Source organism: Lactuca saligna, chromosome 6 (genome assembly GCF_052625555.1).
Source record: "Lactuca saligna cultivar CGN05327 chromosome 6, ASM5262555v1, whole genome shotgun sequence".
Classification (NCBI taxonomy): domain Eukaryota; kingdom Viridiplantae; phylum Streptophyta; class Magnoliopsida; order Asterales; family Asteraceae; genus Lactuca; species Lactuca saligna.
Genome location: NC_136422.1, coordinates 42,289,008 through 42,361,096, shown reverse-complemented (window position 1 = coordinate 42,361,096; position 72,089 = coordinate 42,289,008). Strand labels below are relative to the sequence as shown.

General features: G+C 35.2%; 2 protein-coding genes and 1 pseudogene across 2 annotated transcripts; 1 reads left to right on the top strand and 2 right to left on the bottom strand.

Annotated features, from left to right (window-relative positions):
- Nucleotides 1-44,726: 44,726 nt before the first annotated feature.
- LOC145001934 (F-box/LRR-repeat protein At1g67190 pseudogene) lies at nt 44,727-46,653 on the bottom strand (annotated as a pseudogene).
- Nucleotides 46,654-48,150: 1,497 nt separating this feature from the next.
- LOC144999591 (cytochrome b-c1 complex subunit 9, mitochondrial-like) lies at nt 48,151-49,550 on the bottom strand. The gene is made up of 3 exons (XM_078958720.1): nt 49,343-49,550; nt 48,526-48,573; nt 48,151-48,437 (listed from the first exon to the last, which is right to left on the bottom strand). The coding sequence occupies exons 1-3, from the start codon at nt 49,457-49,459 to the stop codon at nt 48,390-48,392; spliced, it is 213 nt and encodes a 70-aa protein (XP_078814846.1). The 5' UTR covers nt 49,460-49,550; the 3' UTR covers nt 48,151-48,389.
- Nucleotides 49,551-51,833: 2,283 nt separating this feature from the next.
- On the top strand, nt 51,834-53,153 carry LOC145002273 (ferredoxin-3, chloroplastic-like). Its single transcript, XM_078961572.1, has 2 exons — nt 51,834-51,956; nt 52,607-53,153. Exon 2 carries the CDS (start codon nt 52,778-52,780, stop codon nt 53,072-53,074), a length of 297 nt encoding a protein of 98 aa, XP_078817698.1. The 5' UTR covers nt 51,834-51,956; nt 52,607-52,777; the 3' UTR covers nt 53,075-53,153.
- The last annotated feature ends 18,936 nt before the right edge of the window (nt 53,154-72,089 follow it).

The window sequence follows — 72,089 nt, the reverse complement described above, 5'->3', positions numbered from 1 at the left end:
TCAATAATGTATACAATGACATATAATAGATCTGATGACTTGTATGCCTCGAGCATGACAGGTCATATCAGATCAACTTGGCAATAATAAATGAATTGAAATTGAGTAAGCTCCTTAGTATCCTAGGCAGAAAAAGGAGATGATCGTAGTATGGAAGAGATCAATATAAATGTTACATTGATGCTAAGTTCCATACTAATACATACGCTTTTGTTTCTAGTTGGAATTCTTTCTTTTTCTAACTGGTAGAGTATTAGCTTGGAAGAGTACCAAGTAATACATTATAGTGGATTTATGAATAAGCTTAGAGTCTATTTCACCTAGTTAGAGTGCAAAGAGACCTATGTGACTAAAAGAGATTCATAAGTGACAATATTTGTTGAAATTCAATGATTGATGGTCCTTTTGAAGGTTCTTGTGATTTAAAGTGTAAATGTGCCTTGAGTATGTATCCCACAGCCACGCAAGCTCACATGACGTATGATCGATAAGTATCATCACATTTGATAGTTGTTCGAATGTGAAGATATCATAATCAATAAGAATCATGTCAAAATAAAATAATGTCGATCCATTCATTAAGTCGACAAGTCTGTTAGTAAGATTTGGGCATGAGGCATTTGATTTGATTAGAGAAAACTTGAAATAATTTGCTTTAAAATTGAGAACTTAAAAAGTGTATGTCTTAATATGATTTGGTGATTATTGAGAAGAGATCTTAATGTATGATTGAGATCAATCATTTCAATTAATTTATCACTATATTCTCATTTTGCATGTTTAGAACCCACTTCCTGAATATTTACTTATTCAAGCTTCATAATCGGTCATAGTCCTCAGAGTGAGTATTAAGTTAATATTGTCATGAAGTGTTATAGATTTTCTATAGTGATTAGATATAACTTGGAGATTACAACTAACATTCATGAGTATTTAGTGGAGATTTAAATACTGAATACAACTCGTACTGAGAGAGATTACCTACTTCATGGATTCTATGACGAGTAATTCTGAGATGATTATATATATATATATATATATATATATATATATATATATATATATATATATATATATATATATATATATATATATATATTAAAATGGAGAGACATTAAGTCCTTTACATACATATTGGTTGTGCATTCATATTATATATATATATATATATATATATATATATATATATATATATATATATATATATATATATTAAAATGGAGAGACATTAAGTCCTTTGCATACATATTGGTTGTGCATTCATATTGCTCTAACACTATCGGTGGTAACTGGTGGTTAAAACGAGTAAGTCTAAGCATGATTTGAAAAGTAGAAAAAAACCTATGTAATGAAAGTTTATCTATTTCGTCTAGCTTAACAGGAGAAACAATATCCTTGGTCTCCTCTATGATATTATGCTTACATCTCATGTTCATGGTCAGGTCTGGACTTGAATTATGTGTTCAATTAGTTGTCTGATTCGATCATCAGAAATCGAAAATCGAGAAACATAATATTAAACTGTTAGGTTGATTCATAAACCCATGACTCAATTCACAATGATATCTTGTAGAAACAGAGGAATAAGTGATCACTTATCTAATGATTGATTCTTGATATGATCAGAATTCAGCAGTTGTTGTTGAAGACACGCTTGGCTGGTTATTCAAAGATTATTCGACCAATAGTAATTAATGAATTGTCCAAGTGGGAGACTGTTTGAAATGGTGTCCAATATCATAACTAATTGTTATAAATTTGGCAATAATAACAAAGTCCTTTTAGGGTTTCCCTCAAGAACTAAAAAATATAGAAAATGATTTAAAAGAGAGAGGAAAATAGTTTATTAATTTATTAAATGTTAATAAATTAATTGGAAGCTAATTATATCTAATTGAGTATTAATTTAAATTAGTTACAAATAATCAGGAATTGATTAAAGGTTTTGAGACTAAATGATAATTATTCAATAGTTGAGAAAAAGGAAGATACTGGAAACCCTAAAAAGGTGAAATTTTTTGGAGAGGGTCGAGGAGCTTTCTGGAATCATTCATGGTAACATATAAAGAAATGATTTGAATCTGGATTAACTCTGATTATTTAGTCGGTTCAAATTAACTTTATGTATAAGTTACCTCGGTTATATAAAGACTTCTCTGGCCTTCATAAATCTGATCCTACACTGTTGTAAGGTGGAGAATTCATTTTATGCAATCTTTCTCATCTCTCCTTAATTTTCTTGGTTTTTAAACATTTAGGTGTGAACCTTTAGACGCATTCCTACTTTGGGTGCTAAATCCTTCTACAAGCAACCAAAACTTCAAGATCTTCAAGGGAATCTAAAATTAAATACGATTTTAATTTAAAGGTTAGTAATCTTATTGCTATTGGAAGTTTAAATTCGTCGTTTTGAAAGTAGGTTGCTATAATAGTAAAACCTAGATCCTAGGTGTATATACACTTAGAGTTTTTATTAATTGTTTTCGTTGCCTAAATTTCGTGTATAGATGCATAGCAAACCCTATTGGAAAGAGTATCAATGGTCATTAAATATTGTTAATATTTCTAATAATAATAGGTTCATTTTAGGTTGACCTCAAGACCCAAATAGATTAGAATACATAAAGGAGAAATTAGTTTATTAGTTATTATGGTTAATAATTAATTAAAAACTAATTTGAAAATATATTAGGAATTAATTAAAGGTTGAATATCACTTAATTAAAAGTTGGTTGACCAGGAATATTTAAGAACCTTTATGGGATCTAGGGTTGGATAAACTCCTCTCTAACATCCCAAAATCGTGGCAAAATTTTTATTTCTCAAATCCATAAGATTTACAAAAACAAAGTTTCCAAGAGTTACGATCACATATCAGAGTAACATATAAAAGTCCAAAATAATGTGTGCGATTAGACCTTCACCTTGTCCTTATCCTCTGAAGTACTTGAAACCATAAATTCAAACTGGAAGTCATAGCTTAGTGAGCTCCTCTAAGGTACCACCATACAAACATATAACAACATGCATACTAATTCTACAACTATGGGATAGGATTACCCCTGAATTCACGTCATGAGTCTGGATTGCTCTCTCGGCCCACAAATCATGTTTGGGTTTCTCCTGAGCCCAAACCATAAGTATAGATTGTTCTCCCGGCCCACAACTTATGTGTAGATTGCTCCTAAGCCCACAACATAAGTTTAGATTGCCCTCTCGGCCCACAACTTATATTTGGATTGCTCCCAGGTTTTTTGGCTTCCACACAGATCATTATTGCCTCAACCTAACCGTACTATGTCGACATATGCAACAAATAAAACATATAGCAACAAACATATAATCATGCAGATCTAACAGATCACTACAACATAACAACCTCCTATATACTAGGATACATAACTTAGTGGGCCAACAATGGTGCCTTAGACCTATAAGTACAATAAGGAAAACTCACATCACTGTGTGAAAGATAGTTGAACTGTAGCTACTCTGAATACTAACTCTACTAGTCACCAACATGACCTAAAATGAAACTTTTTCAAAGTCAAAAAGTCAAAATCCCATGTTAGTTTGAGTATGCCATGCGTACTCTATCTCTACACATGGCGTAGAGAGTGCCTTACCAAAATATGGGGCAGAAATCCAGTACGCGCGGCGTACTCCTTTGGTATTCCCTCATTTTGGCCCCAATATCATCATTAAGTGCTTATTCCCTTAAGTTCTTACATACAAATCTGAGATCTAACCCCACATAATCTCCTTAATTATAAAGTTTCCAACTTTATTACTTTGCATGACTAGAAAGTGTCCAAATCTAAAACCCTATCGTATCAAAATATTCTAAGCCCCAACACTCATGCATGGATGAAAGGAAAGGATTAAGAACACATTATTATGACTCCATGTACTTTAAAACATCTGAAAAAAGCTACTTATAAGGTATGGAGTAGCTCCTACTCAACTAGACCAATATTATGGGACCAAAATGCACAAAAACTTAAGAACTAACAAGATCTAGTGAAGTATATATCAAGTTCATAACTTTATACCGTCTGGAGGTTGCTAAGGAGATGAAATGTCTAGATCTAGAAGGCTTGAAGCTTCCCAAGTGCACTCAAATGACATTCTTCCTTCAAGGATGAACATAAAACACTCAAATAGCTCAAAAACTCTCAAATGAATATGAGGGTTTGCAAGGGGTCATTTAAGAGGATGGAGGTCGAAGGTGGAAGGGTTAATGGGAGTTAAAGTTGTTTAAATAGGGCTCAAACCCTTAATATTAGGGTTTGCTCATTAGCCAAGTATGCCCTACGTACTCCATGTGTATGCCTTGCGTACTCAAATGCACCCACATCACCTTTTAATGACCTATGCCCAATGTACGCCCGACACATGGACCATTTTTGCAACAAATTTACATTTTGAGTCAAAAAAAGAAATTACCTGATTTGGCTATTATATCCGCATCCCATATGGGGGGGGGGGGGGTGAATTTTGTTTTTGGATCCTAGTTCCACATGGGATGGAGTACAAAACATAGGAATGAATCCAAGGCTATAACTAGGTCCTAAGTGATCTAAGTCTTCCTTGCACATTGGCTTGAAGTTTTGCCTCTTCTCTTCTTCCTCTATAGAGATGATTTCTAACCCTATGAGGGTTTGTGAAATTGACCATTCTCGTAGTTATTTTTATTCCACGCAATGGTGTTAGCCCTATCAAAAATACCCGTTACCCGAATTACCCACCCGATTTTTTCGGGTATCGGGTAAATCGGGTATCGGGTTAATTTTTTTGGGTAAGTGGGTAACCTGAATTTTTTTCGGGTCGGGTAAAGGGTAAGTTGTTTGGGTTTCGGGTATACCCGATTACCCGAAATATATATAACATATAATATCCCTTTATGAGTTTATCTGTCCCTCCCAATTCTCAAATCCCAATTTCCCTCGTTGAGACTCGTTCTATTTTCCCCACGTTAAAAAACCCTCGTACCTCGTCCGCTCTTCGTTGGTATTCGTCACAAATGGATGACTATATTGAAGTAGAAAATGAGACGATTGAAGTTGACAACCCAACCAATGATCAAGTTTCACAAGAAAAAGAGAAAAAAAAAATATAGAATTCAACCCAAGATCGAAAGTTTGGAAAGAATAATTGATATCTCAAATATTATTGAGTAAAAAATCTCAATGTTCAAAGTTTAGCACAACATACTTATTTAATTACATTTATTTTTAGGTGCCATTAAAAAATTAAAAAAAAAATTAAAAATCGGGTAATACCCGAATTACCCTTACCCGACCCATTACCCGAATTTAATTTGGGTAGGGTAACGGGTAAATTTTGTTATATGAAAAACCCGAATTATCCGAAACCCAAAAATGTTACCCGATCAACACCCTAATTGGTGTCATTGGGTGTGATACCATTAGAGACATTCTGGTTTTGGTCCTCTCATCCAAGAAACTTTGAGGATGACAAAATCTCAAGTAAGGATGTTATTCAGGTTGGAATCGGACCGCACCGACCCGAATCCGAATAACCCGAAAAAGAATAAGGGTAATTGCGTGAACCAAAAACTGAACCGATTAACCAATACGGGTTCGGTTCAGTTCGGGAATTAATCGGTTTGATTCGGTTATTACCCAAATAACCCGAATACATGTACAAGATGATTAAGGACCTAATATAACCGAAAAAATCAAATAAACTGTATTAGGATTCTATAACTCGAATAATAGAATAACAATGTACTTTTATAAATCAACATAAAATATTAAAAGACTACATAACACAATAACACGTTGAATGAATAACATTTACGTGGTTGATTAACATAATAAGAATTAATTTTTTACTTGAGTTTCTTGAGTTGGAGCCCAATTTTCCATGACTAGATAAAGTAGAAATTCATGAATTCTTAGATACAAAAGAAATAGTTGGATTTTGAAAGTTTGAAACAAGAAGGATCGACATAAGTGATTTCGAGTTGGGAAATAAATGAAAAGATTGGTCGAATGAGATTTGAACCATAACATCATAAATCATGAGGGTGATATAAACATAAAATCAAATAGACAAACATAAAAGATTAGTCTTACTCAAAAACATAAATAATTGTGTTTTCGGTAATATATAGTAACTTTTATTGCTCAATGTTTAGATGAATATGATAATAGTATAAAAATAAGGCTTTGATCATAATCATTATGATCGAGGAAAATAGAAGAAACCGTCTATTGAATCCAAAATCATCATTTCTTCGATAAAAGGGTATCTTGAAAATCTAACACAATTTCAATATCTTCTTAAGTAATAGTGATCTTTCATATCTATGGAACCATTTATTATATATATATATAGGGTAAAGTGAATATACCTAACAACCTTATATAACCTTAGGTACCTAACCATATTATACTACATTGTTTTGCATTATATTTCCATTGTAATCATCTAAGGTTCTTAAACTTCAACCCTTAACTTGATTTACTTCAAAGATTTTCAGATATTCACCATTATATTCTTCCTACACCACTTGATTTGTAATGGTAGTATATGAAGCCCACTAGGGGGTCTCCGATAGAAAGACGTCATTTGAAGGAAGATAATAGTGAAAGTCCAAAGATTTTGGAAGCAATCAAGTTATGAGGTTGAATTTTAAGAACTTTGGGTGATTACAATACAAATATGATACAAAATTACATAATATGATCTGGTTAGGTACCTAATCTTATATAAAGTTGTTAGATATATTCACTTTACCTATATATATATATATATATATATATATATATATATATATATATATATATATATATATATATATATATATATATATATATATATATACGGTTAGGTTCATGTGAAACGGCCTAATTTTCTGAGACCGTGAGACGCATTTTTTTATTTTTTTATTTTTATTTTTAATTAATTCAAGTTCCGAAAATAATATTTAAAAAAAGAATTTTTGGATTTTTCTATTTATTTTGCATTTTAAAATTATATTTTAAAATATGTACAGTGTAATATTGTATTAGAATATTTCACGTATTTTTCAAAAAAAATTGAATTTTTTAATATTTTTTATATTTTTTTAATTAATTCAAGTTCCGAAAATAATATTTAAAAAAAGAATTTTTAGATTTTTCCATTTATTTTCCATTTTAAAATTATTTTTTAGAATATGTTAGCGTAATATTCTAATAAAATATTTCACGTATTTAAAAAAAACGGATTTTTTTTATTTTTTTATTTTTTTTAGTTAATTCAAGTTCCGAAAATAATATTTGATTTTTTTTTTTGGATTTTTCCATTTATTTTGCATTTTAAAATTATTTTTAGATTTGGTATCACGATCTCACAAAATTAAAATGGTCTCAAATGAACCTGAACCTATATATATTATTATTCTAAAAAGGTTACATGTTTTCTTAAAACGCCAAGGTTCTTGAATAATAAAACATGACCAACTCATTTTTCAAATTGAAAACTATGAACTACCTTTATTAAGTTGCATATAAAATTAAAATTGACAAAAAATATGTTAGTTTGATATACATAATAATCCTAATTTGATATTTTCCAAAAATGGAAAGGAGGGTATACTTTGGAAAATGTTTGGACATATTAAAATGAAGCCAAAAAAAGGAGATTCACTGAGGAGGATCCTTGCATACAGAAGTGGTACATGCAGTCGATCAAGAGTGTCAGTCCCGTCTTGAACAAGTCTTCAAACCAATCAACCAGAAAATCGATTCAACCTTTTTAACTTTTCAAATATTTGTACATTTTAATTATTGATTTTGTAATTGTTATTTGATATTTTAATAACTAAATTTATAGGGAATCGGTCTACTCATGTGTTTATACGCCAACCGGTCTATTTTATGTGTTACAATACCCAAATACTTAGTTTTGGAACAGGGGGGAAAATTACCGGGTCAATTTTGATAATCAATAGTTTTAGATTGATAATTCAGTCATATGTATGGGTTGCACAAATTCTAGTGTAAGATAATCCTAAAACATTTGGTTATTAGACTATGGGGTATTCTTATCATATAGTCACATGAAAAATATTGCCATGTCATCCACTTCATCACAGCCACACCATATTAAATTCTCTATAGGTATCACACCACATCATCAAAATAATTACTTTTCATTTTTTTACTTAACTAAAAGAAATAAAAAATAGTAAATTTTCATTAAAATTAAAATATTACATGCATTAAATTTTATTTGAAAAAAAAAAAAGGTGTTGGTAGCGTGCTTGTTGTGAGATAGGGGAGCTCCAAAGCAAGTTCATAAAATCACATTGTGGCAAATAAATTACATTGTCTAGTGAAAATGCTCTGTCGAAATTCCAAGATCAATTTGTTGGTAAGGTTTTGGGATTTTGTTTTATGATGGGAAAGATGACAAAATTCATAACAATGGTACATCCTTTAGATTTATTAATGATAATATATTTATTTTGTGTTTATATTTAGATATAAATAATAATAATAATAATAATAATAATTATTATTATTATTATTATTATTGTTGTTGTTGTTGTTGTTGTTGAATAACCAAAGTGTTTTTGATATAAGTATTGTCTTTTTTTTTTTCTTGAGGTTGGACGTCCAAATATCGTCTGAGAAATAGATGAAATTAATGTGTTACTTATTTTTTATCTGCATATCTTTTTGATCTTTTCCAGTCTACACCGTGCAGACCACGTTTAGACATTAGCCTTCACAGACTGTTTGTTTTTTTTGAAGACCGCAAACCCAAAATGTATGCTTGCCCTCTTCGTGACGCAAATGTGGACCAACATCTTCTAACATATTCAAACATCTTCTCACCTAAAAAACACATATATCTTTATTTTTTAGTTTTTTTTTTAATTTATATTTATTCCAACTTTATAAATGATAAACAATTTGATGAAAAAAAAAAGTTACAATACTTTAAAAAAATGATTCGACGACACAAACCTAATATTTTTGGCAAATATATAAATAAAGATTTATTACAATAATAGTCTTTGAAATTGTTTATATAAATATGAAAAAAAAATCATAATATATGTTTATATTTTTTGTACCAAATTTTATAAAGCATTATTTAATACAGTGTCGTTAAATTTCTTGGAAAAATATATATGATATATTTTTAATTGATTTAATTGAAAATCAAAGTTTATTTCTACCAATTTATTTATCAAATTCATTGATTCATAATTATAATTTTTAGGTATATTGCGACCAAAATTGTTGGTTTTTTATCAAATATATACGTTAATTCGTATCATTTTTATTTTCACTTTTTATACATAAAAGTTTATCGTGATTTGTTAATTATTTATAACAAACTCATAAAAATATTAAAAAATCACTTTGAAGTTAAAAAAACCAGTTTATTTAGATTTTCATTTATTTTAGTAGTCTGTAAATGTTAAAAAAACGAACAATTTTTTTTCAGACTGCAGACGTTTTGTCCACCTCTTTTACTGCAGAGGTCTAAAGATGTGGTCCGCACACTGTAAACATTTTGCCTCAGAAAAAACAAATAGCACCTAAAAGTAGTTTAGAAGTGAGTTAAATTTGACATTAAAAAAAAACTACTAAAAATTGCATGATATTAAACTATATATATTTAACACTTTTTTTATCAACTTTATGTAAGATAAATATATAACAAAGAGTTTGTATTATTTTAACATATTATCATTTAGAAGGTTTCATTAATACCTTCAAAATATAGTAATATATATATATATATATATATATATATATATATATATATATATATATATATATATATAAAAGATCTGAAGAATTTTAACAGTAAACAGCCCCTTTTTTTGTCAATTTCAGCCCTTCTACTTGCAACCTTCTACCAATTTCTCATTAATCATTGGCGTGCGGTTACTATCCTCTATACCATGGTTGTGTTTCTAGATCCTTCCCACCGCAATTCAGAACTTTCCACCCATTTCTCATTAATCCCTACCCTTCCACCGACTTTGTGCCTTCCCTTCGTCTCAAAAATCATTCCCAGCCTCTCCACCGCCGTCTCCCACTGTTCCACATCCCACTCCTCATTTTCGACCGTCACAAAGGGAAGGATCGATTGCAATGGTTTCACCGTCGGATTCCCTGTTTCCATTCCCGGATCCCTCTTCTCGCCTCTTTGTTTACCACCCCTTTTGGTGGAATTATGTCGCCTCACTACTGCTAACAATCTTAGGTGTTAAGCATGAAGACTTCATGGTGGGTTTTCGTTCTTGGCGGTGATGGTTCCATCAAAGCTACTTACAACAAGGTAATTTTCATTGCTTCTTTTGGTCTCTTCTGATTTTATTCATTCAAAATCAGATGGCATGCCCTGTTCAGTTTCCCGACATTAATCTACCCTTCATGTCTCTTTGAAGACCTGGAACCCAATACTAGCAGGATTGCTCTTGCTAATAAAAATTGAAGCATGTGACTAGATTAATAGATAGTAGGTCACTCAATTTCCTTACAAGTAAGGTAAAATTCATTACAGTTTAATAGAACAGGTCTCTATTTACACATGAAATTTAATTATGCCCTACCCAGTTTATATTGAGTTTTGAAGTTGAGTTTCACAATGTATCCCAGCTGCTTGATGAAATGCTTGAACCAGATTGTCCTTTACTATATTTTTTTCCGCTTACTACAGGTAAAGGATAAAAAAATGTTTATGTTTGTCCAAATTGATATGCTTTTCATTGTAGATTGAATATTTGTGTGATATTTTTTACAGCCTGTTGGGGTTTATGGAAGTTGATCATGACTACATTCATGGTGATTTCAACCTCTTGGGTTAAGCATTCAACTTCCTTATTTTGATTTGCACTTGATCTAATCTTAGATGCAAAAATTTCTGATGGTAAGTTGTATCATTTTTACTAAATCTTTGACATTTTTTTACACCAAAACTACTAATCCATTTAATTTTTTTATAGAAGCAATTGTAATTGATATCGGCATCAAAATCTTATACATACCCAACACCTTAAAGAAATATTATATTCTCTTAGCAAACTGCCCACTTAAGCGACCATTTTAAATCATGAACTGAGACATCTTCATTTTCACGGCCAATTTACAACTTTTTATTTATGTTTTATTTATTTCAGAGCATAAAAATTAATGCGATTTTTTTCCCAAAACATAATAATAGTATTATCAAAGTATTTTCGAAGAAATTGATTTCATTTATATTTAAAAACTATGGGATGTCATCGTCAACGCAGACACATAAGCATAATCAAGTCTTAATAGGCCTTACAAAATCTTATTATACTAATGACCTACAAACTCTTCAAATCACTCATCATCCAAGTGTCTTCGTACCGTTATCTGTGATACAAAGAAAATGTGTGGGGCAGACTTGGGGGGCTGATGAACATATATGGTTTCCAAGTGTCTTCCTTTATCAATATGCGTCCATAAAGAAACCATGGAGGATAAAGTACATCAAATGAACAGATAATTCATTAACACTATAGGTTGTTATCTGCCAGCGTTCAACTGTACTGTCTATAATAGTCTGCAATCGTCATCTATACTCTGCTGAATGACCGGTTCATCAATAGTACTTCCTCTCATCATTTTCATCACCCATCACTATAATATATTTTATATAAATATATGAAAATACATATATGATTAAATCAAGTAAAAATCATATAATTCATTTAACACGGATATCAAGTAATATAGACAATAGGAACATGTTGCATTTAATCATCTAGATACTTTATATCTATGTGTAATCTGAAAGTAACTATGCACTCACTTGTTACAGTGATGACTCGAAACTCGAACAACGCTTCACTCTAGTACTTGTTTTTCCTTTGATAAGTCTTAGTTTAATATTTTATTGGATTAATAATAGTCAAGATCCCTCAATAATCGCTATGTATATTGAGAGTTTTATCAAATAAGGATTCGATAGGCAGGAAAGTTGGGAGCCAGGTTCATTTCGGCGTATAGCCTTTCTGAAATCCAACAAGCAAACCAATGTAACCATTCAAGGCATCTTTCCCGTAAGTGGATCAATCAGTATAACGACATGAAACTACTAATAAATCTTGTTCATAGATTCATAACAACGACTATGAATATAAATATAAATTACACTTAAAATAATATAGAATGTAGTTTAACATACAAAAATTCCCAAGAAAATTGCACTGGCAGAGCTCCTACTCAATGGCTACTACTTGTTGGGCACTCAAGGATCATAAGGCTTCGCCGGAATACTAATACTATGGAAATTTTGGGACAACATGCAGAGAACTTCGATAGAGAAATGAGTGAAAGGTGTGGAAAATGAACTGCACTTTGATGGCTATTTAAGGGTTTCTGGCCTTTCCTAAGTTGATATCCTTCGTATTTTAGTTCCTCGTACTCTCTTCATAATAATTCATAGTGTTCACGTAAATTTTCCAAGGAAATTTCATTGATATTGATTTTTGAAGAACTCATTGTTTACCAAAAATGCACCCTTTGACTTAAAACCTCAAAAGTCAAACCTTAAAAGTCAAATTTAAAAAGTCAAACCGAAAAGCTAAATTTGAAAATTTGAAACTTATACGAGAAAGTCAAAGTTTAAAGTCAAATATCAAATTTGGAAGTCAAATTCAAATTTTAAGGAAAAGGTTAAAAATATAAGTCAAAAATTAAAAACTAAAATTAAGAAAAAAAAAACTTTGGGTAGAAAATGAAAATTAAAAATAAAAGGAATTTGAATTTTGGGCTAAAAGTGTCAATTTTGCGAAAATAGGTGCGAAAGGGAGTGGTTTTGAATTAAAATTACGAAGGAGAGTAGCGTGTGGGAAGGTAGATCAAGTGGTAAGACGTTGAATTAAAGATGCAGGAGGCCCGGGTTCAATCCCCGACACCCACAATGCGTTTCCGCCTTTTTTAAATGAACACTGGTCGCGAACTTCGGACAATCTGATCGAAGTCTCCTGCTGGCCGAGGTTGCGATGCGAGGACGAGGACCATAAACGATCCGAGGGCCGTAAACTCTGGTAGCAAACTCCGGCCTAAAACTCCATCTTTTAAATGAACACTGGTCGCGAACTTCGAACAATCTGATCGAAGTCTCCTGCTGGCCGAGGTTGCGATGCGAGGATGAGGATCAGAAACGAGCAGGGCGTGAATTCCGAGGGCCGTAAACTCCGGTAGCAAACTACGGTCGTAAACTTTGCTTCATATGCGAAGAAAAACGAGGTTTTCACACTTTTTTGCTCTAAAACTCGATCAAAAACTCGTTTTTATGACAAACGCGAAGAACAAATCCCCCTTATTTTGCCAAGATATATCCAAAAACGCAGAAATCCTCAAAAATAAGATCAAATAAGCTCCAGATCTGACAAAATTGATTGATACAATCCAAGCTCTGATACCACTTGTAAGTCCCCAATCAGCTTGTGTATCAATCAGATCCGTTTGATGGTGCGGAATCTCAATCAAACGGATGATGCCAGATCAAAATAGAAGAGAAGGAGAAGAACAATAACTTGAATCTATGATGTATTCAAAGATATAAGTGATGCTCCATACACATTAGATTGTCTCACACACACACTATTCTTCTCTCTGGTTTCTCTCTCTACAAAATGCTCTCCTTCTCTAGCCCCCTTTCTCTCAAACACTCCTCACCCTATATATATGAGATAGATGGTCGTACACTGGTTTATGGCCGTAAACCTGTGTATGACTGTACACATAACCATAAACACATATAGAGTCGTAAACACTGAGTTGTTTACGGTCCTAGACATAAAAATACATTTTCCTAGAAAAGCAAAGTATAAACAATAATTTTAGACCCAACAACACCCTTGTTTTTAGCTGTCAGAGAGTGAAGATTGTCTTCTGCCTCTCACTACAGTCACAACTGTCGAATACCATTTCCATCTCGAAGATTCAGTTCATGACTTGTATAAGTATTGGGTTCTCAGTTAGGCTTGGTGGCTTGGCTGCCATTAAGTCCTTGTATTTGCAACCATTTCCTTCATTCCCTTCCTTAGGGTTATTTCTCTTAATCACTTGGGGTCCCATACGACTAACAACCATATTGTAGTTGCCTTCCTCATATTATTGTTCATTCAATTCGTGCTGCACAACAGGAACAGTGAGTTTTCTTCCATTCTCTCGGATGAGTTGTCTCATTTCTTCGCTCTGTTCAGCTAACAGAGCTCTAATCATCTCCACGGTAACTTGTTCGGCTATCGGCACTGCTTCAGGTGCACGCTCAATCACTTGAGGCTCAAGCTGCTGGTTCCCATTACCATTTCCTAGTCGACAATGTTTTCTTATCATTATGTTTTGTACACCAAAGTAGGCATTCAGTGTATCGAGATGAGAGTATTAAGATACAGAAGGTTTTATTTGACATATAATCATCCTTATTACTCTGAAAAGCTACGTGTTAGTTCTAATACCTTGATTAAATGTTTGGAAACCCGAACACATAAAATTTCTAGATCCAGGTCGGCAATAGACCTCATATATAGTCAATTAATAGCAACCTAGGTAGGAAACCTAAGTCATGCTATAACATAAATCATTTAGCACATTAAAACAATTTAGGCATCATTCCTAAAATAACCTAGTGCATGTGTCATTTCAGGCATACTACCTAAAATATAGTAGATGTTCATCTTACAATCATCGCCTAGCATTCTATGTTTAAGTTTAGGAATCCTCAAATTTCTAATTTTCTTAAACTAATGCTATGATAAAAACTTTGACATCTACATTTTCTCGGCCAATTTAAAATTTTTATTTATGCTTTATTTGTTTCAGAGCATAAAAATTAATGCAGAGTTTGTTTCGAAAACATGATCATACTATTATCAAATCATTTTCGAAGAAATGTATTTCATTTATATTTAAAAACCATGGGATATCATCGTTAATATAGATACATAAGCATAAACAAGTCTTAATAGGCCTTACAACATCTTAATATACTACTGGCCTACAAACTCCTCAAATCACTCATCATCCAAGTATCTTTGTACCGCTACCTGTGATACAAAGAAACTGAGTGGGCCAGGCTTGGGGCATGGTGAACACATAAGGTTTTCAAACCACAAAAATTAAGTTCTTTAGTTATATATTTTAAATCTAATAATTTACCCGATTACACTATTCTTACATACCGATCCTAGAATATTGATCTCAAGGGACTTATCCTAAGGATCATTATCATCAACGGGTAGACAATACAGCTAATATGTGTCCATAAGTTGGTGGATACAGTACATCAAATGAACAGATAGTTCACTAACACCTATAGGTTATGAGCCTGCTAGCGTTCCACTGGACTATCTATAATAGTATGTGGTTGTCATCTATACTCTGCTACATGACTGGTTCATCAAGAGTCAAGTCCTCTCATTATCATCTCATCATTTTCATCACCCATCACTACCTAATATATTTTATATAAATATATGAAAACATGTATATGATTAAGTCAAGTAAAAATCATATAACTTATTTAACACAGATATCAAGTGATAAAGATAGTAGACACACATAACATTTAATCCTCTGGATACTTTATATCTATGTGTAACCTAAAAGTAACTATGCACTCACTTGTTATAGTGATGACTCGAAACTCGGCTAGTGCTTCGCTCTAGTACTTGGTTTTTCCTTTAATGTGACGTAGGTTTAATTATCACTAAGACTTGGTCTAATACTTCATATGACTAATAATAATCAAAATCCATCGATAATCCCAATATATACTAAGAGTTCTATCACATAAGGATCAGTCAGGCAGGAAAGTAGGAAGGGATGACCATTTCAGCATATAGCATTTCTGAAATCCAACAACCAAGACAACATGGACATTCTAGGCACCTCTCCCATAATTGGATCATTCAGTATAACGATATGGCATTACTGATAAATCTTATTTATAGATTCATAAAAATGATTATGAATATAAATATAAATTACACTTAAAATACTATAGAATGCAATTTAACTTACATAAATTCCCTAGAAAAAATATAGAAAATTACATTGGCATAGCTCCTACTCGATGGCTACTACTTGTTGGGCACTTAAGGATCACAAGGATTCACCAAAATACTAATACTAAGGAAATTTTGGTCCAATACACAAAGAATTTCGAGAGAAAAACGAATGGAATGTGTGGGAAATGAACTAAACTTCGAAGGTTATTTATATGCAAAAAAAAAAGCTAAAGTGTGCCGCACATACTGTTGGAGCGTGCTATGAAAATGGTCAGGTTATGACGTGGCCTTCTCCTGACCCGAAACATGTAGCAATCTCATTGGTTGTCAGAGGCGTGTCGTACCTTCTGACTATGCGAGCAGCTACACGCTAATTTTTATAAAATCTTTAAAAACTCATATCTTCTTCATACAAGCTCCATTTTTGACACGTTTTATATCCGTCGTAGCTATCGACGATATCTACAACTTTCATTTAGACTTCATCGACAAATTTTGAATTTATTTCTGTCTTCGTACTATTGCACTAGAACTTCGAAAAATCATAACTTCCTCATACGAAGTCATATTTTTGTTTCTCTATATGCACAGATTCGCTATTACAGCTACAGTGAATTTTGTTTAGATCACTTAGGCAAATAAGCATTCTATCTCCGATTCACTATTTACGATATTCGTAGTCCTATCGGGTCACATGTGAAACTTCAACACATCATAACTTCTCCGGTCTAAGTCGGATTTAAGCATTCCATATATCTCCGCAATCCTCATCATGAATACTTTATCTTTCATCAAAGGTATTCGTCCTAATTATTATTCTATTTTTGACGCATATTTTATTTTTATGTTATTATATTATTATAAGCACATAATATATATACATATATACATAGATCACGTAATACTCAAATAATTCTCATTTAGTTGTTAATGAAAAGATTACAATTGTTGACCCTTACAATATATCATCTTATTAGTGCCTAGCAAGAAACACAAGCGTTACATGAACCCAAATATAGAGATTTTATTGCATGTATAAGACTTTGAGATCTATATTTTGCGTAACATCCAAAAATTCAAGACCAAAAATTTTCATTTTTAATATAGCGATTCATAAAACAATTTATAAGAAAACATCATCAAGTAATCCATTTAATAAAAACCATAGCTCAAGTGTCTCAAAACCATATCATAATAATGTCAGAGTACAAATCCCAAGAATATCGTGTGTGGAAATCATGTGTGTAATGCGCATGCTACCGTGTCGGATCCTTTCCCTTCGAAGAAGGACCTGAAACAAAAACAGAAAACCGTAAGCACAAAGCTTATAAAGTTCCCCCATCATACTACATACCATACTATAACATACCGCCAGACATATCTGGGTGCCCGACCTACCCTGCTGAGCATATCAGGGTGCTCAACCTACCCCTGCTAGGCATATTGGGGTGTCTAACCTACCCCTGTCAGACATACCGGGGTGTTCGACCTACCCCTTCGATTTATTTCAACCGGTTACAAGGACTATTTCACCCATACTACTACCACATAACAATATAACATAATCATACTTTCAAGCATACCGGGGTGCCCAACCTACCCCTTTGATCATTTTGACTGATACATGGACTATACCCCCTACTACCACTACAACTATCACATAACATCATACCATACTAGCACATAAACATAATAGATAGTGGCATACCCGACAATTATCACAAATACAATCATCTAACAAAAAACTCCTACTAGTGAGCCGACATTGTGGCCTTAGACCCACTTCTAGTGGAAAGTAACTCACCTCGTAAAGTTGAATGTTGAATATCACTGGAACAGGTCTCTAACAATTGATTCGATGTCTCCCCGGCTATCATTAACATAACAACACTTAGTCAAAATCCATAATACTTCTTAGGGTAAATAACCATTTTACCCCCTTGTTCTAATTTGGACCATACCCAAGGCCCATTTCTATCTTATTTTTCCTGGCCCACTAATAGCCCAAATTTCTAAATTGGGCCCAACTCTTCAAATGGGACCCTTAAGCTCAAACATGTCCTTGGTCCATTATCTGACTTCTGATGGCTCATTTCGGCCCAACATCCACTTAGCCCAAAGATTGGCCCAAACTGAGGCCCAACTTTCGCAAAGCCCAAGATCTGAGAGTACGCTAAGCGTACTCCTCTGTACGCTATGCATACAACTTGCATGGATTGTACGTTGTGCGTACTGGCGTGTACGCCAAATGCACTACTCTATTAATCCATATTCTTCAAAACTTCTTAATCCCTTAAGACATTAAGTCCAAGTTACAGATTTGAGTCCAATAACCTATCTTAACCCATAAAGTCAGTTACTTGGTGGATTGCAACCCACCAAGTGAAACCAAACTTGGAAAATAGCAACTAACTTTCATGGAATGACTCCAATATCATGCATGGTCATAAAAGGACCTTAAAGATCGAGACTTTACTGCTTATGGGACCTGAATATCACTAAGAGTGGCACCTCTTGGCCTAGAAACGAACTTAAGTCATAAAGGTCCATTCTTGGAACTAAAAAGACCCCAAAACAACACTACAATAGATCTAAGCATTCAAAAAGAAAGTTGAAAGCTTTTTACCTCCAATGAGTCCCAAAAGCTAATGTTATCCTGGATCTATAAGCTCAAAATACTCAAGTTCCTCTTCACTATCTTCTCCTTCCTTTTTTCAAGCTTCTAATCTTCAAACAAACTTCACAAGGCCAAAACACACACAAGAATGAGAAAAAGAGGCTATTTAGGGTTTCTGAGAATAAGGGGCTGGTAAGGAGGCTAAAGTTTGAGTCATAATGTGGTATTTATATGGCTTAAACCCTAAAAATTAGGGTTTTGGAATATGCTCACATAAGCTGCACGTACTCCTTGGTACGCTGCGTGTATGTGCATACGTCCCCCGCATCCAATGCTTCTCTACGCCCTGCATACACCAAGGCTACGCCCAACATACTTCTTATAGGCAACCCAAGTCTTCGGCCCACTTACTAAAATTCCACTTAATTAGTCCTTCTTTTAACACTTAGCCTAACACTTAATTAAGAAATATTTACTAATTATTACCTCAAGTGACGGTCGTTACAGTTCTCCCCCACTTGAATCAGACTCCATCCTCGAAGTCTCCTGAATCCAGGAACTAATGGGTTTTGAGCATAACATCATTCCTTTGGTGTACATGCAACCCTAATGCTTTGGATCTTGGTTTTCCTCAAGTTATACATGCAAACAATCTTCCAAAGCATAAACCCTAATCTAACATGTCTAAGAACAATATTCATATGTAAATAAGGCTTTGGAATCTTACCTTACTTGTTATGTAGCAATAATAAGAACAATCCACAAAGTCTTTGACTGTTGAAAGCTTAATGCCCCAAGTGTTGAACCTCTAATGGAGTCACAAACACCACTAGCAACAAGGAAGAATATGAGAGAGAGAGAGAGGGGGAGGAGGAGGAGGAGGGGGAGGAGGCTTCAAAACGTCCAAGGATTCTCTTAGAAAGGATATTCATGTTTTTGGGAGCCTTTGGGGTCCTTTTATAGTTGAGGCTTCTAGGGTTACAACATGGAAACCCTAATTCCCTTGCTTAGGCCCAAAGCAACATATGGACTCCTTAATGGATAAGCCTTGGACGAAATCTTTATGGATTCTCATAGAGATTTCGTTCACCTTACACCAATAAGGTCCATGAGCCCAAACAATAAATATTACTGACTTACATAATCAGTCCCTACCAATTTAATCAGTCTCTTTTGATCACAAATTAATTCCAAATTAGTTTCTGATCTATACTAATTAAATAATATGATTTCTCAATTAATATATTATTCTTATAATATATTAATAAACCATAATTAATCCTCTTTTTCCATAATTCACTGTATTAGTTCCTAAGGTGAAGGCAACCCAAAAGGACCATGTAGATAATCGGGTCAAGTACATACCAAAATAGTTATGGGCTTAGATACCTAATCCAACAGTCTCCCACTTGGATAAGTCTAATAAGTATTTTGCAAGTACGACTTCAGAACTTGATTAGTAGTCGTACCTTTCAAAAGCCACTGTCGAACTTTGATCTTATCATCAACGTGTCCTTTAGATAAGGGATCATATATTCCTCCATTCTAGATATCGTATAGACATAAGACATGGATTTTAATCATTCTCTCCATCTATGTGTTGTTTCCCAATTTTCGATTTATGACGACTGACAATAGACTACAATTGAACACATCAACTTAGTCTAGGCTTGGCCAAGCGCTTAGGGTGTCATCACTAAATCATCAAGGGGACCACATATATCGCTTTTATCCCCCTTAGGGTAAAAGGAACGGATAAACTTCGACTCAAATACTCGCTTGTACTTACTCATCAAATCACACACAATAATATGTTTTGTAACACCAAGTTACTGGTGCATTTAAATATATCAATGTGCAACCGACTTGCAAACTACAACTCACATGTCTCCGTTTCAAGAATAAGATATTATCATCACATAATCACCCGTGATAAAATCCATGAAGTGATTCATGTGAGCGTGAGTTTAATCCAATAAATCTTATTTCAGAAGCACTCATGAACACCGCAACAAAATTTTGCTATGTCTAAAACGCTTCGGACAATCTACAGTGAGATCCATGACAGTCTTTCCTCAATACCTACTTCCAAAGTATGATCTATTGTGGATGGTTTGAATAATCTTATTATTCGGGAAGTCAAAACATGCGAAGTGAAACACAAGAATAATTGAATCCAATATGGCCTCAAACTTGTGAGTATAAATAAAACACCTTTTATTTAATCACCACATCAATTACAAATCATTCCTTGTATAATGTTTCAGATAATCAACTTAATACTTGAATTATAACAATAGTTGTCCCATGCTCCAAGCATGCACACTATGTTTACCTATGGTCCTTACTTTGGGAAATAGATCAATTGCACATATTTCCAATGTTGCTCATTTCACAATTCCTAATCCTTATCACAAGTGTAAGAATACCAAATTCTTGCTATGTGTTAGATTCTAACATTTTACACAATGATCCTTCTGTAATGACACAGCACCAAGGTCACTAAGACTTTGCCATTGATATTACAAAGGGCTCTATTGGAGTTTGTTACAAGACAACTCCATAGACATGAAGTCTCAAATTCAAAGTACATTCCTTTGAACATCCTTCTTGCATAAAAGTTTCTAATCTACATAAATCCTTAATATCCAACTCCCATTATGGAAACATTTCCATATTTGCCATATGACAACACATTCTAAATAGAATCCTATCTATTTATAATAATGTCAATATGGTCCATCTATTACTATATTTCCAACTTCCCACAAGTGACTAATCCTTGGCGAACCTTAGAGAGTACTTGACAGTTGTTTATTATACTTTAGTCATATCCGGTTCTAGTCCCCTTTTCCCTCTTAATGCCCTAGACATTAGGAAAATCAGAACAGACAAATATTACAGCATATGCAATCGATCCTATACCCAAAGTGTATGGGATACAATACATAATTTCTTACATAAAGACATGATATTTTACCAGTCTTTTTCTATAATATTGCCATATATAGAATTCCCTTATGTTGAATCTTTTTAACATAACATTCATATATGTCCTTTGACTAAATTTGATTAAAATTTCTCGATCTAAGCTTTTAGATTTGAAATGAACTATAATATTCTCTCCCTTAATTATAGCAAAACAACCTTCCAACATATGCAACTTTGCAAAATGAATCCTTTTGTTTTCTATAATTAATATTGCTAAATCGCAATACTTTACATAATAATCATGCTCCTACTATCATGATAATTATATCTTTACCAGCATAACACTTATGCTCCCACTAGCTTTGACATGTATTCAGAAACTAGCTGGACTTCTAGAAATCAATACTTATTGACTTTATTACCAAAGTTTTGATTTCTGACACGAGATGCTTCGATAAGCCTTTATCTTTGCTTCTCAAACCCACACACCATTCATTAGAAAGCTCATATGTTTGTCTAAACTATTTCAGAACTCACAACGGTAGGTCCCAAATGCTTAGACTATTTGCCATTTCTCACAATTCAAATTATGAAGAGGGATGTTGTAGTCATAATCGAATTTGAGAACACAATTTACACAACAACTAACTCCTTAAAATCCTCTTAGTGAAAGCATTTCCTCACAATCATTTTCATGAATTAGAGAGAAACCTTATGACACATAGATTTTATGGTGTATGTGTCCCTATCCATGTGAATTTTCCATAACCATAATCGCAATACAATGTTTGTGACAAATCCAAACTCATATGGACTAAACTTGTTTAATCTTAATTTCTTACCACTTGACAGCACAAGGGCCTACCATGTCTTCCAAGTTGTGCAGCAGCTCACCAATACAGATCAAAGTACTTTCATTGATCAAGGTGTATTGCCTTTATGCATTCAAATGAGAACTCATAGAACTCACAAGCATAGTCAACTCAACTGAAATGGCACAAAAACAAGAATATGTCAACACAATAGGTTATAAACCTCAAGTCGTGTGCTAGTGAAAAACAATAGGTTTACTCTTGATTGGTTCTTGAACCTTTTCAAAATCTTTAAGACTCCCACTGACCTCTTGACATATAAGATTCTCTTGTCAAGAGATATTTCTCGACAAAAGAATATTCAAGAGTTAGTGCGGATTCTTATAAAGACAAAACACAACACACAATTGGTCTTAGTTGGCCTTTGTCTTATTTAAATACATCACAACTTACCAATTTCAAATGTGCAAGAATAAGAAACATTTATACTCCACATTTTATGATGTGTTATAAACTTACTCAAGACATGTCACTCAATACACAATCTTGGAGTATGACTCTAAGACTTGATTTTGGAACGAAGTATGATTCACCTATTGATTTAACCATTCAACAATTTCTTATTCCTCTTCTTAGCCATACTAGTGCACTAAGGTGTTCTTAGAGGATCAATTGTGACATAGTTTTATAATCACTAAGATGATTATAAAACATGATACTTAAGTACTCTCCCTTCTTTTCAGATCGGAGAAACTTTTATCTTTCTGCATAATTGATTCTTCTTATTTGTTCTGCTATACATTGAAACCTTTTCAACGTTCAGAATTACACTTAATCTTGTAAGCATAACCATATTTACTAAACTTTTAGCAAATCATGATGAATATTCTTATCGTTCTTTGTGGTAGACTTGACCAGTGCACAACAATGTGTACTAGATCTTCCAGTCCTTCACTTTACTCACATACTTGTGTGAACTAGGAATCAATCTTAATTTCCCAAATACAAAGGTTCTCATTCATCATACTATACCAGTTGCATGATTCCAAGTTTATGTTCAATTGAAACTTGGGTGATGAGAATCTTTCCTTATTTGGTAAATTGTGACACTACCACAAATAACATAACTAAGAATCACATCCTTTTTAATATTAGAAACATACAAACATCAATTTTCACAAATGTTATTGCAAGGAAATATCAAAAGACAAAAACAAAATTTATTTTATTTATAAAATATGAAAACAACTTGTCCTTACAATGCAATATCAAATGAAAACTATGTTACTAAATGTTCCTAAGCAATCTATCCAAATCTTCTAAGTAGCAGCTCAAAAACCTGATCTTTGAATCATGGGATCGAAATCCATTTCTTCATGATCAGACTCAGCACATTCTTCCTTTTAAACTTCCTTTCTTTTCTTTGATCCTACAAAACATCAAAATGTGATCTTATCACATCATGTATTAAGAATCTACAAATACGAACTTAATAGAGTTAGATAGTGAATACGTGGAGCAGAGTCATACATCTTGATTCTCCCATCCTTGCAATCTTTCAGGTACATATGAGAGCTTCGCATCCAATGTCCATTTTGTTGGCAGTACAAACAAACATACTTTTTGTGAACAACACATGGGAAAATTTCAGATTCAACCTTTCTCTTTACCATCCGTTCAAACGGTTTCACCTTGGCCGATCCCTTTCCATTGGGAGGAGAAGACTTTTCTTGACTTCCAATGTTTCCATTGTCAATATCCATGTAAATTTTGGAGGTTGATCTTCCCAACGAATTTTCTTGACTAGTGCACCAAATCGTCGTTGATTGAGCAACAATAAGCAAATAGGTAGGATCAACAAGGGTTACGTCATGATCCATCATATAGTACTCTCTAATGAACTCATTATATGATTCGGAAAGTGATTGAAGAACCAAGTCAGCAACCAACTTCCTTGAGACAATGACACCCAACATTCCTAACATGTCAATGTGTGACTTCATCTCCAAGACGTTTGCACACACAAACTTTCCATTTTCGTGTTTACTTGCCAATAGGGCTTAAGTGACCTTCAACTTTTCAAGTCTTCAAATATGTGGGTCAGGGAGAATTATTGGAGGAGGTAGAGGAAGTGAAGCATGATTTTCATTTCCACGATCCAATCGTGGAATATCACCTTCAAGTGGAAAGATTTTTCCAAAGGATTCGGGAAGACCATAGTCATTTAACATCTACAAAACGGGAGAAAAATCAAGTTAGTTGATAAGAATCCTTGATATAACACCCAAATGAAATATCAAGGCTAGGATCCAACACAATATTCTGTAATTAGGAAGAGGGGTGTCGTAATCCAATTGCAAAATATTTGAAGGTAGGTAAATGATGATATACCAATTTCCACCATAAAAATATGAAAAGAAAATTAGGTTTTAAATGTTTTGAAACTCCTAGATCTTTTGAGATTCATTAAACTTTTCAATGTTTAATCTCGATTATGGCCTTCAAGTTTGTGAGTAGGATGCCGAGGATCACAAACAAGGTGTGGATAACCATGAAAATTAGCTTGGTACTCTCGATGTCGATCATCACCTAATTAATGTGGCAGTTAACCACACACGCTCTATTGATCAATGATAATCTTACAAGAAACCCATTGCCATCTTTCATTGGTCTCATATTAGTGTGCCGGTTAACCACACACGCTCCACTAACGACCAACAAGGTACAATGTGTAATTTGATGGATTAGCACCAATTCCACATTTTCCCTAAAGTAACTAAGATTTGGGAATTTGTAAAAAGTGTTTAGTTACTTCGTATTTTATTATACTTATAACGGAAGGTTGTGTCCTATCCTACCCGTTCGACTAACGACCATCCACTAGTCAAGAGTGCGGTAAGTAAGAGTGGATACCCAATGACAGTCATTTTACAGGCCTTTTCCTTAAACACCCTTTATAGACCCGCTTCGTGAATGAGGCCTACTAACGGTAAGACTGACTCTTTAGTCATATATATATAATATTAGACTTTTAATTTTATATAGTATAAGGGTGTATTTTACACTTTTAAAATACTAGGTGGTTTAATCTATTAATAAATTAAAATTTTAATTTGATTAATCTTAAACCATATTATTATGGACTCATTAATTTTCTCTTTTAATTAAACACTTAATTAATTTAATAAAACCATAAGGGTGAAATTTTAACTTTTCAAAACACTAGGGTTCTAGAATTTAATATTTCAAAATTAATACCTATTAATTAAATTATAATTTCCAAAACTTGAGGGAAAATTTTGAAACTTTTCAAAATATCTCTTAGATCAAATTTGAAAAATAATTAAATATCATATAATTGATAATTATCACATAAATTGACCTAATTCAATTTTTTTTTCTTACAAGATAATTCAAATCAAAATACAAATAATTAATCTTTATCTTATAAAACAAGTAATTATCTTAAATTGACAATTATCCATTAATTTGATTAGGATATCAATTACCATAATTGGAAAATCTGATTTTTATTTGGAAAAACAATTTATGGTAATTATCCAAATCAAATTAGGGCAAAATTTTTGAAATTTGTTGTCAGACTGTATTCACAAGATGAACACACTATGTTCACGACATGAATCTAGTCAGAGTGGAAGTTCATAATTTTTTAGCTTTGAAAACTTAACTTTTGCATCATATAACATAAAAACTACCCTAGGCTCTAATACCATTGATGGGTTTTGAGCATAACATCATTCCTTTGGTGTACATGCAACCCTAATGCTTTGGATCTTGGTTTTCCTCAAGTTATACATGCAAACAATCTTCCAAAGCATAAACCCTAATCTAACATGTCTAAGAACAATATTCATATGTAAATGAGGCTTTGGAATCTTACCTTACTTGTTATGTAGCAATAATAAGAACAATCCACAAAGTCTTTGACTGTTGAAAGCTTAATGCCCCAAGTGTTGAACCTCTAATGGAGTCACAAACACCACTAGCAACAAGGAAGAATATGAGAGAGAAAGAGAGGAGGAAGAGGAGGAGGAGGCTTCAAAACGTCCAATGGTTCTCTTAGAAGGGATAGTCATGTTTTTGGGAGCCTTTGGGGTCCTTTTATAGTTGAGGCTTCTAGGGTTACAACATGGAAACCCTAATTCCCTTGTTTAGGCCCTAAGCAACATATGGACTCCTTAATGGATAAGCCTTGGACGAAATCTTTATGGATTCTTATAGAGATTTCGTTCACCTTATACCAATAAGGTCCATGAGCCCAAACAATAAATATTACTGATTTACATAATCAGTCCCTGCCAATTTAATCAGTCTCTTTTTATCACAAATTAATTCCAAATTAATTGCTGATCAATACTAATTAAATAATATAATTTCCCAATTAATATATTATTCTTATAATATATTAATAAACCATAATTAATCCTATTTCTCCATAATTCGTCCTATTAGTTGCTAAGGTGAAGGCAATCGAAAAGGACCATGCTCATAATCGGGTTAAGTACATACCAAAATAGTTATAGGCTTAGACACCTAATCCAACAGGAATAAGTCCGAGTAGTGCTCCCTCATCTCCTCCTCGAGCTCCTAGGTCCACTCCGACCCTTTGCGGTGTTGCAACTGCTCCTTCACCAGCTTAACCCTCTTATGCCTCAACTCCATCGTTTTTCTGTCGAGAATAGCTACTGGTCTCTCGATGTAGTTCATGATGTCATCAACATGAATATACTATAAAGGCACAACCACTGAATCATCCACTAAGTACTTACGCAGTTGAGAAACATGGAAAGTGTTGTGGATCTGGCTGAGCTCTGTTGGAAGATCCAATCGATACACCACATTGCCCACCCAGGCTATAACCCTGAAAGGGCCAATATACTTGGGGCCCAGCTTGCCCTGCTTCCGAAACCGGATGACACCTTTCCAAGGTGACACCTTCAGGAGGACCATGCCCCCGACCTGGAACTCCGGGTCCGATCGGCGTTTGTCGGTATAGCTCTTCTGCCGACTCTAAGCAGTCTGAAGCCTGCTCCTGACCTGTTCAATCCTCTTTGTCATCTTAAGTACCACCTTGGTACTTCCCATGACCCTATGACCGACCTCGCCCCAACAGATTTGGGTACTACACTTCCTCATATAGAGCATCTCGAAGGGAGGTCGGTCTATGTTGGTATGGTAACTGTTGTTATACGAAAATTCTGCTAACGGAAGATACGTTTCCCAACTGCCACCGAAATCCAAGACACATGTGTGTAGCACGTCCTCGAGAGTCTGTATCTTCCTCTCGCTTTGCCTGTCCATCTGAGGGTGGAAATTGGTGCTGAGTGGAGACAAGTACCCATCTCATCATGAAACCGCTTCCAAAATCTGGAAGTGAAATGGACATCTTAGTCTGAACCACCGAGACAGACACTCCATGTTGTGCCACTACCTCACGCACGTAAATATCGGCCAGCTTCTCAGCTGATATGCTCTCCTGGATCAAGATAAAATGAGCACTTTTGGTCAACCAATCCACAATGATCCATATCGAATGAACCCAACATGGGGTCTGGGGAAGCTTAGTGATGAAATCCATAGTGATATCTTCCTATTTCTACACAGGAATGTATAATGGCTGCATCTTGTCGTGGGGCCTCTGGTGCTCTGCCTTGATCTTCCTGCAGGTCAAGCATCTTTCAACGTACCAGGCTACATCCCGCTTCATGCAAGGCCACCGGTAATAAGGACGAAGATCTCTGTACATCTTCGTTGCCCCGGGATGGATAGAAAACATGGATTTGTGCGCCTCCTCCATCAAAACCTGGCGCACACCTCCATGATATGGAACCCACACTCTACGGTGTTGTCTCAACAACCCACGGCTATCATAGTCGAAGGAGGAAACCTGACCCACAATACGCTCGCTCTTCCGATGCTCCTCTTTCATAGCCTCTTGCTGAGCCTCCTGAATATGCTCTAGAAGTGGAGTCACTACTTCCATCCTCAATCAAATGTCTCCGATTCTGCCTACCTTGTGGCTAAGCACATCGGCCACATCATTGGCTTTCCCCGAGTGATAGAGGATATCATATTCGTAATCCTTCATCACATCTAGTCACCGCCACTGCCTCATGTTCAGATTCAACTGATCCATAAGGTACCTCAAACTCTTGTGGTCCGTGTAAATGGTACATCGGACCCCATAGAGGTAATGCTGACAAATCTTGAGGATGAAAACAACTGCCCCCAACTCCATATCATGCGTCGGGTAGTTCGCCTCGTGAGGCTTCAGCTTCCTCGAGGCATAAGCGATGACAGCCCCCTCTGCACTAATATCGCGCTCAAACCCGAGATGGATGCATCAAAGTATACTTCAAAATCCTCCACACCCTATGGTAAGGCTAAGACAGGCGCCTCACCTAACTTCCATCTCAATGTCACGAACGTTGCCTACTGCTCAGGCCCAAAGCGAAATATGACGACCTTCTTCATTAGCCGTGTCAAGGGTACCGCTATCTTGGAGAAGTCCTGTATTAATCTCCGGTAATAGCCTGCTAACCCGAGGAAACTCCGAATCTAAGATGGAGACTTCGGAACCTCCCATCTCATCACAGCCTCCACTTTGGCGGTGTCGACCAGAATCTCGTTCTAGTTGATAAGGTGCCCCAGAAACTGCACCTCACGCAACCAGAACTCACACTTAGAGAACTTGGTTTACAAGCTCTCCCTCCTCAGGGCATCCAACACCACCCACAAGTGCTTCTCGTGCTGCTCCTGTGTCTTGGAGTAAACCAAGATATCATCTATAAAGACTATCATAGATAGATCTAGCATCGGTCTACATACGTGGTTCATGAGATCCATGAACGCGGCAGGGGCATTGGTGAGCACAAAGGGCATCACCACGAACTCGTAGTGGCCATAGCGAGTCTGGAAAGCAGTCTATTGTACATCCTCATCTCTGAATCGCATCTGGTGGTAGCCTGAATGTAAATCTATCTTGGAGGACCAAGATGCCCACTGTAGTTGGTCGAAGAGATCATCAATCCTTGTGAGTAGGTAACGATTCTTTGTCGTTACCTTGTTTAACTCCTGCTAGTATATACAGATCAAATGTGATACATCATTCTTCTTCACAAACAAGATCGAGGCTCCCCAAGGCGAACTACTCGGCCTACTAAATTCCTTGTCTAACAGCTCCTATAACTGTGTAGACAACTCCTGCATCTCGGGAAGAGCCAACCGATATGGTGCCTTGGCTATCAGAGACGCACAAGGGACTAGGTCGATCCTGAAATCCACTTGTCTCTCCGTAGGTATCCCAGGAAACTCATCTGGAAATACATATAGATACTCTCGCACTGCTGGTACATCATCCACTATTGTCTTACCCTTGTCTCGGGTATCCATAACATACGCGACGTAACCCGTGTAACCCTGCTGAAGGTAGCGCCTCGCTATTGCTGCTGAACATAGTTGGTCCACCCTGCAGCCTCTCGCCCTGAATCACCAGCTCTCCCCCACTTGGGGTCCGGACATGTACCAACTATTGTGCATAGTCAATCACCGCCCCATTAGGGCTCAACAAATCCAAGCCGATGATAACCTTGTTCTCATGCAACGCAATGGGAACCAAATCCACAAGGTAGCACTTGTCATACAGCCTCAAAACAAAATCTTTGAAGACCTTTGATCCCGGACAGATGGGTCGTCATCAATATCGACCTCTAGAGGACAATCTAACATGCCTGAAGACTCAGAACACCTCTTGCTAAGAGCTAGAGAGACAAATGATCGTGTAGCCCTTGAGTTAAATAACACCTTCATTGGGATGTCGTTCACATGGAACGATCCTAAACAAAATAGATAAACATAGCAAACAAATATCATAACTCAATGTTACATATCACCTAATCAATATGTCGTAACATGATGGTAATCTTCACCACCAACTTAGTCATTTGCCTCATATCTAGAAACTCCCTGACCAACTACTACAACTCCACAGCTGGCACAACCTCCACCTTAAACATGGCCACAAAGTCTGACCAAGTCATAGCCTCAATGGTTGGGGCTCCCAACGAATCACTAACCGCCTCCCACTAATCTTGAGCGTGGTCTCTCAAGCACCCTGCAACATACTAGACCTTCGACCCCTCAGGGCAGAAGCTCATCAACTGTGCATACTCAATGTACGCAATCCACCTCCTAGCCACAATGGGATCTTTCACCCCGTGGACGTCTGGTGCACCACATCCCCTGAAATCCTTGAAGGAGAGTGTGAGTCTCCCTGTCTGGCTAGACGCCATATCGCTCCTGAACTCCCTGAGGCATTCCTCCATCAGCTCGATAATCCATTCCTTCATCAACCCAAAAATAACCGGGGTCGCCTTAAGGATGGCTCTCATGATCTCAGAGGCGATGAACTCACATAGCCCGTCATCAACTAGCACGAGACCTGCACCCAAACCTGCACCTGATCCTGACCCAGACCTTGAACCTAACACTCCGTGTCATGTCACCACCATTTTGAAACAAAACATATAACCTTCAGGGTCATACATAACCTTGAGAGGTCTCACACACTATACATTTCCCTGGTTCTATCTCAGCCTTCCTTGACTCGAGTACATATCCTCTGCTTTCAGTAGTACGGGTCCATACTACCTTCCACATCTATCCGTACTTTCCTCAAGGATTGCCTTGACTACAACAAGTCCCTTCTACTACTACTGCTCGATGTACTAATCTCACCCTAGGCTTACCCTAGGGTACCTCTGCGACCCACTCTCCACCATCAATTGCATAAGAAATCCATGCTACCTTTACCAAACTAGCTCACGAATACCATTACATATCACTAAGACTAGATAATTATTTTAATGAAAGGCCCTACCCTACAATGGTTGGACTCAAACAAGAGCTGCAAAATAGGGCTAGACCTAACCTTCTGAAATTATTTAGTCCTCACAATATTTAATTTAACGTATTCATTTACTACTTAGTTAAATATAACTAGAATTTCTAAAAGCACAAAGCAAGCAACATTCGAGCATTGAGTAACCATACCAAGCCTATCCTATTTAGGCCATCATATCACTGAATAATCAGCTCTACCATGAAATTCAATAAGTACATAAATCAGGCACATAAGGCATCTTCCTATATCCTTATCCCTAATCTATCATGCAGTTCTCCTATATATAGCAGACATATAAGGCATCATTCCTAGATCCTCAGCCCTAATCTAGCATGCAGTTCTCATAATCATATCATATATCATAACAATTGTGTATCGGTATCTTGGGGAAAACTTACTTGAGCTCGGCCGATTTCATGCATCACACACCTTGTTCTTTCTCAAAACTCTTTATTTTAAATTTTTGAAAAACTATTTTGCTTGAAAAAAATCTTTCAAACCCTCGATTTGTTCTTTCTTAAAACTCTTTACGACTACTATGAATTTTGTTTAGATCACTTAGGCAAATAAGCATTCTATCTCCAATTTACTATTTACGATATTCGTAGTCTTACTGGGTAAAATGCGAAACTTCAAACCACCATAACTTCTCCGTTATAAGTCAGATTTAAGCATTCCTTATATCTCCGGAATCCTCATCATGAATACTATAACTGGGATGTACTTGACCCGACTGTAGCATGGTCCTTTGGGTTGCCTTCACTAGTGTAATTTGATAGGATGGACTTTGAGAATAAGGTTATTTATTAATATATTATAAGTATAATATATTAACTGAGAAATCATATATTTAATTAGTATTGATCAAGAATTAATTTGGATTTAATTTTGTGATCAAAAGAGACTAATTAAATATATGGGGATTGATTGTGTAAATCAATCATTCTTATAGTGTGGGCTAATGATCCATGGTTATTTAGGATGGGGTAAACCAATATGATAGTCCATGGATAGTCCATAGAGGTTTTAACCCATGGAGCCTAAGTAATATGAAAGGTCATTAGGGTTTTCAAAGATGTAATGCTAGCCTTATAAATAAACCCCCTTAGAGCCAAAATCGGGTACAAGAGTTGCCACAACATTCTAAGAGTTTGATATTGATTTTGTGCCAAGTAACTTATTCTCTCAAGCCTCCTCTTGCATATTGGTGTTTGTGAAATATTAGATGCATCACACTTGGGGTGCTCAATCTTTCGAAGGTCAAGAACTACAAGTCCTTCTAAGAGGTAAGTGATCTAACTAGTTGTATTGTTCTTTTGAGAATTTGTATGCTAGTTAGGATATATGCTTTGGAAAACTGAAAATATGCATGTATAATTAGAGAAAACATATATCCAAATCATTTAGGGTTGCATGTGCACCATAGGAGTGTTAGAGTGCTAAAAACCCAACAGTGGTATCAGAGCCTAGGATTGTTTTCTATTATATTTGATGCTTGTTAATTTTCAAAGTTGAAAAAAATCAATTTCCTGGCATCTGACTGATGAACTCACCGAGTCCACTGGCTGACTCGAAGATTCCACACAGTAACAAGGGCAACTCGACGAGTCAGTTCATGCACTCGTCGAGTCCATGGCTCTGGGTGCAAAATTTCGAGTTTTCTTGGCCTTGATTGGATTTGAATCACTACTACTAACTGTTTTACATCATTAAATCTATTTTTTATGATATGGTAGTGATTATGATCATCCAATCACAAGATAATTGTCAATGTTTTAAAGATAATTGTTGATTTATATGATAAACAAAGTTGCTTGAAAATTGTTGACTTGATATTATCTTGTTTATGAGTTTAGTTAGAACAATCTTAAATTATATGATAATTTTAGTTGTTAAAATGTTGATCTTAATAATTTTAATGACCTCGATAACTTGTCCTCAAGTTATGGAAACTGAAAAGTCACATCCATTAAAATAATATTAAACTCATAAGTTATGAATTCCAAGAGTCATCAAAAGATAGTTGTCAAAATTCTTATGATAGTTGTTAGTTTATATGTTAAGAAGTTAATTGCTTGTATCATTTGATTTGAAACTATTTTGCCTTATTAGTTAGTTTAGATCATGATTAAAAAAATTATATGATAATTTTCCTTGTTAGAATTGATCTAAATGTTCTTTAATGAGTTCCATAACTTGTCCTCAAGTTATGGAACATGAAAGTCTTATCATAAATGTTTTAATGAACTCCATAACTTGTGCTCAAGTTATGGAAAATCAAGAGTCTTTTCATAAAACCAACATTAACTCGTAAGTCATGGAAACCAAGAGTTTTGATCAAGTTTCAAAAATTGCCCTCAAGTTTTGGAATTTGTAAAGTCTCACTAATGAAACTTTAATTCCAAACCCTAGAGTTTTAAAAGTTAAAATTCAATCCTTAGGTTTTCGGGGCATTGGATTCTCACCAATGTTTGCGTTACTCAAGCCGACATTCTCGCTTCCACTTCGTCCACTACCGCTCGCGCGGGTGCTTCACTCTAAGGCGGAACGCTCCCCTACCGATGTATTTTTACATCCCACAGCTTCGGCAGATCGCTTAGCCCCGTTCATCTTCAGCGCAAGAGCGCTCGATCAGTGAGCTATTATGCCCTCTTTCAAGGGTATAATTTATAATATTATAAGTTTAATATATATATATATATATATATATATATATATATGTTTGTGTGTGTGTGTAAGACAAGTCATTCTTACCGTTAGTAGACCTCATTCACGAAGTCGGTCTATAAGGGGGTATAAGGTTACTGCCTATAAAATGGTGATTTAACGGGTGTCCATTCTCACCCACCGCTTCCTTGACTGATAGAGGGTCACTAGCCGAATGGGTAGGATAAGACATTAATTCTCCCTCATTAAAAGTATAATGATAAATATAAAGTAACTAAACTTTTATTAAATTCCCAATTTTAGTTACTTAGGAAAAATGTGAATTTGGTGCTAAGCCATGAAATTAAACTTTGCACCTTGTTAAGTCGTTAGTGAAGCGTGTGTGGTTAACCGACACACTAATTTGGGACTGACAATGTATAGCAAAGGGTAGTTTGATGTTAATCATAGATCAATGGAGCATGTGTGGTTAACCGGCACACTAATCTGGAACTAACAATGTGTGGCAAAGGGTAGCTTGATGTTAATCACAGATCAATGGAGCATGTATGGTTAACCGACACATTGATTAGGTAATATGTAACATTGAGTGTACAAAGCCAATTTGTATGGTTATTCACATCTTGTTTGTGATACTCGGCATCCCAGTTAGAAACTTGAAGGGCAAAATCGAGATTTAAACATGTCATTGAAAAGTTCAACGAATCTCAAAGAATCTAGGAATTTCAATCCAATTAAAACTTAATAATTCATTTCGTTTTTCATGGTGGAAATTGGTAAATCGTTATTTACCTACCTTCAAATAGTTTACAATTGGATTACGGTATCCATCTTCGCAATTGTAAAATATTATGTTGGGTCCTAGCCTTAATATTTCATTTGGGTGTTATATTAAGGACTTAAATCAACTAACTTGAATTTCTCCCTTTATAGATGTCTAGGTCAGACAACTATGGTTTTCCCGAATCTGTTGGAAAAGGCTTTCCACATGAAGATGATATTCAACAATATCATACTTCACTTCCTCCACCACCTCCAATTATTCTCCTTTGCCCACATGTCCGAAGACTTGAAAAGTTAAAGGTCACTCATTCCCTATTGGCAAGCAAACATGAAGATGGAAGATCTGTGTGTGCACATGTCTTGGAGATGAATTCACACATCAATAGGTTGGGAATGTTAGGAGTCCACGTCTCAAAGAAGTTGGCTGTTGAATTGGTTCTTCAGTCACTTCCCGAGTCGTATAGTCAGTTCATTAAAGCCTATTATATGACAGACCGCAACATGTCTCTTATAGATCTTACATATTTGTTAATTGTTGCTGAATCAGCAATGATTTGGCGCACTGGTAATGCAAAGTTGATTGGAAGATCTACTTCCCAAACTTCCATGGATATTGACAAGGAAAACATTGGAAGTCCATAAAAGGTTCTCTTTCCAAGGGAAATGGAAAGACTAAGTCTGAGATTGTCCCGTGTACCATTCTAAAGAATCCATATGTTTCTATTACCAAAAGAAGGGGCATTGGTTGCGAAGCTGCCCTGACTACCTGAGAGATCTAAGAGATGGTAGAACCAAATTGCATGGTTCTACTTCAGGTAATTCAACTATGTAACTCTATTTAGTTCCTATTCGTAGATTCTTAATACATGATGTGATAAGATTACATTTTGATTTTTTTGTAGGATCAAAGGAAGCTTAAAGGAAAAGCATGCTCTGATCGCGAAGAGATGGATTTCGATCGCATGGTTCGATGTTCAGATTTTTGAGCTGATGCTAGGAGTTATGATAAATTGTTTAGAAATATTTAGTAATATAGTTTTCAGTGTAATTGCATTGTAAGGAAAAGTTTTCCATATATTATAAATAAAGATTTTTTTTTTAAATTTGTCTTATTTTATATTTCGTTGCAATGGCATATGTGAAAATTGATGTTTGTATTTTTTTTATCAATATGGATTTTATTTTTTCGTTCGTGGTAGTGTCAAAATTTACCAAATAAGGAAAGATTCTCATCACCCAAGTTTCAATTGGATAGACACTTGAAATCATGCAACTTGTATTGTATGATGAATGAGATTTCTTGTTCACATGTATATGTGATTCGAGTAAAGGACTAGGGGATCATGTACACTTAGTTTTGCGCTAGCCAGGTCCACCACAAAGAATGATAAGACTATTTGTTATGGTTTACTAAAGTTAGTAAATATGGTTATACTTACAAGATTAAGTATAATTCTGAGTCATTGAAAAGTCTCAAGGTATAGTATAATGAATAAGAAGAATCAAAGTTGGCAGAAACATAAAAGTTTCTCCAATCTGAAAAGATGGTTGATCTTAACTGATTCAAACATTTCAATAATTCCTAATTCCTCTTCTTAGCCAAACAAATGCACTAAGGAATCCTTAGAGGATCAAATTGTTATATGGTTTTTCATAATCATTAAGATGATCATAAAACACAATACTCGAGTACTCTCCAGGTTCGGTTTCAAGAGAGGAGATATGGGTGTGGTAGGATGTGGCATCATAAGGTTTAGTGGGTTTCATCAGTAGCAGGGTATTGGCTCTCAACAAAATTTTAGCCCTATTATCAAATCCACTACTATTCGAGTTATTCTTTCCTTGGCGGTTGCACAAAAATGGCCGCTGCGACAACTTGATGCACAAAATGTCTTTTTACAGGGAAATCTAACTGAGACGGTCTATTTGCAACAACCTCCAAGATTTTTTGATCCCACAAAGCCTAATCATGTTTGTCTTCTTCATAAGTCCTTATATAGACTAAAGCAAGCCCCCCAAGCATGGCTTCATCGATTGTCCACCGCTCTTCATGCTCTCGGATTTCATGGCTCTAAACCGACCCATCATTGTTTATCTACACCTCCAAAAGTTTTCTTTTGTACATGCTAGTCTATGTTGATGCCATTATCATAACGGGGTATAGTACGGCTGCCATTGACCGTGTCGTGCAAAATCTTAATCGAACCTTTGCTATTAAAGACTTGGGACCACTATCATACTTTTGTGAATTGAAATTATGAAACATGATTCTGATATGCTTTTGTCTCAAACAAAACATATTCTTGAGCTTCTTGAATGAGTCGGCTTATCCAATGCCAAACCAGTGTCGTCACCCATCACTACTACATCTAGTCGTGCCCTTGGAGATAACCCTCAGTTTGACGACCCTATTAAATTCCGCCAGACAGTGGGTGCACTTCAGTATGTGACTCTTTCACGTCCATATATTTCCTTTGCAGTTAACAAGGTATGCTAGTTTATGCATTCTCCAACCTAAAATTATTGGGCGACAGTCATACGAATATTACGATACTTACTTGGCACGGTTGCATATGGGCTTTTGATTAAATAGGACTCTGGTACACTCCTACATGCTTACACCGATGCAACTTTTAATTCTCTTAGTGCCTTCTCCGATTCTGATTGGGTTGGTTCCCCAGATGACAACTGATTCACTAGGGGATATGATATATATCTTGGGTCTAACCTTGTCTCGTGGTCAGTCCGAAAACAAAATATTGTCTCTCGGTTATCTACAGAGTCTGAATACAAAGCCTTAGCCGACACAGTTACTGAGATTACATGGCTTCAAACTATATTGCTTGAACTTCGGGTCCCCACTAGGTCTGTTCCAATCTTGTGGTGTGACAATCTAGGCACAACATATTTATCAGCCAATCATGTTTTTCACGCACGCACAAAACATGTTGAGGTTGATTTTCACTTTTTCGGGAAAAAGTTGCCCAAGGAAAACACTCGATTCAGTTTATCTCTGCAAATGATTAGATCGCAGACATGTTTACCAAGCCTCTACCTTCACATCAGTTTCTCTTTTTGCGGTCCAAGCTATAGATTGCTCTCTGACCTTAGCTTGTGGGGGGATATTAGACGATATTTTTATATATTAGATTCTAGAGGGTTAGAGTGTAAATTTGTCTATTATATATATATATATATATATATATATATATATATATATATATATATATATTCCTCTGTAATCACGTTAATACACATTTTTAATACAAATCAATCTCTTACAAAGTCTATCTCTTCTTCTCTGATGTCGAACTCCTTATGTATTTTGTTGCAAGCAACCGTGAGACTGTTGTTGGGAATCTGATATTGTTGATGGAGGTTTTCGATCATGATTTTCATACCTTGCTAGGTGTTCTTGGCGGAGTTAGTTTTTTTATGAAAGCTTCTTGTTGTTCGTTGTTAATGTTGAAGGTGTAGCTTTTGGAAGAGGTCGTCGAAAGGGCGGTGTAAATGAGGATGTTGCAAAGACTTTGTTAAATAGGAGTGATGTGTATGGGTGTATGGCTACTTGCATTTAATTGATTGATTTCTTAGGGTAGATAAAAAGATATGATTCGACCTCTTGAGTATGGTGATATTGATGACCTATTTTCATCATCATTGTTTCTTTTAAACAACTCATATCTAAACACAATAGTAATCAATATGTGTGTGATTTTCTTTTTGAAGTAATCATATTTTTGTTTTCAATTTTACATTGTCATTTGTTTAATAGGTTTTGGTAGTATGTTATTATATTTAGTTGCCAATTGACTTTGTATAATGTAGTGTTTTTTGATATATTTAATCATCCAAAATTTGGTCAACACACGAAAGGGAAATTTACCATTGCATTACCTTGATTTTCATACATACAACTTATCTTCATACATATATAAACCTTTGTATCACAAAATGTAGCCAAAACACATTTCCTTTGCACCCAACAAAACTATAACATGTTTGCAACTCGTACAAGGTTTAACATGAAATCAAACTACCAACATTAAAAAAAATTAAAATAAAAAGTCTAAAAATTAATGGTGTAATAATATCAAACAAAATACACCCATGAAACAAGTATTAGGAGCTTCATCTTTAACACTTCAAAATGTAGGAGTCATACCATATCTTAAAGTCTATTCATGACTCCGAGCAAAATCACCACCAAAATCACCACCACTGCCCTAGGGTACATTGGAGGGTCAACCCACGCAAAAAAACCCACATCTCCCACTAAACCTTGAATAACTCGAAAATTATCACCTTCATTGCTTGAGCTCCACACATGCAAACCATCATTTTTTTGAGTTTGACACCTAGGAAGAAATATTTAAGAAGAGGAGGAAGTAGACGGTTCAGAAATTGTGGGTATAAAGAGGGGAGCATTAAGTTAAATGACAAAAGTATCCTCACATGCTTTGCACGTGAGTGCAGTTAACGGCTCCATTTTGACAAAGTGCTCCAAAAGAACCATTCGTTACAAGTTTTCTTACCTCATGGATCATTCTTGAAGACAAAAATAAGTTAATGATTGAATTCGATTTTTTTAAAAACCTCATAATTCATTTATAAATATTTTCGCTGTTTTTATTTCTACTATTTCCATTTTTATAAAATAAAAGACTAGTAGATAAGTTCAAATTTAATAAAGAATATCCCGTCTATAGAATTTATTAAAAAATGACAGTAATATTATTTTATAACTCATGAGTCGGTGTTACATTTAATCACGACACTCGCTTAATGCAACTAGCAATTTAAATATCAATTTTAATAAATAATAAATATTAAAATTATAACATTAAAATATATGCAATAAATTATTGATAACTTTATAATACAAAATTTAAAATTGGACAAAAATAAGCATTTGAATAATTTAAAAAGCTCCTTGTCCTCTTTATCTCTGTAGTTAGTTGAGAAATTAGGCTACCTCAATACTTTTTAGAATAGTTTATCTTTGTCAAAACAAATATTATGTATAGAGCATATTATAATCATTGTCGGTATTATGGATTATGTTCCTTATAGAAGTCTTTAATATTTTCCTTCCCTTAAAGACGTTCTAACTTTTTTCATCCCTCAAATTGGCTGTTAAATGGGTGTAAAATGACTTATTTGTTTTTTAGTTATTATATTATCATATCAAAGTGTTTTTGGCTAAACGATATAAAGAGTTGTTGGAATAATATAGTTTAGTTAATTGATTGAAAATTCAATTAGTCTTTGAAATAAAGTTGTCGATACAGGGGATCATAGGTTAGGGGGTAACTCTTGTTTTGATTTTTATTTGAGTATTAACAAAACAATAAGGGCATAAAAAAATTATGAATTGCATACATAGGTTTGTTAAAATATAATTAAAAAAAAACAGTTTAAAACCGACATTTAATCTAATGTCAACAAAAAAAATAAATAAATAAATAAATAATGTTGAGTGGTAACCATTATTAACCACTCATTTCTAATGACTAGTGTTTTGGTATTTAACATGTAGTAGAGCTGATGTGACGCTGAATTGATAACATTTTTCTAGTAGGTTGGTTGTATATACCTCTTAACCTAATAATTTTCAGTGGTTTGTTGTGTGGTTGTAGAGATGTGGTGAAGATATAATGTTACTTTTCTTATAGACATGTGATTATACCTCTTAGCATTATCATATTCTACACACCATTCCATAATACTCTATGTACATAACTCTCTATGTACGTAACTCACAATGATAGGAATAGCACCTACACAAATTCCATTAGAATCAGTAGCTCACAATCAACAATATAAAGAACTTCATACCTATCACATTATAGATGGAAAAGGGATAATATGTATATTGGGTCGAAGTCTATAAAATCCATTGATGGGCATAGGAAGTGTGACATGCAAGATGAATTCCAAGATCTCACCGAGAATCACACTTGAGATTTTGTTCCAAAATCATATAGGGTTAATATTTTATTTGAAATAGTCAACCATATATTAAAAAGAAAAACAAAAAATGCATTAGTAAGATGCTAAGCAAACCAATTACAAAAAATTCATGGGGTTATGCAACCAATTAACCCAATACATAGTGCATTTTATATTCCTATTACGAATACCAAAGAAAAGAAAGTCCTTTGATGGAATCAACAATAGCATTCTGTCTCATTTTTCACATTACATCAACTTTTTTATTTTTACACCTTCAAATATACCAAACACTAGCACACACAATTGCGTCCAACAAAGTTTGTTTTTTCAAATTTAGAGACAAATTATCAAAAAAAATGAACTACCCATATATGGTTAATATCATATAGATATTCGCCATAAGTTCAACTCAGATGCCTCATTTGAAAGACACAAAGCACGTCTTGTCTATGATGATCGTGGTTAACAAATTGGATTTGATTGTCATGGAACTTTCAATCTGGTTGTCAAACCCACCATGATACACATTTCCCTTGTACCACCACTTAATTATCATGTCCCATTTATCAACTTGATCTAACAACATTTTCCTTCATGGTAATTGTTGAGAAATATTATTATTTTTTAATATTATTCAATCTTAACGTGGAAAAGAAGAAAACATGAAATCTTGATCTAACTTGACATGGTTAGTGCAAGTTTAAAGTGCAAAGTATTATTGAAATACTAGTTGTTGAGTATTGGAGGTTATGGGAGCTAACTTGTGAAGTTGGACAAATTGAAGAAGTCTAATAATCAGAGGGCTTATATCATAAGATTTGGAGTTAAATTGATGCGGATCAATTAGGGTTTAAAGATATAATTGCACTCTCTATCAAAAAATATTATTCGGTTCAACTAATATTGAAACATCCCAAAAATACATTCCAAAAATTCGTTTCAAATCATTGTTAAAATCATAAGTCATCCAATGTCATAAATAAAACGTGAATCATGTATCATAAAACATCATAGTATCTGGCACAAATCAAATCTCATAACAAAATATCATAGTAAACTCCCAGGCTAATACTGTGATGTGTGTCATGCCATCATCCCGAGTTCTTCCCCTTGCTACCAGAAGTACCTGAAGCCAAAACTGAAACTGTAAGCACGAAGCTTAGTGAGCTCCCCCAAACTACCACATACCATACACATATAACATGCAACTAGGAGATACGGGCCCCGCCCACACTCCGCGATCTCTGAGATACATGCCGCGCCCACACTCAGCCACTTCGAGATACATGCCCCGCCCACACTCGGCTACTATGAGATGCGAACCCCACCCACACTCAGCTACTAGACAGACATACAAGTATCACACAGATAATAAGTATAACTAAAGCTATCATTCAGACATATATCATAATCAAACTCAGCTACCAGGAGATACGGGCCTCGCCCACACTCGGCTACTAATCATAACATGATGTTGGCCGGTAATAGGTGCCTTAGACTCATTCGTACTGAAGGGAAACTCAACTCGTATGACTGACTGCTGAAAACCCAAGTGAAGAATCCTTGTGTGCTGCTCCGGTAACTCTCCGACTATAAATTCCATAATGACAATCAGTTAGAAACCGATAACTATTCTTGGGGTAAAATGACCATTTTACTCCTGGTCGAAGTCAACCTCCTGGTCAAAGTTAAACTCCCAGGTTGACCAAACTCGCTGAGTCGGCCTTGTAGCTCACGAGTCCTAGAACTCAGAACCCTGGAATCGCGACTCGACTCGCCGAGTCAACCCCATGACTCGTCATGTTCCCAAGCTACATGTCATCGCGATTTTACGAACTGACTCGTCGAGTCGTCCTTAGACTCGCCGAGTCTTGGCATAAACATAAAAGGGACAAGATCCTTCCACTCGGCGAGTTCCTTAATCGACTCGCCAAGTCCTATGAACATCATCGGGGTTTCTTCATCGGACTCACCGAGTTCCCCCATGGACTCGTCGAGTCCCATGCAAATCTAACCTAGTTAACTGGGTTCACACTTCTACAGCTCCAAAATACAGATCTAGGTTGTTTCCAAGGTCCATTTCTATAAAGTTGGAGACTTGATGGCTTTACACACCTCAAATGAACCCAAACTCAAGTTATAGCAATCTACTTTCATGAACATGGTTAGGGCTCGGATAGAAACGGGTACAAGACCCTTTTTATGGCTCTAGAGGCCCTAAATTATAGAAAAGGATAATTGCTTAACCCAAAGAGAATAACTTTTCCTCATCAAATGCGTCAAAAAGACCCAAGAATCCACATACAAGGAGATCTAACCTATGGTTCATCAAGCTAAGAGCTTTTTACCTCAGAAAGCTGCCAAAGATGAGTGTGTTCCTGGATCTTGTTCTCTTTCCCCAAGCTTGTTAGCTCCAAGCTCTTGCAACTACTTTCAAAGGCACCAAAACACACTCAAAAACTCAAGGGGAAGGCTCTCAAACGAACTAGGGTTTCTGGAGGACATGGAGGCTGATAAAGGAGGCCCAAAGGAAGATTAAGAGGTTTAAATAGGGTGCAAAACCCTGAAAATAGGGTTTCCTCCTAGCATACCTACTCGTCGAGTCCATGCTTGGACTCGCCGAGTAGACTTTTAAACCCCGAGTCTAATCTGGTGTATACTCGATGAGTTGGGGCTACCAACTCGTCGAACAGCTCGAAAATAAATGTTGGATAAATTAAGAAATTGCGTACCAGGAATGGGGCATTACAAATATACACATAAATCGTCTCTTCTCATATTTTCTCAGTGTATTGTTGTAACCTTTAAGGCATATATTTAGTTGTTCTTAGTTTCAGATTAACTCTTGAGTAATTAGAATAGTATTGAGAGTAGTTTAGGTGGTTTGTAGTGATGATTTTTCTTTTAAAAGTATGTGAGAATAGTATTGAGAGTAGTTTAGGTGGTTTTTAGTGAGGATTTTTCTTGTAAGAGTGTTTGAAAACAATTTGATTCTTTGATTCAATAAGAATTGATTATGTTGGGAACAAGCTATTGAGTTTCTTCACAGTAATATTGAAATTGATATCCATTTTCTCTGCAAACAAGCTGCAAAAGGACAAGCGTGTATATTACATGCATCGTATATTATATGTATATTCTCCTTATCAAATAGCCTCTTTAAAAACTTTACTTAAATATTATCACAACAATTTTACCACCTACTCCTTCAATTAAGGAGATGGATTAGGCATATTATTATTATTCAAGTCTATTAACAATGGCATTAAGTTATATTATTATGAGATTATTTTATACCTCAGATTTTTTTCAAACTTTTACCATCCTTTTCTAAACTAAGGTAATTAAATATTAGCTTCTTAAGAGACCTTTCAACCTTTCTTAACCATTTAATTTTACAAAGTACACAAATCTTCAATGAGTTTTAACCAAGGAAAACTTTTTTAATATAATAACAATTGTAATTTATAGAAATAAACAAGTGAAAAAAATATAAGATATATAATAACACATGTGAGAAGAATTATTTACATTTTTCTTTTTACCCTTCTCTTAACCATATTACTTGGGTAATGACAAATGACAATGATAATAATTTATTTGGTAGCAAGGCTCATCTAATCACCTTATTCATAAGTATGCTTTATTTTGCATTAATAAGGGATATCTTTTGGACACAATTATGCATTAATCTAAATCCCCCCCAAAAAAAAAAAAAAAAAAAATTGAATTTTTTCCAACCCTCCTAAACAATTACCATCATTTTCAATCAATAAAACCAAGACAATCAAATAATACAACAAAGAGACTTTTTAACCCTTCTTGACAATTTCATTTCAAAATGTTATCAAGTCTTCCTTGAGTTTTGACTTTTGAGATTAAGCCACAAATGACGTTGTTGTCAATAGAACAAAAACTGCAATTCCGTTGTCACCCCCATAAAATAAAAAATAAGAAAGGGAAAGGCATGTGTTCTCATCTAAAGACATGTGCTCTCATCTTCCATATATGTAAAAAGACAAAAATACCCTTTTCACCCCGTCAACCCAAGTTCCAATTAACAAACATAAACTCAAAATGCAAGAGCCAAAACATACACACAACCTAATAGCACAAACATGGGGCTCTTTGGTAAAAAAATTATTCATATACAAACTGAACATCAACATGAATGTATTTTCTCATAAGTTGAACAATGGAAGAAGTAAAACTCGCCAACATATGACACTCTACATGTGTTTTAGACTCCGAAACAACTCCATGAATAATCAACTTCTTCAATCTCCCACATCTTCTAAGCAAACACTCAACCCAATCCACAAAATGTTCATCAAGAATCATCCATCCAAGATCCAAAACACTCACATTCTCAAATTCAGATTCACCCTGCAAACTATAATGAAGAACACCTTCTTTCAAATCATCTCTCAAATCATAACTCAATGCAAGATACCTCAAATCCGGAAAACACACAGCAATCGACTCCAAATCAACAAACTCAACTTCATCATCAAATACCACGTTCCAGAGACGAAGGGTTTTCAATTTTGAACATTTTGAGATTATTTGGTAGAATTTTGACCAAATTACTGTGAAATTGCTGACGTCGACTACTTCAAGGTCATCCACAGGGTCGAAAATGTCGAGATGGAGGATACTTACATCGTGCATTTTGAATTGCTTTAAAGTTCCCTTTCCAGAAAGCTCAAAAAGCTCAAATGCGCAATCTTCGAGGTGTATTTTCTCCAGGGTGTCGGCTTCTAGACTGAATTTGTCTAAACTTATGGCTTTCACGTAAACTTTCTTCAATGTCTGACTCGTCAATTCGACTGTTACTTGAGCGTCGGTGATGGCGATTTCTGGGCTTATGAGCCCTAAAAACTCGATCTTGGGGCAAGCTGTGAGGAGTAGATTCAGATCTAATGATGAAATACTTACGTAACTTAGAGAAAGGGATTTCAGAAAAAGGAATCTTTGATAATTTGGTTCAACCCCAGTGATTGAATTATGAGCTAGAGCTAACAGTTCGAGCTTTTGTCGACCACAAATGTCGAGAATGTTTACATTTGGAGTTGTACGGACGTTGTAAAAGAGGCAACGCAAGGTTTCTCTGGTGTACATCAGCCACCCGATGACGGCAGAAGCTGAAAATTCGTCGACGTCGTCCATTAAAATGGAGAGACCTTGTAATCCTTTGGTTTGGAAGATGGTTTGGGTGATTAGTATTTCGAGTCTACTGGTTGTGAGATCACGGAAAACAGGCCAGTCGTCGGAGTTGAAGGAGAGCATATGGAGATGCCTGTGACAAGCTTCTCGCCATTTTTTACATGTCGTGGAAGCAATTACGACGTCTCTGGCTGCCCCGAGACGGGAGAGTATGTTGCCGATTACTTCGACAGGAACATGATCCATAGAAAGAATAATCTCGGGTATGAAGTATCAAGTATGAACCCTAATTCTAAAACGGGAAGAAGCTAAGAACAGGGGCTATGATTATCAATAGTATTCAATAATTCGAGATTAGCATAACCAATGATAAGAATTACACAATTGACCCAATTCGATAAATAATGATCACATCGAAAAACCCTATTCAACGAGAAACTATTGATACACATTGAAGAATGGGGAACTTGATAGGTGGGTTAAGGGTATTTAACCTGATTACTAGATACAAACCCATATATACAATTGGAAACTACAGAATAATTGGGGGAAAGAGGTACCGGAGAGGATGGATGGAGATTGGAGGGTAAGGTTGCGATAACCAACAGACGGCGGCGATCGGTGTTTCTGCAAGTTGGTTGACGGAGAACGGCGGACATCGGAGTTGGTGGGGATCGGCGACGGGTGGTGCAGATGGATTAAAGGATCTGTCCAATATTACGCATGGTAAACGTATAATACTCGAATACTATGAAACTGATAATTGAAAAAGATAAATATGTGTAATAAGATGTTATATTATTAATTATTGTGATTATTATTTTCCAATTTTATTGTTTTCATCTACACAACTTACCAATAGATTAGTCCATATGTTTAACATTTCTGAATTATTGATCTCATTATTCTCTTGTGTTAGATTGATTATTTATATTAGTTAAGTAATCATAAGAAAAAACTATTTCATAGAAAGAATATCGACATTGTAGCAATTATTGGTGATTTTATATTGGTTAATGTGAACAAAATTAAAGAAAAAATATAACTAATAGGATTGTTGACTATATAGTTAAATATGATTAATAGAGCTTATTGTTTAAATATGTAATACCAAAATATAGTGGTGTTTTTACTTATAACATGCACGTAGTTACTTCAAATATGAAACATACCCTATGTCTCTCGGGACTTCGGTCAATAAAAAATTTAAATTTCACTTGAACTAGGAACAATTACAAGAAATTAATCGAGAATGAATTATGGTGATCTGGACGTTTCTATGGAAAACAATATATAGATGAATACAAAACGGGTCTCAAGTCAATGCTTTTTTTTTTGTCTTTGGAAAGATCTAAGGATCGGTTTTGGACAGTCTGTTTTGATCTTGGTCCGGGCTTTATCCAGTCTAAACCAGTTTGGTCTCGCAATGTTTGTTTTCATTTTTTTCAATTTGGATTTGTGTTTTTCTGTCAAATTTTGGCTTTTACGATTCGACATCGTTTTTTTTCCCAATATGATGATGATGTTAATTGAATGAATTAAATTAAACACAAGGATGATGTTTGATGTTTAATAAATACAATGATAGATGTTTTTACTAACTAATAAATTAGACTAAATATAAGGATGATCTTTGTTGTGAAGAAAGAAGTTATCCCACAACAGAAGGACTTAAGCAATTTGCCATCAACGTGCTCGTCTGTTAGGGAGGTTGAGTTTCATTTAGGTTTTGGCTGTAAGACCGATGGATAATTGAACATTGGGGACTACAATTGATTTTTTTGATACCAAGGACCGATTCACGCCGACTTTAGACCGCTTTAAAACTGATTGATAGTTGAACAAGGGACCGACCTGAGGCTGTATGTTTAGATCGAAATCGAACTGCTCAGGCTTAGACCGGTCCTGGTCCTAGATCAGGACCTGTTTAAGTTGTTTTAGACCGGTCTAAAAAGTGTCATATCCACATCTAATAAGATATTATGAGGTTAGACTAAAATGACTTAGAATTATGAAAATAGGGTGTTAAGAAGTAGTCTTATTCACTAGCTTCATTTTAAATGTTGTCCATGCTATGTATGTTTGTCGTTTTACTATTGTGCCCCTATAATTTTAGCTTGTATTGTTAGAACATGTTTCATGCTTTAGTTTGCAATATTTACTCACTTATTACCATTGCTCGTATTGTTCACATTTTCATATGTAGGAAATCACCTAGTTTGGAATTTGGACTCACATTCTTTTAAATATCTAATATATCCAGAGCAAATTAAGAAATTGCAACAGGAATTTTATAAATTAATCAGACCAAAATTCAAACAAATCATGAGAATTGCCTTCTCTTCAAAGTTGAAAGATCTAATTCTGGTAATACCACAACCAGTTTGTCCCAAAAAAAAATATCAGCACTTATTATCAAGATTCATACAATTTATCCTTTCAAATATCCCAAAATAGGATGAAAAAAAAAAAAAAAAAATCACATTTGATAATCAAGACATGCCCACTTCATTCAGTTGGCCTCTGTCCCAAAACAGGAATATCCTCATACCGTTTCTGCATAAATAAAATATCACTACAATATTAGATTCAAAAAAAAAAAATCACTTTATGTATCATACAAATAAATAAATCTGGACATTACCCCAACATTGTTATTCTCCCAGAGTTTATGAACTCCATAGTCAACTGCCTGAAACACATAAATCATAACAACTCCATTACTCAATCACATTCTTTTATTATCTTTCTTGATAACCACATGTAAGTCACTAAACCACCATTTTTAGGGCACCATTCTTATACAAACTCAATTCGGTCATTCACCAATCATCTTGAGAAAGAGGGGTGTTAATATGTATAATTAAACAGCTCTCGTTAAGTCATTATGTATAGTTGATATATCAATTGTAATTTCCATGTTCAAAGGCATAACCATATGGCAATGTTTGTCAAAACCCTACATTTGTTCACCAAAATGTTCCTTCATTGTAATCATCAAGGCAATCAAGGTAGTTTCAGCTAAAAGTTGTTTTTTTCCTAGACCTAAAATCATTGATTCAAAGCTATAATATGATATATTTATCTTTACAGCGTATTAAGATGTTTATTTCCTTAACCTATAGGTCAAATCTATGAGCTAGTTCCTAAACGCAGGCAAGATGTTTTGCTCCACCGTTTCGAAATTCTAAATAACATGGATGGGGAATATGAGATGGAGTCAGACGTTGGGGAAACAAAACAAATCGATTAAATTAGGATAAAGAAAGTGATTCATAGATGAAAGTTGATAATCCACAACAAAATCAGATCTAGAGCGACAACATGAAGGATAATCCACTCTATGGACATTAAGAATTCAAACCTGAGAACCTGATTAATCTAACGGAAAATAGAATCGAGGAATATGTATGCGTATTGTAATATATATATATAAGATTAGAATGGATCGGAACGCTAACCCGTTCACCGACGAAAGCACCGGCGATAACGAAAGTGACGTAGACAGAATTACGGCGCATAAGGACTTTGTAAAGTCCTTCGAATAGTCCTCCGGTTCTCCGAGCTGCCGAACTCATGGCGATGGTGTAATCTCTTCCTCTTGTTGACGGGATCGGAGCAGAAATGGTGTTTGGGTGTTTGTGTTTTGGCCGGTCTAGGTTTACTCACGCTGCTTTTTGTTCGTGGTAATATGGTATGAACCCGAACCGGATCCGTTCCGGATCTATAGCTTAAGAACTTAATTGGACCTACGACTGAAGGTATGTAGCTTTTATATCCTGAAAATTAATTTCTGTAGTTTTTAATAAACTAAGATATAAAATAAGTAGGTTTAAGATACAAGAAGGTTACGAATTATGCAATAAGAGCATTCACAATTCGTTAAGCTTTCTCGTTAAATTCCAACACTAACTTATTGATTCAGAAAATGAATTGTTACACAAAAACATACAAAAATTTTCTAGAGATGGTACCAACACCTATTAGAAAATGAATCGTTACACAAAAACATACACAAAATTTCTATACATGTTTATCAAACATTCTTTGCAGACGACATGCAAGCAGAGCCGATTCAACCAGTTTGGAGCTCTAAATGAACAAAAAATTTGGGGCTTTTTAGTATTTACTATACTCAATATTATAAACACTCCTCCATTATCCAGGCATATGACCGATAATAATAAACTAAAAAGTTTATAAATGGTAGAGCTAAATTATTATTATTATTATTATTATTATTATTATTATTATTATTATTATATGCTTTGTGAATAAATTTAAGACATAAAATTAATTTTTCTAGCTTTTTTAGATGCAATAAACAATCACCAAGACAACCAATATAAGTGTAGAAGATATGGATTAGGATTATATCACCCATCAGATAATGTAAAACTCAAATCTAAAAAATTGAAAATTTTACTCCAGCTTCATTCGCATCAATAGTAATCAATCAGCAGTTAACAATGAAATCTAGAATCAAAAATATAAGTGAAAAGATTAACCCTAATCGGCTATTAAGCCTAAATAATGAAAAAAAATCAAAAGTGGAAAGTGAAAACACAAACACATTACCGTTTCAGTGTCCAGTGACAACTTTGAATAGTTAAATCATCAATGATTTTGAACAATGGAGTCTATGGAGAAACCGAGAATGAATAAGGAAAAATAAGAATTGAATAACAAAAGGTATTTTCAACGTCTATCAGTGTGGAAGAATCGAGATCGGAGATGCCTAGAAGGCTAGAACTGAGAATCAAAGTTCAAGAATGGAGAAGAAGAAGAACAGAAGTGCAATCGTAGAGAAGAAGAAGAATAAGAAGAGTAATCGTCAGTTGTAGTTGATCAATACTTTTGATTTTTGGGGAGTCAGACGCGTGATCGATACATAAGAGTAAACGTGTGAAACTGGATTGCGAATTAAGTGGGCCCCCTTAAAAATTGAGGCTCTAAGCCCTACCCTTACTCAAATGTACATAAGGCCGACCTTGCATGCATGCATTTTATATAGGTTGATTCAGACGACAACTACATGTACATTAATTATTGTAAGCTATTGGTTAATTTGTAATGAAATATTCACTAAAATGACCAAAGGAATGCCCTTTTAAGTTGCTTAGTTGTCTTCTTTACAATTATATTAAAAAAATACAAATTTTGTGAGGTTAAAGAAACAATACAAAATCGAAGATTATTTATCAACTTACTTGGTATAACTCATCATATATGCTAGATCACCATTTTTATTTGCATTCTCTACACTGTCTTCATCAAATGACATCCTTTATGAATGTTATGAGAATGTTGTGTTCTAGTATTTTTGTTTTCTCCATCGTCACATGGTATATATATACTAGATAATAACAATATTATGAACAATTAGTGATATCTTTCGCGAGCCGTGTAAGTAACTGGATAGACGCGATACTAACTAAGAAAAGAGTATATTCTACAAAAAAAGAAGTCAAAATTTTACTTGATAAACGTAAGTTAGCGAGTAGTCCAACATTTTTTATGGGGATTACAACTCTTATAGATAAATTAAATTTTGACGATCTTCTAAAATATTTTAGAATCATGTCACTCAATAACTCAAATTACAAATCATTTAAAAGCATGATTTAAAATAGGGCCATCATTTTTTATACCGAGTTATCCAACATTATTTCGTAGGAATCACAACTTCTATAGATAACTAAAATTTTGATGATTCTTTTAAAAAATATTTTAGAACCATGTTCTTGAATAACTCAAATTATAAAGAATTATTCTATATGTATCTTTACAATTGTTTGGTATACCTATGAATAAGTGAATATGTGTTTGATTTTATATGGGTATATATATAATATAATAACACCTTTTAGTTTTTTACAAATCACTTCAAAACATAATTTAAATTATGGTCATCAATTTTTTTTATACTCGTTAGTGCTTAGCACACTTATACTCTACAAGATTCCTCTCTCCAAAGATGCAAAACTCTATCCCCCATTATAAATAATCCCTCCTCATTATTTTAAACCTTTCTCTCGATTCCCTATTTAGCTGCAGTTCTCTCTACAATCTTCTGTAAGATTCTTCACTAACGCTTCTTCTCTTCTGATTTTCCCTTTCATCGTCATCATATATATTCATATACGATTAATGTAACTATCCTAGTTCTTTACAATCGATCTCTTTCATTTTCGTACATCTCGTTGTATTTGTGTATTCGGATTTATGGGATTTCTCTATGCGTGATTATGCACTTGATGGAATTTTCTACGGATTTAGTTGAATTTGTTTGTTTTCTAGACGGATCTGATTCGGTGACTCGCTTTTTCGACTTATGTCAAATCATCGCTTTCACAGAATATCCGTACACGAGAATGTGCTGAATATCTGTGGAATTTGGAGCACTCTCTCTTTTTTAGTTTAATTTTCGTGATTCATATCGATAGTACACTGATTTTGATCCTTCTTTTTGAGGTAAATCTATGTCATGTTCTTCAATTTCCAAAAAGGAATTACAAAAGCTTACATCGCTTTAAACCCTAATTCAACCATTAGGCGTCCTATCTAATCTGAGTTCTTATATTCGATTCTTTCTACCTTTTTCATTTCTTTCCCCTTTTTTGTCAATTGAGTGTTGAACATCCAATTTCTTCATTGTTTGACTGATTAATGTAATTAAACATTGAATTGTCTTGTTAAATAGTGAAGCTTGATGTTTTTTTCAGATAATCATGTCGTCCATAATTCTTTCTACACCATCCATGTTCAGAACTGCACCTCCAAGCTGCATTCCACCTTCTGCTACATCACTTCCAAAACTCCAATCATTTCTTCCATGAAAGAGCATCTCAAAAGCTTTTGGATTGAAATCTAGCCAATTTTCATGGAAAACCACCATGGCTACATACAAGGTGAAGCTCATCGGACCAGATGGTGATGAAAACGAATTTGATGCGCCTGATGATTGCTACATCCTTGATTATGCTGAAAGTGCAGGGGTCGAGCTTCCATATTCTTGTAGAGCAGGTGCTTGTTCCACGTGTGCAGGAAAGATAGTAGCAGGTTCTGTTGATCAATCTGATGGATCATTTCTTGATGATAATCAAATGAAGGAAGGTTATGTTTTGACTTGTATTGCTTACCCTACTTGTGATTCTGTGATTCATACTCATAAAGAAGCTGATCTTTATTGAGGTCTTGTAGTTGTGTGTCTTTGTTATGTACAATCGAACCTTTCTTTGCATTTTAATTATCAAATGGTAGTTTGTGCCTTGTGGTGGTTTTATGATGCTAGAAAAGTGAAGAAAAAATCTTGTGGTTGATGGATTTTCAAGTCTTGATAAAAATATGGATTTTGAAGTCTTGATATTTTAACAAGATAATTTGGTTTTGGGCCAATATTGTGTTCAAAGTTGAAATGAAGTTGTTTCATTGGGCCAAAATTTTTAACATTTTTTTTGTTCTTTGAATTGGGTTATAGTCTTCTAGAGGTAAACAAAGGCCCAATTATGGAGTTTGGACCAGGCCCAACCTCTACTAGGATTTTGAACACTACCAGTTTTTGTTTTTTTTTTTTAAAGCCTGTATGGGTTTTAACCAGTTTTTTCTGTAACGGTTTTGGTTATATTTTGTTTTGTTTTTTCGGTTTTTTTTAAGTGAAATTGAGCTAAAAAAACGTTCATTTTGGTTATAGTAGAAAAACCCAGGAAAAACCGGTTTCAGGTATTTATTAAAACATGTTACTAATCGACAGTTCGGTTGGTTGTTACATAGAAGTTGGGATGAGATTGGAACATGTTCGTATGGAATTGGTTTGAAAAATGAATTTTATTTTGTTCTTTTGATTTTGAAAATTGTAATAAGAAATTGCAATACATAATTTACTTACAAACATAAAACATAGTATTTATAATCAAAAGTAGGTATGGGTTTCAAAGTCGTATTGCATTGCATTTCTAAATGTTGACATCATTCATCATTGTTGTTTGATCTTGATCCCAATCATATCCCACCGCCTTGCATCGATCTTTATTTGTATCGCTCGACATTTCACACAAATTGTAACAATCTAATATGTTATTTGATGAAACCCGGGCCCCGATGAAAGATTGTGATGACTACATTCAAATGTCATATCTGCAAGCGATTAGTTTATAGAATGTTTTTGATTGTTGAGAGATTGATGGTGTGATTGCACTAACAAATCCACTACCTACATATATACACTAACAAGGGGCAAAATGGTCTTTTAGGTTAAAAATGGCAATATGTCTGGTTGTGAAAAAACGGCTAGTTTTAAACCGGTTTCCCAAATTGGATCGACTCAAACTAGTTTTCACTGGTTCATGGGCAGGAGGTGAAATCTATAGAAACCAAGCTTAAAACCGAATCAATTTAGTTGAAATTGGTTTCTTTGCATGGTTATAAAGGCATCATAATTAAATAATGTTTAAAATAATTCAGTTAACAAGGCAATGGCCCAATAACCGATTAGAAAAGCCTTTTAAACTGTTACTGCTTTTCTTGATCGCATGTGATTAAGGCTTATCTTTGTTACTGATGCGACATAGATCTCCGAGTGGTCTTCTTGACTTCTGCTGTGGCGGACATCTGAGGATTACAAAGCAAAGTCGTCAGAACCGCCCCAGTGACTATGCCCCGAGAGCAGGCTTTAACGATCAAGTTAGATCAATTGGTAAAGATGATATGGTTCTCCTTAGCTGAAGAGAACCATCTTGGTGTTGGAGATAGTGTATGGGCATGGTGGTTGTAGGAGGAGAGTGGCGGCTAAGCTAAGGGGAACTCCTAAGTGGCGGCTGAGCCACCGGAGAAGGTCTAGGGTGACGCTAAGCCACCAGGAGGAAAGTCCTCCTCCATGGAGGAGGAACTATTCACTTTATAAGGACAATTAGGTCAGGACGAATTAGTAAGGAGTTAGGCAAGGTTGCCCGGAGGCCTCGTGCAAGGCTGGCGGGCGCACACCCGGTAAGGCTAGCGGGAATGCTCCATGAAAGGTTGTTAAGGGAGCGCCAAGTCATTAAAATGACCAAAATACCCCTCATAACTTCCATTACTAAATTTTATTACTTCAAATCATTCCTCCTGCAAAAATATGAATGTAGGAAAAAATCATGCGTAAATCCGAGTCCATATGCAAAAGTTATGAAGAAAACAAGAAAACCTCTAATACAAATTTACACGGGCCATGTAAATTAAAACATGCATTTGCACGGGCCGTGTTTTCATGTCTGTACACACACACACAAACTAAAAGTTTTCAAGCACATACAACCTTCATTAATCTGATTGTAAGTACATAACCTAACCATCGAATCCTCAATTCTTTTCCATGTTTCCTAAATTGCCCTTTAGGCAAAACAATCACTAGAACCACTTATATCTCAAGAGATCCTTCATGTTTATGTTTTAATATCATTTCTAGAGTGTCAATTCATGTTTATGAATGTCATTTGCTTCCAATATATACATCATCATGTAGTTATCCTTAGATTTTCCAAAATGCCCCTTATGACCACAAATTCCATGGGTTAATCCAATAACCAATCTATACTTAGTATTTTGCATCTAAATCATTCTAAATTTCTAATCACATCCATTCATGGTTATTAACTTCATTTGCTCAACAATTATACCTTAATGCATAAAATCCATTGATGTCATCACATCTTTCCCAAAATCACCTAAAATTCATGTTTATGCAACATTCTACCATCATGAATGTGTTTGAGTATTCTGAATGTATTCATTGTCATCAAACATCATCTAGGTCATTGAATCCATTCCAATTTAACATATAAACATGAAATCCCCAATATAGATTTATAGGGTTCATGAGGGGTTTTCACCTAAATCCTCAAATCCATCAAATAGGTGATTGTATTGAGATTGGGATCATCAAAAAAACTTAAGGGAGGTTAGAAACCAAAACCCTAACCCTTATAAGAAGTTAAATCCGACATTGGGTTCAAACCCACTTCACAAATTTGAATTCTAGGTGACAAGGAAAAGAAAGTATATCTTGAACAACTTGATTTCTTCAGAACATGCACCAAATGAACCAAGAAGGATTGAGATCGACCCCTAGGGTTTCTATTGAACTTGAATCACCATCCAACCTCCTCTATTCTCCTCCCATCATTCTTATTTGGATAAAATGAAGCGGATTCATTCTTATCTTCGGATTTGTCATATTTGGTCCTTCTAGTTTACATCTTTTGCCAAATTTACCATTTTTCCATTCATTTTCATATTTGCTTAAAAGGTTGACATAATGAGTCCTTGAAAATCCCATCCTTAACATTCCTCATCCATTTAACCTTATAGAGTCAAACATACTTTTCTAAATTGACACTTGGGGACCATTAACTTTGAAATGTTAACATCTCAACCTTTAACTTGCAAGCTTCATATTGACTAATGATATGATTATCATTTAAATGATTTAATTATGTAAATCCTCCTTTATTTAATTGTATTAATTCATTTAAGAACATTATCTTAAAATTTTAGGATGTTACAAATATTTAACCCTTAAAAGGATTTCGTCTTCGGAATTATTCCATGATCCATCTCATTAATATTTCATCCCATCACTTTTCAGTTTCCTTGATGGTCTCATTACTTTGGTCATTTGTCACAATTGTAGTCTGCTTATTGATCAATAATACATAATTAGGGGTTATTAATTATCAATTATCTTGGGTCGCATGGTTGCTGAGAGTCTGGCAGCATGACTGCTAAGATCCCCATAACGCAACTACTAAGACCTGAGCAACGAGACTACCAGGGGCTAGTCAACATGGTTGTTGATAGCTGAGAAACACAGTTGTTGAGGGTTGGGTAAAAAGACTGCCAAGGGATGGTTAGCATGGTTGTTGGGATCTAGGCAACACACAGTCACTGAGGATTGGGCCGTGAAGCTGCTCTTTCATTCATAAGACCAATGTCTTCCCAGGAATGCATGATCATATACAATGTACAATTTTTATCTAGTTCAACTCTTTCCTTGGAATAACACTTCTACCTAGTGTTGTACCAACCCTTCTACTCCACCCCCCCCCCCATTTTAGAAAGGGTGTCGAGTGAGAATGAATGTATATATGATATTGGTTTGTGTTTGAATGTTCAAGCCTTATTTGTATGTCGTCGGGACTTAATGCCATTACTGGATGACTTATATGGGTTAAGCCTGAGAATCACAACAAAGAAAGAATAGACATCAGTTGTCGTTCAGGAGGGGATCCTAGAACGAAGCTCCGATAGTCTACTCAGTATCTAGATGAGAGAATGAGGGTTTAGCTTAAGATAGAGAAAGAGGTGATCCCTTCTATTGGAGGAGAAGGGTTCTTTTATACCTGTTGTCGTGGGGACAGATCCTTGACAAAATACCTTTTGTCCTTTCTAAGCCAACAAGACGTGGAGGCGTCCTATTGGCGGATCATGGTCCACTAGAGGTTTCTCTCTATTAGTGCAAAATTACCATAGGGCAACGTTCCAGGTGCTACACCTGGCGCTCTGGGGGGTGTCTGGTAATATTTCATCTTGCGGTAGACCGAAGCTTCCCGTTCTAGGCCGGGCCTTGACTTTAGAGCGTCGAGACATAAGTGTGAGGCCGCAGAGGCGAGGGCTCATTCCTAGCACTTGTCGAGCAGCGTCTGTTGACTACTTAGATAACAATCTTGTTATATTCGATGTATTCCTAGTGAGATACATTAACAATTCAACTAGGCTAGTAAATGTCAACGTCTACGTGAGTTAGCTGAATTGTTCTATCTTAGACGTGGACACACGTTTGGTGGGGATGGCTTTTGATACTTGATGACGTGACCGAGCCGTCTGCGCAGACGATTTCATCATCGTAATTATTCAGATTTCCATCCTGTATTTAAAACCTTATTTATCAATATTAGTTTCCTTTACTTCTGAAATTTCTTCGTTCTCTCTGCTTTTTCTTTCTCTTTCCATCTTGCTTTGCTCATCGGTCGACAATGACCGCTCCAAATATTAGGATTGTGCCTTCTCCAAGCAAGTTTGCAGATATGCAGGACCGATTTGGTTTCCTTCTCGGTCATGGGGTGGAGTACCCTCGAAAGGGGGCTATTATATCCAGGTCGCCAGAAGGCAAGGTCAGAGTCCCCATACCGATCTTTGAGGCGGGGCTCCAGATGTCGACAACCGATTTCTCTGACGACATCATGCTTCAATACGGATTCTCCATCGACGATCTAACTTCTAATGCTATCAACAAGATTATTAGATTTGTGATGGCATGTTGATCCTTGGGCGTGCTTCCTCAATTATGGGAGTTCAAGTATTGCTTCAATACGGATTCTTCTATTAGGGCCAAATGGGATGATTTGAGGGTAAAGGTGGTGGATTTGGAGAAGGAAAATGTGCATTTGAGGAGCATTATGACCTTCTGGCTGGGGAGAAGGCATCTAATGGAGTAGCAGGTATCAACTTTAGATGTTACATTGAAACGTTTCTCTCAGCGGATTGAGTCTTTGGTGGAGGAGGAGAAGAAAGCGTTGGAAACTCGAGGGCAGAGCAAGTTACAGGCTGAGGAAGTGAGGAGGAAAATAGTGGGGGAGGATATGGTGTGGTTCTTGCAGAAGGGCGTTGTACGTGTTGTGGACAAGGTGGCTGAGAGTGTCGAATTTTCTTTGGGCGTTAGGCGTATGAAGGCAGTATGCATGGCTATTAGGGTGGAGGGTACGAAACAAGTGATTAAGGAGCAGATTCCAACTGGAAAGTTCATACCTGGTGAACCAAGTTCCCTTCTGGAACACACCCAGGAGATGCATGCTGAGGTGATATCTTTTCTAGAGATGGATTTTGCCTTCTATCTCTGCCTTGGAAAGCTCGACATGGAGGGCCTTTTCCAGTTGTGCAACGACCTTGATCCTGAAGGAAAACATCCTGAGGGTAGCACTTCTTGGACTGGGCCTTCCTCCACTCCTCCCGATATGTAGTTCCTGCTCTCTTCCTTGCTTCTCGGTATTTGAGATAATGTTTGTACTATTTTGGTGTTTATGGAACAGTCTGTATCTATGAATTCTGAAATTGTTTAAGGCCTTGCGTGGCCGTCTCCTCAAGTCTGGGGTCTATCCGACAAACAATACACTCTTTCTTTTTTTCCTTGTTTGCTTTCACTTTTTTTTATTTGAATGTTATGTATGCAATGGGTCATTTTCTATGCCTTTTCTCGTTATCCCAGGTGGTTTGTGTTGGCCATCGTTGTATTTTACCCTTATTCTTCCTTTCTGGGGTGAATCTTCCCTAGGCTCGTTTTGGCTATGGGGGTTGACCTAGGATAGATCTACCTTGACTTGTGAAGGGTTGGGTTATACTGCCCGATAGGCATTTGCTTCTTTGGTGGCTTGGCCACACTTGTTGGATTTGTCCCACATGCGACCTTAGGAATCGTATTCGTCTAGGGTATTTTGGTCCTATCTCGGGATCTCCCGTTGTGGGCTTGGGATTAGTCCTTTCTTTAGGTCATGGACCATTGTTTTTAGATTAGGTCATATTGTCCAGTTTTCTTTGTTAGGGTGTCCTTTTTAGCTAAGGTTTACTGATCACCCTTTTGGGGCTTTGTTTTAAGTCCTAGGTCTTGGGTGTTCGTACTCCAAGCCCACTCATATAATTCATGCTAAGATCATCACCTCGAGGCTTGGGGACTTAGGTGCTATTTGTTTCAAGGTAAAGGTTGTGATACTTTAAAACCTTTATTTTCTTTATGGTCAGGAGTTGTGGCTCTTTTGGCTTAACTAACACATTTTAGGGAAAGGTTATGAGCCTTTAAAGCCTATGGTCGCATCCTCACAATGGGGTTCACTCAAATGATATGGATGAGCATTCCTCATTTCCTTGTTATCATTTGGTAAACATGCACAACCTCTTATGTGAATGATATCAAGCTTGAATAGGAACATTCTAATAGTTTTTCTGGAATGTCAACTTTCATTACTTCATTAATAGCAGTTTGGAAACATCTAGATTTTTTGGTAAGTAAAGAAAGAGAGATGACTATAGCGCAAGCCAAGGCTTTGCTCTTGGGGTGGCCTACTGGGATGTGATAATCCGTTCGGATTTTGATCACATTGCCCTTGCCCCAAATGTGATTTGTCTAGGATTTATGCCTTGCTCTAGGGTTGGTGGTGCAGACCGTCTACACCCCAGGTCATGGGAGTGAATCCTTCGTCTTGTGCTCTTGGGGAATGAACTCCCCCTTGATGCATGTTTATAGTCCTGCTCATACATTCCCCACATATGCTCATCATTCTTTGCTCTATGTATTTGTGTCTCCAGACCTTCCGGTTTTTAGTCTTGTAGGTGAAAGGGGGCACACTAAGAGTCGGAAAGCGTCTTACTTCAACTTCCCGTTCTTTGCACGGGTTCATCTCAATCTTTTCTTTGCTTATTATGTTACTCATTGGGTATGGTTCTTGGACCTTGTTATGTGTTCTTGCTAGAGTCTGAGGGTCTTTTTGGTGTTGCAGGGCAGCACATCCTCACTCAAGATGGGGGTGACTGATACACTCCTGCTGCAACCCACTATGGTTTGTTATCTTCGAGTGGCCTGTAAGTAAGCTTAAGGAGGTTAAACCCTGGTGAGTGTTCATGATAACTATCTTTGCGACTTCCGATTTAGTTGTGTTGCTACTACTGCACCCTCCCCCAGATTTTCGTTGACCAAAGAGCTCTCTCGCTTGCCGTCTTGGTCTAGTGTGCTAGTTGCCATGACCGGATGCTTGTTCATGTGGCGGCTCATTCTTTGTTTATTTGGAATGTGTGCTATTCCCAATGTAGTGATGGTTTGGCAGCGTTGTAAGTGGGGGTTGAAGGCGACGATTGTGATTGTCCATGTATTTATACTAAACTTCATTGTACTATGAACCGTTGACGGTATGGCCCAGAGCTGGAAGAGTGCTGGTCGTACGAGAAGCATATCTCTGTTGGCTAGGCGACGTACCACCAAGAACTCTATTACCCTTGTGGTTTTTTCCTTTTCGTCATGGTTGACTAGGGTGAGTGGAAGATTTATGGTGCCAAGCCGCCATAATTGATGTCCTATGAACCCGACAAGTGGACCTTTGGTTGAGGGTTTTAGGAATTCTTTCTAAGGCGGGTGGGAGCTGGCAGAAACAGTGCTCATAAATAATGTCAGTGTTACTGCCATTATCGATCATCACTCAATTGATTTGCTTTTGGTGTACATAGGAAATTATCACGAGTGGATCCATAGGGTTTCGGTTGAGCGTCCATGGAGCTTTTGATGAGAAAGTAATATTGAGGATGTTTTTAAGTAGTACCTCAATATTGCCATCTATTTCTTGGCGCTTGCTGGGCCCCACGATGGTGAAGATTTCTTCCTTCTTAGTTGGGTGCTTTCCAGTGTCCTTTCGAGCTCGAACCTCTTTGTGATCAACTTCAAACTTGGACCTCATGTGTTTTGCAACCTCCGCTAGGTCACCTTTCAGCTGTCTTCACTTCTCTTTTTAGTACTATGCATTCATCAGTATCGCGAGTCTTGATCTTATGGTATTCATAGTATTTCCCTTTTTCTTTGTCTGGCTTTAATGGTGGTTTTTCGACGACATGCAACTTGGCCCTACTACTGCGGGTCTTATATTTGTCAAACAGACGAAATCTACGACATGGGTTCCTCGAGTGTCGGCTATGTTTATAATTGCTCCTATCATGGCGATCCCAATGGTTAGGGATAGAGCGGGAGCCTGCTTCCTCTTGTTTGAAGTATGCATTTACTACAACTTTGAGGTTAGCTTCCTTTCATTCCTCTCCCTTAATCTACCTGAGGTGATTTTCCACCCGATATTTGAGTTCATCTCTGGTTTTTGGCACTGTTCCTTGCATCTTTTTGGATAGAGGGTCGGGGAGCAACCCTTGGACGTAAACGCCTATAACGAGGAACTCTTCATGGATTGGGACGCTGAGCGTTGCAAGGGTAAACCTATCATAGTATGCTCGTATGGACTCGCCCTCCTTTTGTTTGCATTCCATTATAGAGTTTTTCATCCCCTTTCCCCTTTCTAAGCTGTATGAAGTTGTTGAGGAAAATGTATCATAGTTGCTCGAAACTTGAGATGCTCCATGGGCACAATTCTTTGAACCACTTTCCTGTGTTACCTGATAACGTGATAGGGAAATACATGCAAGTGAACCTCTTGTTCATTCTGAGCGATATCATTGTCCACTCATAAGTGTCAATGTGTTCATCTAGGTTGGTTGTGCCATCGTATTTCAATATGTTTGGTATCCAAGCTGAATGTGGTATCTCGTAGTGTAGGAGCTCTTAGAAGAATGTTGAGCTGACGCTTCCCACTAAGCTTTCCATCTAAGGGAAAGGAAATCCACCATATGCCATGAGTTGCTTAGCATGGTACAAATTGTTTTACCCTTGGTTGTATTCGTAGTTATGATGGGTTTTGAGCATAATTAAAAATCATATGTGTTCATGCAACCCTAATGCTTTGGATCTAGGTTTTCACTAGTTGAACAGAAAACTTGAATATCAAAGAGAAACCCTAATATGCATCTATAAAAACTGAAAATAACCTAATATTAGGGTTTAGATTCATACCTCAATTGTTATGTAGTAATAACAATTAATCCTTGTAGATTTTGAACTCTTGAATGCAAGTGCCTTAAATGTGACACCTCTAATGGATTACAAACACTCTTTGCAAGAGAATGAGAAGGAGAGAGGAGGAGGAACACCAGAATTTCAGCTCTACTAGGATTAGCATCAAATGGTCAAAAATCCAAGGAGGTATGCTCCTTTTATACTTGTGATTTCTTAGTCCCAAAGCTAGGGTTTGCAGGTGGAAACCCTAATTTCCTGGTTAAGACCAAAGCAGCCCATTGACTCCCTAATTAGATGCCTTGGATGAAAACTTATAGGGCCTCCCTATAATTTTCGTCCACTCCTATCTAAGGGGTCTAAGAGCCCAATTTCACAACTATTAATTAATTGCAAAACAACCCCTGCATATTCAACTAATTCCTTTAATCCCAAAATTAATTTCTAATTAAATATTAATTAAATAACATGATTTATAATTAATATATAACATATTGATAAATCATTTATATCAATTTATTATTCCAAATAATAAATTCAACTTCTCTAAAAAAAGTCATCCTATCAGGTTGCAAGAGTGAAGGCAACCCAAAAGGACTTATGCTTCTATAAATTCGAGTATATACCAATTATAGTTATGTGCTTAGACACCTAATCCAACAAGTTATACCATTGGTTGTACATAGGCATCTGTGGGATATACGGTGGTTGCAGTGCGTTCGCTTACATGAGTTGATAAGATTGTGAGTTTGACTTCGGCTGTTCCGACGTGTGCGAGTTTGTCCCCTACGCCGGTGTTGTTTGAGCATTGTGCCTTTGTGATTGAGTTGCTTGATTCAATGTTCCATGGAGATAGTGGAAGTAAGGGTTGAACATCGGTTGTTGCGTGAAAAGAGGGATGTGTGGCATGCTCGCCATGGGGGAGAACTGGTAGCCCATCATCATCTTTTGTGGGGAAGGCGAGATGGTACTTGATGGGTTGGTATCCCTTGCGGCATTGTGGTGGTCATTGTGACCAATTTCTCTGTTGTGGCGAGTGGTGTGCGCCATAGATTAGCTATAACTTCTGTTGCGGAACCAGCTGTCGATATCTTTCACGTTTGAGTAGATGTTTTCCTCTCTGGTGCAGATGAACCAATGCCTTCAAGGGACAACATGGGTCTGACCGACCTGATTTGACCAATGTTCAGCGGCACAAGTCCTCTATCCGTCATTGCCAAAGTCTAGTGTCATTTTATAGGTTGTGTAGCACTAAGTACACGTCCGGATGGTGCCAGATGTTACCGGACTTAACATCGTTACTGGATGCCTTGTCTGGGTTAAGCCTGAGAATCACAACAAAGAAAGAATATACGTCAATCGTCGTCTAGGAGGGGATCCCAAAACGAAGCTCTGACAGTCTAGTCAACATCTAGATGAGAGAATTTGGGTTTAGATTAAGATGGAGAAAGATGTGATCCCTTATCTTGGAGGAGAATTGTTCGTTTTATACTTGTTGTAATTGGGACAGACCCCCGACAATACCTTTTGTCTTTTCTGATCCTATTGGAGGATCGTGCTCTACTAGCGTCTGCTCTCTATTGGTGAAAAATTACCATAGGGCAGCGTGCTGAGCGCTACACTTGTCGCTTTGGGGGGTCTGGTACTATTTAGTATTGCGGTAGACTGGAGTTGCCCATTATAGGTCGGGCCTTGGCGCTAGAGCGCCGAGACATAAGTATGAGCCCGCAGAGGTGAGGGACCAGGCCTAGCACTTGTCGAGCATTGACCACTAACTAGGTCGTCCTTAGATAACAATATCGTTCTCCTTGACGTATTCCTAGTGGGATACGTTAACATGAAACAGGCTAAGAAGTGGATTGAAGATGCAAATGCCGAGATTGTAAGTTTCGTGTAGAACATGACCGTCTAACAAATGTTCTTAGAATTTGAGTAGATTTTATTGACCACGAATAAAATATGTATCCCTTACAACTTCCTAATTTGCGGAAACCAATCTAATAATGTATTAGGATTTATAGAGTTCTATACAATAATGTTAATAAAAAAATGTCATTTAGATAATCTTACCGTTCCTTTTACAAAATCCAGTTTAAGAAGACATTACAATATCCATATCTAAAGTTAGATTACATTTCTTGCAAATAACCGGGAACTTGCATCCGATATAAAGTAGTCGTGTCTACATGATTTTCAAGAAATTCCACGTAGGTCTCAATTAGTTTGAACCTATTATTAGTCAATTTGACTCGATCTTCTGTTGTTATAGTTGTCCTACGCGTTTCTTCGATGATGTCCATTGTGTTCACAAATTATCGTATATCTTCATACATGGTAATGAAGAGCATGTGCATGCAATACAATGCTACTTTTCTTCTCCCCTCAACCGTTGAAGATGGTAATGAGATCTCCTGTATTACTATTTCGTGTTTCGCACATTGAGAATCACAAATCATTTTTCATGTAGTCATATCAACAAGATGTCCTTGCTCGTCTTCAACACGTGGTATAACATATTCTATACGTAACTCATCCTCATCGTTCGAGTAACTGGATTTTGTAGACTAAAAATAAAATATATTAATATACTCGTTAAACACCAACATGCATGAAAGTATCTAATAATAATAAAACCAACTTGCTAAAACATATCCATAAAAAAAAATAAAAAAAAATACATAATTGCAAGTAGTATATCATAACAGGTTTGTCTGCATTTGCTTCCGTCCTATTTTTTGGAGTTCTATCTACTTCAATCTAAGTTTTAAAACCCTTTTTGATTTTTTTTCTTAATTTTATAGGTGCATTTGTTGGTTTATTTTTTTATTTTATTTTGTAACTCAACATCTTGGTTCTTTTATCTATAAAACAACAACAACAACAATAATAATAATAATAATAATAATAATAATAATAATAATAATAATTCCAAGAACATTTTAATGCACTACTGTAAAATAAATTAAATTATAAATTTTTGTTTTTCGATTTTACCTTTATCGAGTGTAGTTCCGAAAGCTCTTGTAAATGGAATACAACTTCGTCGTTCGTAAAACCCATTTTTTTAATAACATCCACACAAACTTGTCTTGGGACTAACATGAGTTATCAAACAATATTTAGAAAAAAACTGATAAGTATAGTTATTCTGAATTGATATTCCATAACATCATTCTAGAATAGTTCATCGAGTTCCAGACCACGTCCTTCGTGTTCCGGACGTACATTACTATTCCAAAATCCCTACAATACCTACTTCGAAACTAAAAGAACTGTTCTGAAATACACTACAAGGTACTTATATGAGATTCATACACGGAAAATGAGAAAAACATCACAAAGGATAATCCAGATTCGATCATAGTATTCCAGAGTCGTTCCTCGTATTCCGGATCATTCTGGAATATATAAATCCATTATAAAATCAAATGCAAAGTAACTTAAAGATTAGAACTTACTTAGTTTGACAAATCCACACTGAAAATTAGGTATGAAATGCGGGTAGATCGTGCTTCAAAATGCAAATTTCTTAACGCGTATTCCAGATTTTTGTTTGTGGGACCCATATATATATATATATATATATATATATATATATATATATATATATATATATATATATATATATATATATATATATATATATATATATATCGGTGTTGTAAATATCGACATACGCGGCGCCTAGGCGCTAGCGGTCTGCAACTGATTACGATTAGGGGTGCTTGGCGGAAATTAGTCAATATCAGTCAAACTCAGGCTAGGCGGTCATCGACGGTCCTTGGTGGTCCTCGGCGGTCCTTGGCGGAAAGATTTTAAAAAATTTAAAATTTCAAAATTTCAATTATTACACCAAAATTTACAAACCTTCAAAATTTTAAATGTTTAAATATTCAAATTTTCAAATATTATACCAAATATTTCAAAATTTAAAATTTTTAAAATTTTAAATTTTCAAATACTATTTTTTGTTAGGATATATCAAGTTTTAAAATAATTTTATTAGTAATTTATGGTCATCGAGTAATTCTCTGATTAATCCCCGCCAAACCGATTAATCGCTTGACCCCAATCGACTGTCGAGCTACCGCCGAACGATTTTTACAACCTTGATATATATATATATATATATATATATATATATACACACACACACACACACACACACACACACACACACACACACACACACACACACACACACCATTGGGCTACAGCGTTGGGCTTAAGCCGGTTTTTCGAGTCCAAAATAACTCATTCCGGATCAGGTGGTTAGTTTTCAAAAAACAAATGGTTATTATTATTGAAATTCCGTTACGCGTATTCCAATTTTTTGTGTGTGAGACACACATATACACACGCACACCATTGGGCTATAACATTGAGCTTGAGTCGACTTTTCGGGTCCGAAATAACCCATTCCGAACCAAGTGGTTAATTTTTAAAAAAATGGTTATTATTATTGTAATACCATGAAAAAATGATTAGATTACTCAATTTTCCTTGATAGATTTATCATGCATAGCCAAATTTATCACTATTTCAATTTTGTGTCAACTTGTGTTTGAACATTACATGGTAGTTCAGAAATTGGTAAAAAATAGAATTTTGAACATAATAACTAATAATTTGGTAACCAATATAATTAATATATTATATATCAACCATAGTAAGGGGGAGGGGGGTTCAGAACTAAATGAAAATATTTTTTAATCTTGAATTAAAATCGTTTTCTTTTCGGTTTTGGTTCATTAATTGCTAGTTGTTTGATTTAAAGATATTGGTCTTGCAAAATCATTCTAACCCCTCACTTTTAGTTGTTTTTCTTAGTTTGATTTTTAGTAGTTATTTTATTAATTAAATATTATTCTATGTGTTTGACATCCAACTTACTTATCTAGATTATAATTACAATAGGTACACTGTCTAAGTATATTTTAACTATTTAACTTAGTTAATTTTATAAATTTAAAACTCATAGGTATAAATCTGCACTATCACTATTTTTTTTTTGTGTGATTACAAAAAGAACGTAAAGATAGAAGAGATAACTTCAAGAAGAGAACAACATAATGAAAGACTCAATGTATTTTGACGACATATGAACGTTATGAAAATGTATTCTAGTTATTTTATTGGTTATGCAATGATTATTCTGCAATTAGAAAATGTTTTAACAACTTACTTTTTTGTCTCATTTTTATAAACTTTTCAAAGTATAATGCTCTAACTGGAAAAAATATAAAATTATTAAACAAAAAAACATGTCACGAAGTCCAAATTTTTTTACTAATTTAACCTAAAAATAATATCAATCCAATTCTTTTTTGTTGTTGTACGTTTTTTTCCCTTATCTTAACAGCCTCATTATTCTTTTGTCGTGATGTCTTTTTTATCCTTCATCTAAAAACCTCGATCAGATCCTCGTCATTCTTTTGTTGGAGTATGATTTTTCTGTCTTGTCTAAAACCCTCATAAGCCATGTGTATTAGCATAATTTTTTCGTTTTGTAATTTTAAGACGATAGAAAGACACACAAGGAAAAAATGTGGATTCCGTGGAAAACAAATGGTTTCATGTTTTAATTACAATCAAAGGTAGTTTAGAAAAGAAGATAAAAGAAAGTTAGGTTTCCAACGATATTTCGAACTTTTAAGACAATTAATTGTTATCCTTTACTACTTATAAGAATAAAATTTAATATTTTAAATTATATTTTTTTTACCTATCGAGCAAAAAAAAAAAAAAAAAACTACTTTTTTATATAACTTTGATTTTGATACGGTGTTATTTTTTTATAATTAAGACATTAATTTTTCATAAAAATTTGATTTTGATACTATATTTTTCAAAAAATTTCAATATTGATCATTTAACCGATAAACCTAAATATCAACTGACATTACATAATGTTATGTCAATATTTGATGGTGTGACCACTAGCATGACATGATGTAGTGAATTTTTTTTGTGACATTAGTTGTAGGTTTAAAAATGGAAAAAAATATATGTATATATAATAATGACTTGATTAAAAAAACAAGTGTTAAAATCAAACTTTTTTAAAAATTTTAGTATATTTTGTGTAGTTTGTCTTTATTATTATATAATAATCAAGACTTGTTGGAGACTTGTGTTGTATTTATATATTCGATAATCATTTTAGAATGATGTTTGTCAAGAACATATAATCCTATACGGTCACATCTTTAGCAAGTTGACACATACTTATTAGAGTAAATTACACGAATGGTCCCTATGGTTTAGGGTAATTCGCGCATTTGATCCATAATTTATTTTTTTAACTCGGAAGGTCCCTGTTTGTTTTTATTATGCGTTTGGTCTCTGTCATACATAAAAAAAACTATTTTCCCTTGATTTTTTAATTTATATAAATAAACACACCCCAACCCCACCCCTCTCACCTAACCTTACCTACTCCATCATTTTTTCCTATTTAAATAATAGTCGTTTTAGGTAAGACATGGACCAAACATGTAACAAAAACAAGCATTAGAGACCAAGCGCGTAACAAAAACAAACAGTAGGGATTTTCTGAGTTAATAAATTAAGTTATGGACAAACGCGTAAATTCCCCCAAACCATAGGGACCATTCGTGTAATTTACTCTATTTATTATTATTTATTAAGTAATTTGATTATTAATAAATATAATTAACTCTTGTATTTAATTGGAAAATTATTATTTATGCAAATAATATTTTTTTTAAGTGAGAAAAACAACTAGAAAGTCATAATATGATTTTAATGACAACTATACGAATGGTCCCTACGGTTTGGGATAATTTACATGTTTGATCACTAACTCATTTTTTTAACTAGAAGGTCCTACAGTTTGTTTTTGTTGCGCTCTTGGTCCTGTCTTACCTAAAAAGACTATTTTGCACTTGATTTATTAATTCATTTAAATAAAGTAGGGTAGGTAATATAAGGTAAGGCAAGGTGAGGTGAAGGTAGGGTTGATGGTGTGTTTATTTAAAAAAATTAAAAAAATCAAGGGCAAAATAGTCTTTTTAGGTAAGACAGGGACCAAATGCATAACAAAAACATACAGTAGGGACCTTCCGAGTTAAAAAATAAGTTAGTGACCAAACATGCAAATTACCCCAAACCATAGGGACCATTCGTGTAATTTACTCTTGATTTTATGTTGTGTAACATCTTTTTGGAGTTTTTTTAGTCCATTTATATAAAGTTGGTTTATACATGTAAAAGGTATACATGCTAGTCTATAATAAGGAGTACATGACACCTATGCTTGACCTTTTGAAGTCAAAGGCCATAGGTTCTCATTAAGGGGTGAGGTTGGTTGTGAAACAAACTTTTACACATCCATGCCTTTTCCTTTAAGCCATACTTTCATTAATGGGAGTATGGTCCATGATACTTGCATATTACTATAAAGGAAAAAATAACTAGCTATTATGTTGCTTGAACTTTTTTCTTTTGTTCATCTGTAAATTTGTAGCCTACTTCTTCTCTTCCTTTCTTGCTCTCTTTTGAAGACTAGTTGCAAGTGTTGGTCCTTATAAGCACTTCTCGTTAAGTACTTAATTGTGTAATGTACTTAAAAGCTTAAGAAGTCACAAATACAAAATGGAATTAGCATTCCATTGTGCCTTACTCTTGTGGTGGATGATTATAAAGAATATCAAGGTCCGTGTTCTTATCATCTACTTCAACTCCCCAATTGCCTAGTGGGATCAAGGGTTCTAGAGGTTGGCTTCTAAATTTCTTATGTGTTGTTTATAATCTTTCTAGTTCATATAAATGGATCCTTGACGTATTTTTTTTTTTAAATGATCTTAAAATAAATGTTATTTTAAAAATGATTTCGTTGTCGTTTAAAGTTTTTTATAAATAAAGATCATTTTTATCTTACCAAAACCCATCAATTTGGAGACCTTTTGTAGGTAAGCTTTTGGATAAAGAAACAAAACAAAATTGTCTCTACACATGCAAGTACATAATCTCGGTGTCTATTACTTTAACTCTAAAGAATTCAATGCATTATAGAAAAATGTTCGTGTGTATATCCATTGAACTTTAAAGAGCTCAATGTATTGTGGACGCCTTAAACTTATTGGATGAAATAAAAAATAATCTGAAAATAAGTGTTGTTTCGAGCTGTGGATTTTGTAACAAGCTGAATACTAATGTAGTTACTCGGATTATGATGACATTTGCGGAATAGTAAAGATCAAGTGAATCAATCAATCATGAAGAACATAAAAGAGTAAACAAAATTTGTTTAAGCTCTCATTAGATCTAGTAAACTATTACAAAGTGGTCCTACAATAATTCTCTCACCAGTCTAATCTCTCTAAAATGGGTCTTATCTAAAATGGAAGTCACTCACTTCCTATTTATAGGAAAGGCTAAACCTATTACACATCAAAAGAGGGTAAGCCACATCCAAGGAGAACTTTGCACCCTAATATTCTCCTACTCAAAGTTAGGATTGGATGTCCCGACTTCAATTTCCAAATGAGCTCCCGATCAAGACCAACTCCCCCTCGAAATAACACCACCGATCTTCAAATCCGCTTGAAAAGGAATACCCGAAAATCTTCGAATACCCATTTCTACATTCTCTCCCTTTTTATAATCAACAAATGATTATAAAACCCACAAAGGATGAGAAACGCTCGAGGAATAAACTTGACGAAAATCCCCCTCGATGTGTGATAAAAATGCAATCGTGAAAATCTTGCACCAAAAACAATCACGAAAAGCCCAGAAAATTTTCCAAATTTTATGAAAATTTCGACTTTTGAATGAGAGTTGCAAGAAATTTGAAAACTAGGTAATAATTGTCAATTTTGGAAATTCTACAGGGACTCGTTGCGACAAAGCAGCTTCAAATGTGAAACCTTACCCCAAATGCGAAACTAGGCATAAAATGTCAATTCGCATCAACTGCAGGGACTGAATCTGAAAAATCTTCCCACTTCACACAAATTTACCCTTAATTCGAAAGATGGTATAAACTGTCGAATTTCTAAAACTTTAGGGATTCGAACTGAAACATCTTGACTTCGTCACAAAAAATACCCCAATTCGAAATTGGATAAAAATTGCCAATTCGTTGAAAGATTAGGGACTCCAATCCAAATGGTATAGTGATCTTTTTCCCAAATTTCTCTAAATGCGAATGGATATAAGAACATCATCAGTCAAACTCGACACCAGTTGAATTCGATTTCGACCTCAAGACGTTCGACGCCAAGTAGTTAAATTCGACTCCTCATCTATTCGATTACAAAATTGAATTCGATTTCCCTTATATCGATCCGAAGCTAAAGGCTTTCGACTTGGAGTCAGTCAACTAACACCAGTTGAAATTACGATGCTTGACTTTTTCATTTAACCATCGAAATACCTATCCAACATCAAAAATTGATTCCAACCTTTCTCAAACCCATCATATCATCACTTTCATTCCGATCATACATTGATTTTTAATTCCTTTACCATTTAAGCTTCAAACATCGACGATCAACATTCGAAATCATTGTGAACCTTCGACTATTAACACTTCACTGTCGAATTCTAACATCAGC

What these genes read in the sequence shown, in the direction of transcription:
- LOC144999591 (XM_078958720.1), bottom strand. Translation starts at nt 49,459, where the DNA reads ATGAGTTCGGCAGCTCGGAGAACCGGAGGACTATTCGAAGGACTTTAC. An exon ending in GTGCTTTCGTCGGTGAACGG is followed by an intron (nt 48,574 to 49,342) that starts GTTAGCGTTCCG and finishes TATGTGTTTCAG; the next exon opens with GCAGTTGACTATGGAGTTCA. An exon ending in GGGAGAATAACAATGTTGGG is followed by an intron (nt 48,438 to 48,525) that starts GTAATGTCCAGA and finishes TTATTTATGCAG; the next exon opens with AAACGGTATGAGGATATTCC.
- LOC145002273 (XM_078961572.1), top strand. Translation starts at nt 52,778, where the DNA reads ATGGCTACATACAAGGTGAAGCTCATCGGACCAGATGGTGATGAAAAC.